This window comes from Cyphomyrmex costatus, unplaced genomic scaffold, assembly GCF_001594065.2.
Source record: "Cyphomyrmex costatus isolate MS0001 unplaced genomic scaffold, Ccosl1.0 scaffold415, whole genome shotgun sequence".
In the NCBI taxonomy this organism is placed as follows: Eukaryota; Metazoa; Arthropoda; class Insecta; order Hymenoptera; family Formicidae; genus Cyphomyrmex; species Cyphomyrmex costatus.
In genome coordinates this window covers 637944-698891 of record NW_017278373.1, presented here as the reverse complement: position 1 = coordinate 698891, position 60948 = coordinate 637944, and the positions used below count along the sequence as shown (strand labels likewise).

Below are 60948 nucleotides of genomic sequence, written 5' to 3'. Positions count from 1 at the left end.
GCTATACAAGACGTCAATAAACAATTTCTAATAATTGTAATTTCTTCTTTAATACTTTTAAAGAAAAATGATGAAAGTTCCGATGACAGTTCCGACTCGAGCGATAGTGAAAATAAAGTCGAAGGCATATCTCTAAGTGATACGCAGAAAATATTTTTTCTATTAATAGTAGATAAATCACGTGGAAAACAAATTGGAGTTGAAAAAATTATTGATTACGTCGATCGCGTAATTCCTAATTAATATAACGTCTAATCTATACATTAAATAAATCAAGGTAAAATAATATGCCATTAATTTTGATGAAAATATTCAACATAAATTAAAAGGGCGTAGTAAAAGTCAGAAGTAAATTACATTTAAAATAATTTAAAAATGTTAACATATTTACAATAGAAATATTACAAAAAATTGCTTAAAATTAAAAACATTATGCCAGTTACTTAAAATTAAAAACATGCTGCGCGTAACAATTGTTAAAATTAAAAACATGCTGCGCGTAACAATTGTTAAGCAATTTTTGTAATATTTCTATTGTAAATATGTTAACATTTTAATATTATTTTAAATGTAATTTACTTCTGACTCTTACTTCGCCCTTTTAATTTTTGTTGAATAATGCCATTAATTTTATCTTGGCTTATTTTCGCCATATCCTCTTCATTTAAAAATAAAATTAATACTTTATTTTTATTCTCTAATAAGACCGGGAAATCATGCAATTGCTGTAATCGCTGTTCCATCGCAAATCGCAAATATTCGTCCGTTCATTGTTGTATTGTCCGGTACTCGTTGCTCGTTCCGAATTACAAATCATGCGCATAGACCGCATGAACGCATCAGACGCATCAACTGCCTCAGGTCGAAAGAGAAGCAGTCAATGCGCTGAGTGGAGTGCTAAGAATTCAGTACGGTTGGTACAATCTGGGGAATTCAAGTACTCTCGAAGTGCTTTCGAAGCGCGCAATAGTTAATTCGGAACGACTTTCTATGCAGTCTACGCGCTTCATGCGTAACTCGGAACGCACCCTTAGACTCTAACGTGACGTAACTTTCCACAGACCGTGCGGGAAGTGACTACTTTCCGCACACAGTCTAGTTACTTCCCGCACGGTCTTCATTTTCCGCAAGGTTGTCAGAAAATGGCTACTTTTCGCACCGCAAAGAATGCAGGAAGGAGCCACTTTCGACGCACATGTAATGAAATAGTACATTGTGTAACGCGTGGGGGCTAGGGTTATGGCGCGAAGGGCGCGAAAGCACGAGCGAAGCGAGTGCGTATTCGCGCCCGTCCCGCTCTATAAACAATGTACCCTCACTAGTTACTCTTTACTCATAATATTTTTTGTCACGCGTTCGCGTAACAAAAAATATAATTTCAATTCGCAGCCCCTGAAGATTTCGCTTGCTCACAATTCTTGGCTCGGGTCAAGCTTTAACTATATACATATGGATTGTTAGTCCCTCATTTTTGCTATAGGAAATGCAATACTGTCGATGTCCTCGAACTGTAGTTGGCTGAAGATTGTTAGATTGTTAGACATGTTGACATGTTTTTGTCAGCAGACGTTGACAGCATGTCAGCAGATTGGAAGCAAAAACCGAACAGAGTCTGCTGACAATACAGACTCTGTCTACAATTTGTTGCCAATTTGCAATCGAACATTGTCAGCAGGTTCTGCTCCAAATCTGTTTCCGCAGGCTTTGCTATCAGGATATTTAATTATTATCGTACAAAACATCACAAGCCATCTCAACACACATATGCTCTCATGCACGCCACCTAATCTAAGGTATGGTATATAATACATGTATGATATTATGTACTATTCTACACCTTTTCTTGTTTAGAAACGTTAAACTTTCCACGCAAAGTAATTTTCACCCCTCCCCCTTGCACAGAGGCATAAACGACTTCTACGATTGTACTATTGCTGTGATTGTACTGTTGGAGCAAACCTCCACACACTGGGGGGGGGGGTACTTAATATCATACATGTATAATGGTACTGTTCGTTTTGTCTCTCGGGAGCTGCTCGGAGTTGCTCCGAACGAACCCAGTGTACTTGGATGTGATTAATTTAATGTTGTAAATATCTCGAAACATTCTTTGATTGATCAATACGTAAAATTCTTTCTTCTGATTGATCAACGAAGCATTTGCAGCATTAAATGAATTGTATCCAAGTACGCTGGGTTCGTTCGGAGCGACTCCGAGCAGCTCCCGAGAGACAAAACGAACAATACTCATGATATAAAGACAAGGGTATGATCGTCCGGTGGTAACCTGGTAACCCACTGCACATTTATCAAAAATAGAGGGGGTAAGCACGTGACTGTCACCAAGTTACGTCACATTCGATTTATTTCGGTTAATTACGGAGCGGTTCGAGTTCGGGTAATATGGCCGCAAAGTACGATCGCGAGCATAGTAAAGGTGCCTTTTCGCTAAATCGCTCGAATTTTAGCGACGAAACGCATCGATCGCTATTTTCTTTTTGGCGATCATGAAAATAGAATACGCGATGAAAAATAGCGATCAGTAGCGATTACGGACATTACGATTGATGTTATAATTCCTTTTGTTCCATATCAGAATGTTCTTTACTAGCCAAGTATAGCGAGTGGTATACATACAATCATACTATTCAATATATACAGGAATACCATGAGTGGCAAAGAAAAGGTTTCATAATAATGAAAAATCAAGAAGAGGTTAGGAAGAAACGATTGTTTAGCGCAGTATCTGGGCTTATGTCTGTAGATAGAAAAACATACAAAAAAAGAAGATTTTGGAGGACTCCTGTTTGTTCAAAACGGGAATTTTTACAAAATTTAAATTGTAGCGATCATCGCCTATTGTCGCTACAACATAAATAAATCGAACTACAGAAGCGACTGACAGCGATGACTTTCAAGCGACTGATGGAGTCACGTGACTCTCAGATCGCTACAAAAGTTGCGACTAATCGCCGCCATGAAAAGGTACCTTAATAGTGTATGTACGTAAGTAGCGTGTGTATTTATCATGAAATGATCGTGCGTGATAACAATGAATTGCACAGTAAAAGACTGTAAAAACTATTAATTTAATTATTATTTAATTTATAATATTTATTTTAATTAATGTAATTAATTTAACAAATAATAGAATCTTAATTTTTACGACCACATAATTGTTAAACAATAACAAGAAAGAAGGAAGCACAAAGCAAAGCCTATCACGGTCAAAGCTAGATCACGATGCTTATTATCATTATGCGTGAATTTTATATACCGCGTATATATATGTCTTTCAACATATTATTAAGATCTAATAAGATGCTATAAGCATCGAAATTTGTTAGATTGATTGTCAATTTAACTAAAGTGATATTACCGCGGTAGTTATTTAGAGTTGCGTTGTAAGTCTGAAAAAATTTTCGGCACGCGATTAGGGGAACTACATATACACGGTATATAAAATTTACACATAATGATAATAAGCATCGTGATCTAGCTTTGACCGTGATAGGCTCTGCTTTGTGCTTCCTTCTTTCTTGTTATTAATTAATTTAATTATTAAATTATTAAATAATTTAATATAATAATAAGATTAATTTTTGTTTATTTCATACAAGTTTATTTCATACTTATAATTAATAAAATATTACTTTTATACAATTTTTCCGTCCAAAATAAACTTTACATATACTTAAACATATACTTTGTATCTCACATCTCAGTAAAGTAATTCATATTAATGTATTACAAAAAATTCAATAAAAGATTATTTTTTATGCTGACACTTATAAATAGTAAAATAGTAATTTTTTATAATGCGCATTGCAAAGAAATTATAATAATTTCGAAATTACCGCGTAATGATGATGTAACTTGGTGACAATTCTGATTGGCCATTTGACAGTCACGTGATTTATCGATGCGCAAGAGCATACCCTTGTCTTTATATCATGACATGTATAGCATACGTTAATTTTGAATATATGATTGTTAATAATTTTTTAACGGAGGATGAGCAAAGGCTAAAACCTCCTGTTGAAGGTTACTCAGGGTCGTGACCTTGATAACATATGTCAAGGTCAAGGTCATCGGTGCTGCCTCCCCTATTTTAAATAATTACCCAAAATTTATATATATGTAAATTTATATATAAATTTTGCATTACTTTTTTGATACAATTTTAAATTCTAAATTTTTTACAGCTGACTCGAATTAATATTTTGTTGCTAACAAGAATGAATTGAATAAAGAAGAGGAAGCAGAAGTAGTAGTAATAATAGAAAAAGAAAAAGAAGAAAACATGTTATCTGATAACTTAAAATGCTTAGAAACAAAGAAACCGCCTCCTAATTGGTTCATTGCACAGGAAGTAATAAATCGACAAATAGGTAGTAATCCGTTATTCCAAAGAAGATTTTATAGTTCTTTACATGCAGTAAATCGACTGGAGTTTAAATACAAACTCTGTGATCTTGAGGTAAATTATTTATTTTGTTACATGTTGACTTATTATATACAATGTTTTATACATTACTTTTAGATCATTATTATAGATTTTTTAAATCATGTATAGCGATACGTATTAAAATTTGGTTATTATTTATAGGATACTGTGAGCGCCTTAAGTTTCAATCAAAAAGGAAATTTATTAGCAAGAGCCTCTGAAAAGACAGTTTCTATTTGGGATTGGGCTGCAAAGAAAAAGCGTTGTTGCTTTCCAAATGGCCATGACATCCTAATAGAGGTATGTATTGTATTATATAATAATAAAGTATTGCTATTTGAATGTTTTGTAATAGTTATTCTGATTTAATTGTATTTTTTTATTAATCTTTTTAATTTAATCGTATACGTGTTTAGGCCAAATGGCTGCCTTTAGATGTAGAAAACTTTATGGTCACTTCTGGTTACGATGGTTGTATACGTTTATTAGATCTTGAATATAATTCATCGAGACAGATGATAAACTATGATTTATTATTTCATCCGACCCATATAGATCGAAAGAATAACTGGGCATTGGCTGTGCATCCTGAAATACCCTATATCGTGTTTTCTGCTTATAACGATTCGATTTTGTCCATAGATATTCGGGAGAATACACCAAAGTAAGTCATTGTTATTAAAAAGTTCACACGTAATAATGTTTCTTATATATTCTTTGTTTATAGCATGCAGAATGTCTACATATAATATTAATTTCTTTTGTACCAAAAATCGTTGTATTGGCTGTGTTCAGCAGACTCAACAGTTTCGCAACCGTTTTATAATTCGTCTCGCTGATTGGATTATACTTTTAGATCTAAAGAAATAGTCCTATCTCAACGAAGAGTCATAAAATAGTTATAAAACTGTTGAGTCTGCTGAACGCGACCATTGTCTGGTGTTAAATGTAGCACGGGATCCTCCTGTATACTTATATGCGAATCAATCTTATTGTGATTGAAAGATGACTGGATCGTTATGACAGCTATAGCCCGGTTCAACCAAAGTAATATTGATTTATTCGTTGAATATTATTCAACTTACTGTTAATCTTTTCCTAATTCTTATAATTGTTTCTGTTTTTTTAATTCCAAAAATTAGAAAAACAGGAACAATAAGATAAACCGAAATTTACTTATATTGTTTGCACCGGAGCTAATGCCTATTTTTAAAATGTAAATTAATTTTAATCTTGGTTCAACTTATACTTTGGACAAGAAAAAGTGATAAGAATCTTATTGAACCGTACATTTGAAACTCAACAAACAGAAAATAGGATATGCTGGCATAAAAGATCCAGATTCAACAAAAAAAGTTAAAACAAAATAAAATTTAATCTACGTTAATTAGTAAAAATGAACATAAGTCGATTAAATTCTACATAGACACAATACGCAATACTAAATTTTGACAATATTCAATACTAAAGACAGTCAATATAAGAACATAACTAATACAAACACGAAGTCTACAACAATCTAGCTTGGATCTTTAATTGCTTACATATACCGCGGTACTATCACGAATTAAAACAAATGAATAATTAACTAATATACGTAGTCCTCCCAAACTGCGTGTCAAACAATCTTTGGTCTTGAAACGCAATTCTAATAATCTGGAAATACTAAATCTGGAAATAATTCTTATTGTGAAAAATATTACCTTGGCCGGGAGTCGAACTCGGATACCTTGCTTTACGCGCAAGTGTCTTAGTCAATTAGACTACCGAGGCCTTATAGTAATATTCCTCGCAATAATTTATTTTAATTGGTGATAATACCGCAGTAGTTTATATGTAAACAATTAAAGATCCAAGCTAGTCTGTTATAGGCTTCGTGTTTGTATTAGTTATACTAATAAATTTTTAGTTTACATGATAAAAGTGTTTATTTTTATTTTGTACACACATGTTATATATATCTACTATAATATATATATATTTTCATATCCATAGATTGCTTGATATAAAAAACCTTCGAAATAGTATACTAAGAAGTATACATTGTAATCCTTCTAATAGTAATGAATTTTGTGTCGGCGGTCATTTTCCCTGCATAAGGGTGTATGATCAGCGAAATATTTCGAACCCACTTTATCAATTGTGGACGACCAAGTATAACAGGGTATGTATTAGTTTGTTTCAACCCTATTACTGAAAAGCTTATCAATATTTAAAGAAATACTACAGTGTTTATGTTTTTTACATGAGTTTTAATTAAATATGTAATTTAAATGTATTATATATAGAAGAATCGTGACGCCTTTGCAACAATCACCATATATAATCACGATGGGACAGAGATTCTTACATTGTGTAATTTGTCCGAAATATTATTATTTGAGAAGTCAATGTGGTCATGTGAAGGAAATTCGAATCATACATTATATGAACGCTCTCAATTTAGTTCTGTACCTGGTGAGATGGACGAGAGACGTGTTAAATGTAATTACATTATTATTATATTCCCGGCATCTTACTTTTTTTTATCTTTAGAACTCTTTACTTTATGTATATTTCAAAAGAGAAGAAGCATACAGTAACATTATTCAATGGTTTATTTGTTAATTAATTTTTATTCTGAGATTGTTATGCTTATTGTTTAAAAATTTTTTTATGTACATTTTTTATATTTTTTTCGTCTATGTAATTGAAAAAGCGACGCTTTAAATAATTATAATATGATTTATTAATAGTAGATATTAAGTTAATTGTCTCAGTTAAGTGTTGTGATTGCAGTTGTAGGAGGAATCAATTTTTTCGGACCTAAAAGTGAATTTATTATATCTGGATCCTATTTTGGTGATATATTCATTTTTGACAAGAAAAAAAAAACTGCGCTACAGTGGTTGACAGAAGATTACAAATTCGTTAAGTGTTTTCGTTTTGTGCATTTAATAAACAAATTTTTCTTCTTCGTAGTATGTGTTGCACAAAATAACTTTTATTCATTTAATGTATAGGTGGGTTCTCAGTATTGCGTAGGTCATCCCCATATTCCTATCCTTGCAACGGCAAGTAAGTCCAATGTCCTGATATGGATGCCTTCGGGTAATGAAGATCCAACAGAATCAACATTTAAGACTGTATGTATAGACAAGAATTATCTGTGTGTTTTTTTTGCATTTTCTTTTTCTTGCTTAATCATATAATTTAATAAATAAATAACATAATTTTTAAAATAACGTCACTAAAATAAGCAATATAGTTGAATACAATAGATTAGTGGTACCAATAAACCATAAAATTATGATTTATGCATTTCCTGTTCTTCACAAGTATATCAAGTTCAGTAGAATAGAAGGCAAGCATATAACGATTTCTTTTTCCGATTACTTGCATTACAAAGATATATTTGTCATAGAGAGTTTGTGAAAGTAAGTTTGTTCGCCTTATTCACATTTTTTACACTAAGCATTTTGTCTTCTTTCTCTTCACTCACACACACCCACACGCACGCACTACGTCCAATATATATCAGGAAATGGAAAATTACTCTTTTTAAAATTATTAAGTTACAGTTACTCGTTATAGAGTTAAAAAAGTAACGAGTTACCGTTACTAATTATCGCTTTTTAAAGTAACTCATTACAGTTACCGTTACTCAAAAGGTAACTTTTCGTTACGTTTCCGTTACTTTTTAAAAATTAGTCTGAAAATGTACTTTTGCAGTATTTTTTGTTCAAACGTTAATAAAAGCAATATATACATATATAGCATGTATAACACTGACACTATGTATAGTTTTATTTTTTAGTTTTTTTTTAAACACAATTTTGTAATTGTAAAACCTGTAAAATATGCAGCAAAAACTGAAATATACATATGTTCGATGTATCACATAGAAGATAGAAGTGCAAAATAATTTCTGAAATAATGATACTGTATATATTTCTTGGCTATCAAAGATCACTTCAGGATCGCTACAGCAGTTGACAACTATGTTAAGATATTTCAGGAATTTTTTTATACTTTTTAGAAAACTAGAAGATTATATAGGATTGTATAGGACTATCTGAATTACAATATAAGTTAGAAATTAAAAGGAAAATTAAGAAGTACACATAATCTATATTACAGCTATATTTTTACTTAATTTATACTTTTAGCTGTAAATCAATTATTTTGATAGAAAGAAAATTATAACGCTATAATTAAAATATATAACAAAAGTTTTGTAAAAAGAGCTGTTTTGCAATTGCTCGACATAAATGTACACAGAAATGTACAGAGTAAAGTTACACAGCTCAATTAGAACAAATGTGTACGATGTTTAGATTAAGTTAAACTAAATGCTTGTACGCCTGTATTAAATAAAAACATTCAATGTACAACTACATTTATAGCTGTCATAATTAATAACATGTAATTGTTGTGGTATGACAAAATAACGTGTCCAATCGTATGCAAAGTAATGATAAAAGTAACTGTAAATTTCGTTACCGTTATCCAAAAAATGTAACTACGTTGCAGTTACCAAAAAAAAAGGAAGTGATGCAGGTACCAGTAATGTTACCAAAAAAATAACTTGTAACTAACTTCGTTATAAGTAACGAGTTACTTCCGTTCCTTGATATATATTTATCTCATTTTAAGTGTAAAAGTATAAGCAGTGTAAACAAGACAAACAAACTTATTATTGTGTCATAGATATGTCGATATTAAATTGACTATTTTGTGTCTTTTCTAGTATATTCGTCAACAATACCCTGGTATAGATAATTTTGTCGAAAGTGATTCTACCGACGATGACTACAATTATTCTACCGACGATGACTACAATTCTTCTACCGTCGATGTTGACGATTAGTATAATTTGTATAATGATAGTGATTATTCTGACGATTCTTACAGTCAGTCGGAAGACATCTTTGGATTAATACTCAATGAGTAATATGTATACAGGGTGTAGGAAGGAAATACATATATTACTTTAAATAAATATTGCGAAGAATATTACTACGTCGACCCGCCGTCAGAGGTCTATAGATATTCGCAAAAATTCTCGCAAGTGCTTTGATACGCGTATATCTGTATATATAGAATCTCGATTTAATAACTTAAACAGGCGTTTAAGGTAGGCTTCCACTACAATATCTTACTGATGAGTCCAGTAGTGGAAGTTGGGACGAAACGCCATAATTACGTGATATTCTTCGCAATATATTAGATTGATTTAAAGATTTTAACGAAAATTGGCTCATTGCCCTAGTATCTTTATATTAGTTGTTTAATACATATTGAGCCTTATTACAAACATTTACTCTTATTAAACTTTCTTGTAACGTCAACCAGTTGCGAGATATTTGCTTCGACACTTATGGACGGACGTCCGTCCATAAGTGTCGAAGCAAATATCTCGCAACTGGTTGACGTTACAAGAAAGTTTAATAAGAGTAAATGTTTGTAATAAGGCTCAATATGTATTAAACAACTAATATAAAGATACTAGGGCAATGAGCCAATTTTCGTTAAAATCTTTAAATCAATCTAATATATTGCGAAGAATATCACGTAATTATGGCGTTTCGTCCCAACTTCCACTACTGGACTCATCAGTAAGATATTGTAGTGGAAGCCTACCTTAAACGCCTGTTTAAGTTATTAAATCGAGATTCTATATATACAGATATACGCGTATCAAAGCACTTGCGAGAATTTTTGCGAATATCTATAGACCTCTGACGGCGGGTCGACGTAGTAATATTACCCCCCCCCCCCCAACTTGCGCGCCGAACATCTTCGGTCTTGAAACGCAACTCTATCTGAATATTCCCCCCAAATTGCGCGCCGAACTATCTTCGGTTTGAAACGCAACTCTAATAATCTGAAATAACGTCCCCTTAATTTACTTGTAATTTTAAACGCATTAATTTCGCCCGCGTAAATAAGAGTAATTTGTACGATTCCGAGTCACGAAGTATTGCGAACGGACCTTTATCGTAAGGAATACGTCAATTTCTATTTTTGTTACGATAGGCTTGTTCAACAATTTCAATGTCTCGATCCTATCCCGCTTTTTACGTCCCGCGCGGTGTTTATTGGGCCAAATCATCTATTTCCTAAATGAATTTATGAAACCTAGTTCCGAATTTGAGGAACCATGAATTATTTGAAGCGACTTAAGTAATTCGCATGTACAGTCTGTCTAATAAGAGCGTGGCAGGCCTATCTCAAACAAAAATGGCTTATTAGCCTTGAATTTATGTTCATTGTATTCAGTAGGATTATGGTCAAAATGTAATTATATTAATAAGGAGTCCAGCTGCGTCTATAATAGATTGGCACCTCCGAGTCATACTTTCCACTACAGTTTGTCTAGTAAGAGCGTAGCAAGGTTTACCCACTGTCGAGTAAAGATATACTTTGAATTTTTGTTTTTGCCGATAAGTGTCACCTTTGTGCTGCTTGCATTACAAGTAAAGTACCCGTTGTTGTTTGAATTGTGACAGAATAAACGATTTTCAAAATGAGTGCTGCCTACGAGTCTCGTTTCGAAGCAGGCTGTATCTCTTTTCTGACAACCTGACGAATGCTGAGAAAATGTTAAAAATATACCAAAAAGCTTAGATTCCATCTGCCCAACGCTGGATTATCAGTAAAAGTAAAGATTAGTTACTCCAGGATGATAATGATCTCAAACACCGAAGGTGGTTCTGCACGTCCTGGATAGTGGGAAATGACATCAAGACACTCCACTGGCCTTCACAATCACCCGATGCAAATCACCCATTGAAAATGTGTGGTCACTCGTCAATAGGAAGCTTCGTGGAAGACCGACTACATCAACTTCGAAGCGCTTAAAGGTATCTTAAAGACAATTAATCATATTGGTGATATTGGAAATAGCACTTACACACAGACGATTACGTCTCATTGACACATCACTACATCAATATCTTACTCACGCACGTCACATGTATACGTAGATTTTTGTATCGTAATTATGTTTTAATTAGACATCTAAATCTAATGTTAAGAACTCTACGCGCTGTTTCTTCATGCAAACTACATGCCTGTGGACTACTATTTCTTAAGTAGAGATTGCGCAGCTTTTATATAAAATAGCAAATGTTGTTACGACGTACAACGACGTGACAGCTCTAAAGCGCCATATTGGACTAAAAAATGGTAAAGAACTCAATTTTGAAATTTTTTATCGTTTTCAGTATAGATTCTACCTCACAGGCACGTATTAATGCGTATACTTTAATTCTGTAAAAGGATTTTCGAATCTGTGAATAACAAAAAAAATATTTACGATACAAAAATTATACGATTTAGTCGGTAAGGCTTTAGGATCCCCTCTTAAACAGTTATTTTTTTATTTTTTAAGAATATAACAACATTGAATAATAATATAACAATATCTTTTTGCATAGAGTTAGTACCCAATCGACACAAACTAAAAGTAACATATCGGCAATATTATAATACTCACAATGTAACTATTATGTAATACCGTATCTTATATTACATTCATATTGTTAAGTACAAAATTGATGTTATGTTACTTTTAGTTTGTATCGATTAGGTAGAGTTAATTATTATAAAGAATGTTGCAAAGCTTTTGGAGCCAACTCAACATAACTGGACGCATTTATACAAGGTGTATAATGAGAATTCGGATCAACATCGTTTGAAATAAGAAGACATTCGTTATCGAGTCCCATGAGATCTTGTCGAGGAGAATGTGCGGCAATTTCGTTGAGGAAATTATTCTGAGACATTACCCCACGAAATAGGTTAGTTCCGATGTAATTGAGACACAAAATAATAGCATGGAATAGTTTTACGCCGCCTTTCTTTGTATGATTCCTTTGCAGTAATGCTCAGTTATACCGACGACGTTTATTATGTCAAAATTAATCACATCATGCCCTTCATCCTTCATATCTTCCTTATTATTAAATTGAAAACTCTGATTTATAAAAACTGTTATATTATTTGATAGAAGATACTTTTTAGTTTGCGTTTCTATTAGCTTTCGTTTAAGAAATATAATTCAAAGGCAAAATGATATGATGATTTGTGTGTGTTGCTGAGTATCTATCAGCCGTAAACTTAAATTCTTAGGAAGCGAATCATGGCTCCCTTTCGTGCTTAAATCGAGACTTAACATTAAACCAATGTGAAGTGGATACGCGCTTCGCAGGTTACGCTCGGAGTAGCGTAACACGTAAGCGCATTTAGACGCGGATTACCATTAAGTAAACGCAATTTAACTTTCGGAATGTCACGTTTAATCGACTCGCGTTGATACTGTATGCTTGCCGTCGAGGCGTGATTCATTTCAAGATGCATCGTCAGCTAATTAGCATCTATATGTATATGCATATCCTTCATTTCTGATTTGTTTCATTTTCGCAGTATGGTAACTCGGTAATTACGAACGACTAGCTAAATGCTGTTATGCGGTCCTGACTGTGTAATTATGTCGGGCATTCTGCAGGCACACGTACTGAGTGTACTTCCGTATGGATTTAACGTTGATACGGAATTTCACTCGCATATTGCTAACCCCGCCGGTTTCTGGAGTTGGCCGTCGCGCTGTGGGAACCTTCCGCATACGATTTAAACTGCCCCAAATCCTGGATATAATCCATTTAGGGCCGCCTGCACCAACGTCGCTTAGAGCTAAGTTCAATTAAGTTAATTAAACTTTCCTCCTTCTATCTATACTATAGGAAATATTGTACTACAAATTAAAAAATGATAGTAAATCACTATTATAAGCTGAATCTACTCGATCCAAATTATTTCGCTGAGATTGGGATTACATTTTTACAAATCGACATCGAACTAATTAACAAATATGTTTGCACACAAAGTTTGATTCGCTATTCCATTATCGGAAATGTATATAATTAGAGATGTAAAAGAAATTTAGTTTATTTTATATGTTATTATTATAAAATTGTGGTTATATATAAATCCAGCTATTAACTAATGTCAGTAGTTTCGTGAGTATTATATAATTATCAGAAGAATCCTGTGAGAAAATTTTAAGAATATCTTTAACATATACGTTGAAATATGTATGGATTCGTAAATATTCGAACGTACTGATATTTGCTTCCAATACCGCTCTTTGAGTAATTCCATCGGCAATGGCTATCGAGGATTCCCGCGTTCCTTCCCCCCTCAAAATCCCCGACATCAGCTAAAGCATTTTCCTTATTCGAGTGGAACGACGACGCGCCATACAAATCCACGTAATTGAAATACGAGTGTGGTCGAGCGGGTAAGAGGCGTTTTACAGTTTTCGGTCGACGAAACGACTTCAGTTTGTCGTTCTCCCGAGAGTAATACTTATAAATAAATTCGACCCTTTCTTTTTTACTGTTTGTCCCCGGAATAGATATATATGCGGGAAAGAGACGCGCGTGCGAAGGTTAGCCGATAAAAACTGAAACAGAGAGTCGACGAGAGTCGTAAAGTCCGCAAGGGAGAGAGATGAGAACATCCGCCGATAAAAGGGACTCGTTTTGCTTTAACTCATGTTAAATTTGGGATAAATCTTGACTTCCTACATATTCTGATTCTTTTCTTCTCCTTTCTTCGCACGCAATTTTTTTTTTAAAGGACTAAACGATTACGACTGCATACAACTTCTTTTTTTATCGACACTTTTGATAAGAATTGCGTTCAAAAATGGTCCCCTCGCTTCTCGACTGCTTATACGAAAACTTTAACGATTGCGAATGATATATTAGATTAAGTCTATATTTTTTTTATTGGAGAAATAATAGTTATTAGTATCAAAAAATGGAAAGTTTTTAAAAGTAACTTAATTACCGTTACGGTTACTTAAAAAGTAATAATTCATTAATTTTCCGTTGCTTTTTTAATGCCAAAGTAAAATCTAAACATTTTGTAATATTTTTACTAATAAATAATAGTAATATTAGATTGATATATGAAAACAATTAAAAAATAAAATAATTATTTTGTTCAAGTTAAAGCTTTACATACATACTAATAAAATGTATATAATAATATTTTAGAGTAAATTTATAATATATATGTATACCATACATACTTATAGTTCTACAAACCACGTGCGGATTAAATTTTTGGTCTTAAAATACAATTTTATTAACAAATTTTTTTATCATTAATAATTACGTTATAAACGCAGTTATAATTAATAACTGTTTTATGTTATGTATATTCTTAATATGTGTTACATTTTATCATATTTTATTTTATCCTATTCTAATTTTTATATAAATTTTAATATTTGCACAAAAATTAAAATGTTTATAAGTTAAAATTATTATAAACAATTAAATATAGATAATTATACATTTCTATTTAATAATATTTCCTTTTTTATCTTTGATTCTTCAATATTAAACACGTAAATTCTGAGCACTCAGAATTATATTGTATTATATATTTTAGATACAATTACGTACATAATAAAAAGTTTTTGTAACGTTTGCTTTTCGACTATTTTTCTACACGCTATAAATCCAATGCGCTTGCCGGCTCATGCAAATAAATTTTTTTATCTATATATGTATACATTTGTAAATCACAATATTTCAAATTTTACGATTGGAATTGCAACTAGTTCACTATTGTGTATTTAACATGGACATCAGTTACCGCGCGAAAGTAGTTGATATAACGTTACTTTTTTTTAAATCCCGTTCGGTGTATATGTGCAGTATATTATCGATATGATCACATTGGGGCTTATAAATTGTATTTTAAATCAAGATTTGTTCACATATCGATGGCATTTCGTCAATATCGTAATTTTATCGTAATGTTGTTTCACGAACCCGATACACTAATCATGTTTCGCCCGCGTTTTGATATTTTACCAGAGTAAAGTAAAAATGTAAACGTTCGTGCAAATTCGCGGACACTCGATGCCTATGCGGTAATTTCGGAATTTAACATGTAAAACATATAACGTGGTCGGTCGCGCATTAATTTTGTGTTAGTGCTCCCTTCCCTGCATACGTGGTACCCCGACAGTTTTCAGATAATTTCATTACAATAGTTATCGGAAGTTCGTATTCCATTAGGTAAACTCTGTGTATTTTGTGTTCGCCTCATCCCTGCGTCTCTCCTACGTTTCTACGTCCTACCTCCCGGGTATGCTCTTTTCCCATATCATGCTCATGCCTGCCACCATTTCGTGTCGTGGAGTGCGAAACTTTTGCGAGTCATTGACACGAAAATCGAAATTGGACGCGATGAACAGAAAGAAATAAATGCTTTCAAGTGCTGAGTTTGACTGATGGCGTTAGTACAAATAAATTCGTTGGCTTTCGAGCCAAGTTGAAATCGTATTGATAAAGTTAACATATGTAATTTTTTAATGGGATAAGTAATATATGATTAATACGTCTTTTTTTTTTGCAAAAACGATATATATTTTATGATAATTTATCTCTTCATTTTTTATATTTGTAATATTGTATTTCAAGACTACTTTGTATCACAACTCAAAATATTAATAAAAATATAAAAATTTTATCGATTATTCTATTATTATGTACGAATATCTGCGTAAAATTTAAACGTAGTTCTCTTATTGGTTTAAAAGTTATTTACTTTGTTTGCTTGTCTTAATTCTTATGTAAAATCGCATAACTTTACTTATTTGCAAATTTGAGAAAGTGCAATTTATTTGGATTTATTTGTTTACTAAAAGTTATTGTATCTAAAACTGCAGTAAATATAGTAATTACGCTGTATAAGCCATTAAAAACCAATTACTAATTTGCTTTTTTTTTTTGTAGTTGGTTTCAGTGTGTACTTACAATAAAAATTTTTGACTAATATTAACTGATATTTGCATGTTTGGCAGATATTTGTAGCTGATCAAAATATGCAGTCAAAATATTCTTAAGTTTCATTAGCATTGTAACATAACAATTATGTAAAAGTACGTGGATGCTGGAAAATATCTTTTCAAATTCGCCCGATAATTTGCGTGGGAGATATTTTAACGATCTTGCGGCGAGTTTGCCTTCACAAAGATGATGAGAAATGGTGAAGAATATATGAAGGGGAAAGAAGCTATGAGAGATACGGAGAGAGGCGATAGCGAGCTAGATGGAGAGAAAGTAGGACCGTTTATTAAGCACTCCGTCGGCTTTCGTCACAAATTCCTCGCGGCCGTCGAAATAGAACGCGAAAGTAACCGTGGAAAATTGGAAACTTTCCGCGCGATAAAATCGGACTTAATTTTCAATAAATTCACCTTCCACGGAGCGCGAAGCGCGCTCGCTCTCGTACGTGGTTTGACGCTAACTGGAGGGCGAGGAGCTGGAGGAAAGGTAATTTACTTGGTAATTATAAAGTTACTGGCTCTCTCCTTGCCCTCCCCCTCTTCGGCGACGCGCGCATAGTTGTGAATATTCAAATGCGATTACATCTATGATCGCATAAATTATACGGCCACTCGGCCCTGTCGCCTTCTGCGTGGCGCATTTCAGTGCTTTCGGTTTAAGGCTCGTGAAGACTTTACGGTTATACGGACTTTCGCACCTTTAAACAATAGAACTCTATGAAATGTCACTGGAATGAAGGTGTGTTTCTTTCTGGCACGTTGGAAACTGCGTCGCGCGATGAAACTTGTCATTTTGCAACTCAGTTGTCGAGCGGATCGAACATACAACCGCTTGTCGTGGAGAAAAAAAGACGTTGGAGAGAGATGAGTACGACGAGAACGGTAAAAACGATATCGTGTCAGTTACTTTCATGTATACCACGTTTTTATTGTACGCCTGCAAGCATGAAGTAAACTGTTGCGAGATTGGTAGGCCGATCGTTTAAAAGAAAATTTTGGTCTCGCAGAGAGATGCGAGAGTGCAATTTTTTCTTGTACGATAAACTGTCGCGTTCTCGAAACATTCGACAGAACTTTCATAGATCTGTATGAATAAAATTCTTCAATGTAACAAAACTAGACTTGAAACGTTTCGCAATAATTGAAAAGTGTGATAAGATTAGTTTCTGGAAGTATTTGTTCATTGAAATATTGTTATATATATATATTTAAAAAGGAATTTTGTATACAATTTTATAAATTTCCGTTTTATAGGATGATAAAATTGGAAAAGATATGTTAGTGAGGTATCATTTCCATAATCAGGAAGATCTTATCCGGAGCGAAGAATACCCATTATTTTGTCCCATCGAGATAAGAATACGCAGAAAACAAGGATGCAGTTACTTGCGTTATCTCAATCGAATAATTAAGAATTGTTTAATTGCTCGCATTTAATGCTCGCATTAATTGTTTAATTGCTCGGAAGTCCTTATCGCATAATCGAAAGAATTCAAGCCATAAATCTATGGACTTGTTTGGCTTTCAAATAAATCCGTACAGAGTCACGGATTTAGCCTGTGTATTTAATGTCTGAAGTTTTAATCTGTAATCGGTCTGAGAAACAATAATGATATCCAAATGTTTGCCGAACTTGCAGGAAATGTACCTCACTTTACTTCTTTTGTACTCATAGCCAAACGAAATTAATGGTTAATATTAACTTAATGCAGTGGACGACTATATTTCACTAAGTATTCAAGAATTTTTGTTTATTGCTATAGATTTCGTGGAAACTATTTTAGCGGTGACAGTCAATTTTCCATATAATTAACGATTAATTATAAATATTAATCGTGATTAGGCGTTAGTATAAAATAAATATTAACGATTATATTTATATTGAAATAAACAGTAAGAATAAAAAGCTTATTAAATTCCAAAAAAATAAATAAAAATATATTTCTTTTCGCGCGCGCACCACACTACATAATTCTTTCTAAAATATAATCATTTCACGATCGTATTAATTTATGGTGTACGTTTAATGAATAAGGTGTGACGTCAATGGCAACGACAGCGTCCCTGCTTTCCTCGATCCTTCATAAACCGAATTCTTCTTATACTATCGGATCAAGCGCCCATAAAGCACACGCGGTCAACTTCATTGCTTAGTCTAACCCCGATGGCGCATATTTATGAGATATTCATATAAATATATTAAATACGGTATGTAGGATTTACATCTTTATATAAGTTTTATATAAAAGTATAAAAATAATACTTCAGCTTTCCCCCCGAGTTCTTATAATTATATGTATAAGTCTTAAAATTTTATATATTATTTTTAGTACGTTAAAAGTTTTATCGAAATTTATACTCAAACATTGTATAATTATTGTAATTGCGTTATTTTACATTAAAAGAAATGCTATAAATGATCATTTATTTGAATAGTTCTAAGTAAATATTTATTTACTGCAAGTAAATGTTAATTTACTTAAAATTGTACTATTCAAAGAAATATGCATTAATTTAATAAATTTTTTTTAGTTTAATTCTTAGATACAGATACACACATATATAAATATTAAATATTAATTATTGTTTTTATAAAGAAAAGGTATCATTTGTAAAAATTAATTATATTCTCTCTCTCTTTCTCTCTTTCTCTCTCTCTATCGCATATTTGATAGGAAATGATTTACATGAGATTATTTGTATAAAAAGTATAGGATGTCGATCGCGAGAAGCACGTAAACGTCGCGGTGATTGATTTCGGAACAAAAACAAGAAGGTCAACTCGAGGGTAAGGTCGGTGAGTGCTCGCGATACCCCATAAAATGCACCCCTTGCCCGCATTCATGACAGCGGAGGTGGCAGTGGTTTGGTTTCTCTGTGGGCTATTTAGCGCATCTGCCTCCGCTTTCGTGCGAAGCAAAGGAGTTGTAGGTGAGAGAGAAAGAGAGAACTAGACTAGAGAACGTATCGTGGAGATGACTCGAAAGCGAGAATTTCTGATACGTAAACAACAAATGTAGAGTTACACTATCACAGGATGGTTTAGTTTTCGAAGTTTTAATTGGTGTTTGCTGTATTATTAAACAATTTTGCTATATAAAAACTATTATTGTAAAGTATATAATAATATATTTTTTTAAGAATTTATATGTATAGATACACATTATTCGAATTTTTATAATACTGTAATGTAATGAATTATTTGAGTTATATATAAATAATAATAAGATTATTTAGTTATATAATAAATATGATTAGATAAAGAATTAATAATATACATTCCAGTTTGTGCTGTTTTTTTTTAGTATTATACAATATTGATTTTAGTACAATATTTAACATTTTAATACAATATTTAGTGTCATTCAACATATTGATTTAAAATTTTATTTGTTCAAACGAAATAAATAAGGTATTTAATATAAATGAAAATGTTCAAACAAGCAGTATATAACTAAATATTAAAATATGTTACAAAAAATTAAATTTTTTATTTGTTGAACACAATCTCAAAATACGTTGCTACATCTCTTCTAATAATATTCTTAATAATGTTAACATGTTACAAGAGTTTTTATTAAGATATTTCCTTTCTGTAATCAACGATTTTTCAGTTATATCGATTTAATTATATTAATCGAACGTGATCGGGGATAGGTACATACATGCGAGTAACTATACAAATGCGAATGCAAAATTAATGCTGCGCGGTCATGAAACGATATATACATATATATGAGTACACGTAGTTTACATTCATGTATGTACATATACAACTCAAAAATATATATATCTACAAAGTTGAACAAGCTATCAAGAAGCTTCGGATGACTGTACATTTTTTTTTATATTGAAGCACTGCATATCCGCACTAACTTTATATGCGTGCGCGAAAGCGTTTTATCTCACCAGATCACGATACGAGAAACATCATTTGTAACTACTCCGTCTCGCGTATGCACGAGCGCACGCCTATGTCTGGATTTTCCATTCCATGTCCATCAAATGGACATTAAGAGCGGTTCCGGGAATGCGGTAGAACAGGAAATGGGAAAGGAGAGTTGGCCCTTTTAGTACAAATACATCGTTGCCGCAGGCGTCGCTGGCAATTGCTCGATATACATTCGCATTCTAGGCTTTTAATAAAGTTACTAATTTATTGGAAACGGGCCGTTATTGTTCCATCGACGTAACGTTATTGTTAATGCGAACGTTTCCATGAGTGGAGCGCCGTAAGCTCGGATTATCCGGTAATTCACGATCGATGCGCCAAACGAGTGCCGATTCTAAACGCGCATATATGCGTAAACGAGCAATTTGCATTTGTAATGTTTCTGTTGTTTTTGTGTATTAAGCAGATGTCCGGGATTTATTTTCGATATAGCGCAGTTTTAATGATATCTAAATTAGCAAAAAATATAATATTTTTCATTGAGAAATTTCTTTTTGTAAAATTCTGTTCTTTTGCTATTAATTTGCATTACGTCGTAAGCACGCGATAAATCGCGATTAATAGAGAACGATAAATGTTTTTATTTAAATAAATTATTATAAATCACAGTAGTTTATTTCAGAGAATACGTTTGACATTTTTACACAAAAGTATCTTTTATGATAACTGAAATTAAATATAACAAATTTGAAGAATATGAGCATATATGCGAATAATAATTTACGACAGCAAAAATAAATTTGAATCTCTCACTTTAAAAACAAATTAGGTGTGAATAATGTAAGATTTGTAAAGAATAAATTTATTACACAATAGTGATTTAAAAAAGTAATCAATAAAAGAATATAAAAAAATCAGTAAAGAAAACGGGAGAAGCTGTTTTTAATATAATGCAATATTAAAAACTTTTTTTAAAACATTTTTAATGATCTTTTTATTATTGTTCTAGAGAATTTGGAAATTTTACTATTTATTAATTCACATAATTGATTAATTATTAGCATCTTTTGAATAACGACGACTATCCTAAAGAAAAAATATATTTGACATACTTTTCATACTCTTCTGATATATTTTTTAAGGATCTCTTATTACTCCCAATAATGATTAATCACATTTATATTTAATTGTTCAATTTATTATTCCATTACACAACTATATGGTTTACATCTATATATGTAGTTTTATACATAGGTATATAATGGTAAATGCTATGATAAAGCATATATATTCATTATAATCATCAATGGAACACGAAACGCAGAATATTTGCTTTCGTCGCACATCACATACGTCAATTTTTTGCAGAGTTGTAGCATTTCGAAAATCTAGTGCGTGGACATCATTCATGAAGGGATACCGTGTATACGCGGGTGCCAATATGTGACAGGTGTGCTGTTACTAACAAAAGTGTGAAAACACGTGTAATACAAGTGCTTTGAAACATGATACGTCACAGCAAAACACACGAGCGCACTAACCGACTCGGCTTTAAATCCAAATCATGGATAGATGTAATATTCTTATACCAATATCTTTTTACTATTCCCCAAAAAAAAACACACACACCCAGCTACATAAATAATTTTTATTTTATTTGAAAATTAAAACACACGCACTAGCGCTTTTAGTAAGCAAAATATCATACCTATTTTGAATGACTGATGTACGAGATGTTGTTAAAAAATCAATCACAATAGAAAGAATCCTATTTTTTCGATCGAAGTGGATTTATGATACTTAATATGAAGGTAATTTAAATATGGACGAGACTTTTTTAATATAAATTTAAAGACTATAGGAAAAATTATTTGGCTAAAAATCTCTTTTTGTTTAATGTATTTCACATCTCATAATGAACATGATATAAATTATAAATTTGGTCCATTTCTGTTCTGAGTTGCTTATATTATTCACCATTATTGCACAATATAACATCTGACTATTTCCATTATAATTACGCGGACATAATATTATACGACGATAAACATTTGATATAGTGAATATAATCTCATCGTTAAAAGCTCGTGTTTAATAATAAATATTAATAAAAATTCTGGTTATTACATTAAACGCGATGGATTTTGATGTACCAAAATCTCCGAATTCTTTTCGAGATTTTTACGGAGAATTGGATAGACAAAGTGACGATATAAAGTATTAGCGAAACACTGATTTTATACGTGTTATATTTCAAAGCGTTAGAACGGTACTTTAGGTTTGGCAAGAGACTATTTGCGAAAGTCCGACTGTTTGAACCAACTGTAAAGGGATGGTGGACTTTTAAGGGTGAAACGACAGAATGGTGAACACGATTGGTAAGCGAAGGTGCGTAACTAAGCGGCAAGAGAACAGGACACAAAAGATCAAGGATGGAGACGAACAATCGCGGGAAGTATTTACTTTCGAACGAGTCTTTTCGAGGATGTTCAAGGTGTCTGTCGCGGAAATGGAAGCAGATTGCTCGACCCCGAAAATCTCCTCATAGACGCGTATCCTCGTGATGAGAATCCGGATTATCAGGTCGCCGCTTATGTAAAATCTATTCAAATTTAAAATTACACAGTTTTCATATTCGTAGAGCCAAGTCATAGAAGACAAAGTTTCTCTTATAAATGTTACATTAATTAAATAATTAATTATTCATATGTACTTAATATTATAAAGAAAAGAAATATTTCATTTTAATATTTTTTTATAAAAAACTTCTTGTTTTAAGAATTTATATTGTGTCTTTAATATATGATACTTCGAAGTAAAAAAAATGTTTTCTGATTGTAAAATATTACTTATTATTTCCGATTAAATGTTTTATATTATTCTTTGATTTCGTTTTAACAATAATTATAAGAATAATTGTAGAATTTCTCTTTCAGATATTTCTGTCAGTCAGAATCGATAATGGAATTTACGTCATTCTCTCTGTAATGTTCACGATAATCGCATCGTTAAACAAACCAAATAGCGCGTTGAGCGCGGTCTTAACAATTAATTACTTTGATATGTAACGTATATTATGTCGCTAAATATTCATTCAACGTCGATCATTATCCAGTTACAACGTACGTGTAAAATTATAACTCGATAAGCTGACAGATCAGATGTAATAGATAATGCGTTGGTGCATTATTAGTATTAAATTAGCCTCATATACACAAGCTAGTTGCATTTAAAGCGGAAACAATAATACAGTAAAATCAACCACTTTTGGCTCAAACAATGTGCTAGCGTAAAAAAAAGTATATAATATAACGTATAATAACGATATTATGAGTAATTCAAGAGAATAATGTCTATCTTTTATTTTTACAATATTTTAATGAATAAACGTGATTACTTCAACCCCTTTTTAACTCCTTCTTTACGTTGCATTGCTTTTAAGTGTCCTCTGGTGAATTGAATTCACACTCATGCGGATGCTGGAATGGCTAACGTAGATTTCTATCTGATCATGCGACAATAATTGAAAAAGTAATAGTAAATTGCGTATAGAGAAATTTTTAATTCTTTAAAAAAATTAAAATAAAATTTACGAAAAGGAAAGTGTAGTACAAAAAGTTAAATTAAAACAAGAAATAATACAAAATTTATTGAAGTAAACTTTAAGAATATAATGAAGACATTACGTGATACCTTTTTTTCTTTAAATAGAAAGCCTTTTTTGATATGAAAAGTAAAATTTCTTTTCTGAAGATGTAATATTTTTGTTTATGGTAGCCATGTGTCAATTTTCCGCCAATGCTATTAAACGCTTAACAATTGTCGCAAAACGTCGAGTAGAAATTAAGTTATTATTCGTTTCGGGATAAAGTAAGATTGAAGAGCAAGAAAGAATCTCGCTGTTCGACAACAAAATATATTCCGCTTTTTTCCCGCAATTGCGAGAATGAAAGCAGTCGCTTGCAGCGTATAATGTAGAGTGAAAAGTATCATTCCGTACCATCTGCGCAGCAGAAAATCGTGAATTCTATGCTGCAGGGATCTTTATATCTCCTTCAGACGTCGTCTGCAATGCCTCGGCGAGCTCCACTTCGGAAAACAAACGGTATACCCGTCTAAGGTCTAATCCTATATAAATAGTGGAGTGTTATTTTTTTTAATTTGTTTCATCGCGAGGTTAACATTGTCCCGGGTCACTGAATGATTTGCGTTTCATCGAGATTATTAATATTTCACGAATCGCGCGGTGGACGGAAGGAGTAAGAATTCTACAGTGCCGTTTCTTTGAATTAATTGGATTCTGGTATTACATTAACTTTATGAATAATTTTAACGAAGATCTGTGGTAAGCAGCTCGCTCTCTTAGAACGAACCGTCTAAAGTCGCGGCAAATTCTACGACCGACACTTCCACTTTTCAACACGTACCTTCAAGTACGTGTTTTGCATACCGATCGCTTGAATTTATATTTATAGCTCCGTGAAATGATACTTTCATGATTCTCTATAAAATTACGTGCTCGTCTTTGATGAAACGTATAATAACGAATAAGAACAGACAACATAAAAATGTTTATATTTCGATACAGAAAGAACGGTTTTATTGTGAAATATCTAAAAATTTAACTACATACAAATTTAAAAATAATTTTATAGGATTACCAAAATAATTATGTAGGACGTTCAAGGTACGTGGCTGCTAGGATAAAATTTTTTGCAGCATTGCTCATCATGGTTGAGTTTTCTATATAATTATTTTGATGGTCTAATATAATTATTTTCAAATTTGTATCTAGATAAATTTTTAAGTACTTCATTAAAGTAATTCTTTTCTTGTGTAAATAGTAATGGAATGTTTCTTCTTTGTGCATTTTTTCTGAAAAATGTAACTACAATTCGTATCGATAACTTAATTTTTAATTCTAGTTCATAGATTCTGATAAAATAAAATAATTCACGCCTCATTTCTTAAGTTTAATTCAAGAAACTCTCTTTTATAAATTTCAATTTTGAATAAAGATATTTATTCAATTACAATAATAAACATTGGAACTTGCGTTCAACTGCGTATTATGACAAGATCTGAATTTTAATGACAAAATGGAACAAATAAATGCTGCGGATCTCTTTCATCTATCGCTGCCTAATTTAAATTTCTAATAAACAATTTTAACGTTGTGGTAACAACCCTCTATCTCTTACACTGTTCCATTGATGTAATTATCAGTGCTTTATTATCCAGCCAAATGAATGTACGCCATTCCCTGGCCTCTTCTCGTCTCCTTAAACGTCCCGACATACACCGTGAATTTACATTAACCCGGCCGGCGTTACACGCAGCCTTATTTACGTGAATATTCATCAAGGGAGTTGAAACACGCGCGTTGTACTCGCGCTAAGAGTAGAGGATTATCGGAGCTGGCTTCTCAGCTAAAGGTTACGCGTTCTCAGACGTGCGTTCCCTCTTAGCTCGTGTTCTCGGGAAGACGAACGAACCCGATGAGACAAGCAGGCTGGTCGGGGAAGAAAAACCGCACAAACAAGACCGCACGAATGGTCGCGAATTCAAAAATGGAACAACACGCGCATTCGTCGGCCATTATTTTCCGCGGTGGGGTGAGTGCGGAATGGTCGCGCGGACCGTTGTAAAATTCTGCCGACAGTCTGTCTCTTTCTATCTTTTTCCCCTTTTCCCGCGCGTGTAACGTTTTCTCCGTATTCCCGTCTCTTTTACTCTGTCTCCACTCTCGATTCCTCTCTCGCTCCAATTCGCTCTGTATTTTAAGCTGCCTTCCATTTTCCATTCTACAACCCTCATTTCCATTTTGTTGCCGGGCACAATTTAAATCTCCGCCGGACCGATGACACTCGGCGAGCGGGTTCTGCTCGGCACGAGCGCGAGCAGTTCGGAGCAAGCGAATAATGTTTGCCCGTCCCGAGGAATAATTTAATCAACTTGAGCATATATGTATAATATATCCCTGATGAGAGAAACGTCGATAATGGCAGGATATTTGTATCAAAGTTGTCAGCATAATCTGCAGGCGTGGTTAGAGCTTCGCGGCATTTGGTCATTAAGCTAATTATGTTCAGCGGTTAAATATTATTTTCAGAAAACTTGTTTCGAGAATTGGCTCTCAACGAGAAAATCAATTCGTGGTTATTACCTTTGTAAATCGATCCATTGCTTATGAGATACAATTTATGATGAAGCTGCGTTCGATGATCTGTTGTCACAGTCAGCTACAAACAATCTCTTAGTATGTTATTCATTGATTATAACTGATGTAATATTGTACATAATTCAAATTACAAGGCAGATAATAACCGAGGTAATTTAATCATGTTCATAAAAGTTATGGCAACTCCACATTTTCTCAGGATTTTTAACTTTAATCGATCTCTAAATCCCGTTAATTGTATTATAAGATAATTGTGAGAGAGGAGGATAATGGAAACCAGAGTCCCTATAGTAATTAAGAGTTTGTTCAATGTTGCTAGTTTGACAAACCATGGCGTGTGTAGTGTACTATATGTGATGCATGTATGTCCAGATTTCAGACACCTTATTATTGATCCAGATTTCGTCGACACTAATTGGATAGAGGATGACACCGTTGAACAAATTCTTACTATAGAGATTCTAGGCCACGGACAATTTTTAAAGTAAGTTCTCAATATAAAAAATTTCTTAGAGAAATATAAAAATCTCATCCATGAAAGGCGACTCGAAAAATTTTAATAAAAATGAAAATAATTTTGTAGTTTCAAAATTAGATCAAATATAAGTAAAATGTCTGTATGAATTATGTAAATAATATGTTTATAAGATGCAGATAAGACACATAATTTGCAAATAGTAACTAGAATTAGAATACTCAACAAAGTTAATTGCATTTTTTAAAATATCGGTCATTGTAATCGATAAAGTGTTAAAATTTTAAAACAAAACAGTCAATATCAATGCAAATACGTTAGGAGAAGTAAGATCATGATTTTGACTACGCTTGCATTTATTTGAAAATTGATTGCCTGTACCGCAAACATTATCTTCAGGTGTTTGCTACTCCCATAGTTTACTATTGTCTTATCAAATGATATCATCTTATACGTGTTACGGGTTGATTTGAACTCAGATCTTAGGTCAGACAGACAAACGGAGAGCAGCAGCGCAACTCTCTATGTTACATCGAAAAATTTTATTCAAAGCTGTTTAAAAGTTATTAATTATTGGAATTTTGACCTGAAACTTTATATAATAACATATTTTGTCTAAAATTAATCGGAACACTTAACAAATGTCGCAATATTCAATGGCTTCTAATACTTTAGAGGAAGATGTGCCATGCTGGAACGCGAAGTTAGCACGGCATTTCTTTATCTTCGATTTTTTGGTACTAAAAGTGCGGAACATGTTTTGATATTTACAAGAACAGTAGAACAATGAAAAGTGCTACTGGAACAACCGTTGTTTTTTGGAAATTAATAAAACGTCGTGCTAACTTCACAGACAACATAATTTTGGTATATCTTTTGAACTAAAGGTGAGTAAATTAATGCGTAAAGAAAAAAATCGATTTTTTAATTCGATTCCAAAACTTAATTTTCTTGTATCTTTTGAACTAAGGGCGAGCAAACGAAAATACCAACTGAGCATTCGTGAGCAAACGATGAGCAAACGAATGCCAGAAGAAAAAAAATCGATTTTTCAACATTGGGGGGCCAGCTTCACACGGGTTTTTTCTTTCGCTATAATCGATGAGAAAATAATAATTTTTTTGTGTTTGCAATAATTCCAATTTAATCGAGAACAATCGAACTTGGATAACTGCGTAAAAAAAATGTGTTATATTATTCTCAGCGGCGCGAACGTTTCATCAAATTAGCAGTATACTCGGCAGATCGAGCTATCTCCTAAGTATCATGTAGTTAATGAGATTTATTGGTAGCTTTAGTAAGAAGCAAGAGGGAAAAGAATGGTCCTTATCGTTTCGCCATGGGTGAAATACTTATTCTATGGTACCACCTTATCTCGAAGGTTATCATGACCGACCCTGTAAGACTTAAACAAAGTTGGCAAAGTATGAGGCAGCGAGGGGTTCATAGGGATTGTAATAACTGAACGTGATACTCTTTTATTGAATCATGGATCTAACGATGAGACCAGACATTAAATCCCATGACTGATCTCTGGTTACTCGTTAGTTGAGTTATTCTGCTAAGATTTATGCGATTACCTGAATTTTTTGAGAAAAATCCAGAATTGACGATGCTAATGAAAAAGTCTGCAACAATAAGTTCGTACTTCATATTGATCGTGCAAAGTGATATGAAGATTAGTTCTCATAATAAATTTACTATAAGTTCGATTTATTTTTAAAATAAAAAAATTTTAATTTATGTTTTAAAATATAATTAAGACACAATTACATTAATATTTAAATTCAACTTTAGTCTTAATAAATACTTATTTAATAATAATATTAATAAAAATTTATCATTGAATTGATATTAAAATCTAATAGCATTAACTTGTATGATTAATTTTTTTGCACAAAAGTTATCTTTTACGAAGTTGAATGTTCAAAGAGGGAATTTGTTTAGTGAGATCACAACTGTATCTACTTTATTTTTTTTTAATTTTTTCAAGAATGTTTTCTAATATTTCAAGTGACAATTGAATAACAACGGCATAATCTACGAGTAGACGGAATTGGAAGAATTTAAAAAAAGCGCCCAAGAGCTTTCAAAAATACATTTCTTATTATTCATCAAAGGATATGTGTTTTGTGATTACGATTTAGATTGAAAAACCGGAAGATTTTTAATATATTTAATGAAAAGATAGGTATAAATGAAATCATTTCATGTGTGCGTTTGCAGTAAAATTTTGCTGTAGAATTTGAGTTTTATACGCGATGTAATCAAGATTTCCAACTGACTTGTGGAGTGAGCGGAATAATATTTTTTCGGAACGGAAAATTATGCGCTTGATAGAAGTGTGGAGTGCAATTTTAAAATTTTATGTTCGCTTTCCCTTCATCCGTTTGCGTATTCTTTTTTACTATTTGTCTACCTGTTTGTAAAGAGGAATGTCAAATAATCAAATAATATTTGGATAAATTTTGTAACATTTATCAAAGATCTTTTTTATCCAAATCTAAATATTATACTTTAATGCTACGATGTATCCAGAGCTCATGAAAATCGGAGAGGAAACATTTTCTTGTTAGTCTATCAAGCTCTGATATGAATTTATAATAGGTATACATAATCTGAAAAAAATTATAATGTTTCTGTAATTTGAAAGTAAATTATAAAATTTTTAATTTTATGAAATAGACTTGTAAATAATTATGAACAAAACTGAGAAGAGCAGAGTTGGCGAAACATTGCATTTGCATTTATATTGAATATCGGAGATAGTAATTCCAAATCTCCATACATTAAGAACTGTGAAATTCCGAGCATCGTATTAATACGTCGTTAAAAGTTTCGGGGAAGAATTCAGGGAAAGGTTGAGCCATTTGTAAACGGACGAAGAAAGAAAACTAATAAGTTATAAAGTTTCCACGTTAAAGTATTGCGAGTTTCTATTTTATCTATCCGTTTCTCACAGAAATAATAGAATACTGCGTTGCACTTTCTGATGCCTGTTGTCCTAAATGTAAAAATAGTATTTCTAAAAAATAGCATAATCTTAGCAGTTAAAATAAAAACAATATTTTCTAGCATTGTGTGTGTTACGGCAAATCTCCACGCCATTGTCAACGTCACACAAAGAGAACGGGGATAAGGGGATCGACAGGGGGTGGGATTGTATTTCCGACACGTGTGTGTGCGTGTTTTGATTGACATTCACTCACTCCGACTGATATGTTAATTTCGACCGCGTGCGGTGTTTGGAAAAGTATTGAATGGAATTCAAGTAATGTACGCGGGTACCTCCTGGACAGCTGGCAATGCCGACAGCGTTTTATACCCTCCACAATAAATATACTCCCCGAGGCTAAGCGGCGAGATTAAAAACTACTCACACCGTCGGTTCCACTTTAAAGGTGATTCGGGAAATCACCTTTAAGCGGAGGAAATGAAAAACGTAACGTCTTTCCCTCCATTCACGGGGTAGCATCCCTAGACTTTTCTCCATCGGCGAGTTAACCTTCCTCTGTCTCCTTTTCTCTTTCTTTCTCTTTCTCTTTCTCTCTCTCTCTCTCTCTCTCTCCCTCCCTCGGCACCTCTTCACAATCAGGTAGCATGGTAGACGCTCCGAAATGAGGACAATAAAGTCATTCTCATTTACTTCCCGCCACGGTGCGCTCCTCAGCATCCCCCGTTAGCTCCGTCGTTCGACCAATTCCGTCGCGGAAAAACGATACGGCGGGGGCGAGCGGCGAATGATGCAAAAAGCGAGAAAAGTGGCGGTGAAGATGGTAGGTAGGTGGGGATGGGGCAAGTGTTCGCACTTGGCTTCTTACAGAGTGAAACATAAAGGCGGCGGTGTATGGGTGCGCTCGTGAAGAAGGATGGTGGCTCATAAAAATGTAATTAACTTCATATAAGATGAAAGAAGAGCGCGGGAACGCGGAGGTTTTGGTCGGGAAGTTTGTGCGGCCCTGCAACCGGCGCGGCGGAACAAAGATGGTGGAAGGAATTAAGACGGTTGTGCTCTCTGACGTTACTTACTGTCCCTCAGGTTCCGCGGACTGCCCTGCCGTTTCCACGGGAATTATTATTTCCGCTGGAAAATTCTCCGAGTGATGAACGAAGTTCTCCATACCGCCATCGCCGTCGTATCGCAATCAAACTTTTCGCGACGGAAGAAGCTGCTTGATCTTCCGCCTTCTTATTTTTTTTCACTCTGTGCTTTTAACATCGCGTGGAAGTTTGGAAATTATTTCGTTCGAGCAGCTTGCTCTCTGCAATAAAAAGATACGGATTATTCGTGTCTGATTAGATTTCTTCTTCCAAATTTTATCGTCATTTTCCACAGGGATATTAATTTTATTATTATACTTTAATAGGAATGCGTGACATTATTTAAAATTACATATTTGTCTAAATCAATAAGTAAAGCAAAATTTTTATATTTATTTCTTTTATGTTCTAATTTGAGCTTTATGTCGTTTAGTTAAATAATTAATTTATTAAACTAATATAATTACATTTCCTATATTTTTTTCTAAATAAAACATTTAATTAAAAAACAAAAATGTCATTAAGACGCTTCAGTTAATGATTTAGAAACATATTACTAACAATACTTACAGCTTTCATGGATCTAATTACTATAGGTAGTTAGTAGATATTTGTGATTTGTCGAATTCTGTGAATTTCCAATGAACACTTCGTGCTGTAATATAACGTATATATGTAGGTACATATTGATAATTTCGATCGTTTCCCAACGCTCGAACGTCAACGCCTGGAAGTCCCTTCAGGGGTGGCAAGTCGATCAAACAGCGCCCCAGGGCAATGTTCTCCTGGCGGCACGATCGCCATCCACCACCGCACCGTGACGAGATTCGATCTTCGTCACGTATAGTCGAACCGGGCAATGCGATAACGTCGTGACGGATGAACTCCGTCGTTTCTAACAGCGGCTTCTCGAGGATGTATCGGCCGACCAACCGTAAGTCACTTGACCTACCCCGCAAAGTTATCTTTGAATCCCTCATTCCGTTAGGGTATGCAAATTTCCTCTCGCATTTATTTACCGATTGTACTGACAATTCTTATTGCACTTTCCGTTCTGTACGTTCAGAAATGTGATTTGAGCAAAAATATAAATCAACTATCTCTGTTTTTTATTTTCCTTTATACGACACAAGAGAGAGAGAGAGAGAGATTTAAAAAATCGCCTGTTTTATAAAGAAATTTTATTAACGCTGTGACACAAATGTATTTTTCTATTTCCTAATAATATAATAATAATAATAGTTTCTTTTTTATAAGTATAATACAATATAAAGTATGAGTTTCTATCAGAGTTCGTTAATTTTAATTATTAGCCTTGATTTTTTTTTTCAGTTATCTCTCAGAAAACTGTGCATTGTGTGTGAATAGTGTAAAATAATTAATTTAGCATGTAACTAACCGTATGCACTTCCGTACCGTACGAAGCAGCGTATAACGAAGCGGAATCTTGCCGGGTGCTGAATTTACTGAGTGTAGAGACACACAGCGGGCGAGACAATTCAGTAACCTCCGAGCAAAAAAAACTTCTGATTAAGTCACACATGAGGACAAGAGGGCGTAAAGGAGAACGGGCGGTGGTGCAAAGAAAAGCGAAGGGTAGAACTGGTGCGATCGTGGAGCTTTACTGAAGAGAGAGAGAGAGAGAGAGAGAGAGTGAGTGGAGTGGGGGGGGGGGGGGCGGGGGTTGCGGGGAAGGGAAAACGAGGACGATGGGAGTTTCTCGTTTGTTTCGCGCCGGAACAAAGGAATCTCGGATGACAAATGCCAAGCGTGCACGCGGTCAACCGGATCCGCGAGCAAAGAGTCGTGGCGTGGGGATAAAAGAGGATGTTGGAGGGCTGGGAGTCCACCATCTCTCGTACAAAGAACTACTCGTGAAAAATAATACTACACTCTACACCCTACGGCCGCGACCGCGCTGACCGCCCCGATTCCGCGAATTACAGCTTTTTGCGCGGTCGCTGCGCGAAGCGGAGCGGCTGCGAGCCTTCGTATAGCGGCACGTATCTAACGGTTAATGAAGTTGGCCCCAGCACGCCCCGCATTCAGCTGCCCGCCGTTCTCAACTGCCGCTGATAAGTCTCGGTTAAAGTTGATTGCTTTTAGCGGTGGGTCACACAGCGGGCAGATTTTAGAATGTCTGTGCCATACTCTGTAATCTGCGTCTGACGGCTCGTGCAAGAAATGATGGCTCGAACTGCGAGAAGATAGACGAGCTTTTGCTGGGTGAGTGAACGATCAGTTTACCATGATTCCTTCTTGTGTTTCGGAGAAATCAGTTAAATCCTAGATTTTAATGGTATAACATAAAAGTATCTGAAATACAATGTTTAAAATAACATTGACGTGTGATGATGTATCGATTATGATATTATGAGAAAAAAAGAAAAAAAAGTTCAATATATATATATGCAATAAGAATTAATTTTTATTTAATAATACGCAAAGCGAGGACTTCTATAAAATTTGTACAATTTATCATTCTCTTGGAGAAAGAGAAGGAGAGAGATAAGGTCACTCAAGAAGTTCCGCTGATGAAACGTGTATGCCATTCTTAAACGCCAATGCATAGAAACAGTACGGTGAAGCGTTGAATAGCGCTGACTTGAGTTACAGTCTGGCATTCGCCATTGACCAGTTAGAACATCCGGGTGGATATGTCTCCGTCGGGGTTGATTACTTTCGGTATAGGGTCACGCCATACTACGAACTGATTCCGAAAGAGCACCGTCCGTTCCTCGGCGATGCGACAAAGGAAGAGCGAAGCTGACAAGATTTGAGTGCGGCGAGAGATTCAACTTGGCAAACGATTTAATCGGATTGATGTATCTTCGTGGAATTGGAAAACCAGGTCGTAATTCAAAAAGAAACTCCCTATATCCTTGCATAGCAGTTATCCACTTTTATGCATCTTCTACGCGTAATAACCGTCAAAGCGGGATTGGAAATCCAATTGCAAAGTGATGAACGCGCACATAGATCATTATACATTTATCGGCGGGCATAAGCGAGCTTTACATTTTCAAATAGAAAAGCTTAAGTAAAGGATGTAATGTCTTATTTAATCTTTCTATTTGGTTCTTATGAAAGTTACATGCTATATTCCGATAGTTCAATTAAAATCAATACGTCCACCGTAGAATGTGGTAATAAATTTAAATTATAGACGACATTTATACGATTGCGTTCACGTAGCATCCTCTTAACTTCTTGAAACTGGAAGACTTGCATCGATTGCATGCGGTATTTACATTCCCTCTCGCAGTATTGCTCCCGATACTTATATCACCTTGAAATTGCGGTCTGGTGCCGGGCTCTGTTTCAAGAATGCATGCACGGAACTACCGCGATTTGGAACACGCGGCAACGGACGGTAACGACAATATTTTGGTACGATCCAATTTTCCCGAGCACGCTGCAGCGATCAGGTGGATGGAAAATATCATGGTTGTACAGAACGAGACGGTCTACTTCCGCTTTGGCTCCGTTGTACGTGTCTCGCGTCGGACGGAATGGCAGATCTAGGAGAAAAAGACAAAGGGAGAGCAGTAGAAAGAGAAAAATTATATCATTGAGGGAAGTGTACAGAGTAGAAAACGTACAGACACAAACGTTACGTGATTGTGCTTGATTTACGTATGTATTATAAATAAATTTGAAAAAATGCTTTATACTAATACTATTAATATATTTAGTATACATTTAATTTTTATTGTATGTAAAACAAGTTAAACATTGACAACGACAATTTTTAACACGTTATGAGACATAGTTATTAATCCGTTAAATTTTGAGAAGACGTTCTATATTTGTCGCAATATATGATTTCCTAACTTTTTATTTTACAGTAATTATTAAATTAATCAGTTTGATATGTAATCTCTGTTCTTCTATAAAAATAATAAATTAAAAATTATATATATTTACCTTGCTTATTATATGATTAAACAAAGCTTATAAGAGAGAGTATATAAAAATTAATTTAATTATTTGGCCAATCTATTACCTTTTTTTAAATTTAATCTTATAGTCTTTAATTTTAACATTAACAAATTTTTTGTAATTATGTTATTATTATAGTGTATGCACTATTGTAAAGGCATTAAGTACAAACATTTAGAAGGAAAATGTCAAATCAGGTAATAAAAGAGGAAAGACGAAAAAAGAGGACGTGGGGTGTCCAATTCAAGTACTAACATCTGGTGCAACGGTGGTTTCCCGTTTTACGGTGATTTTAGCCACTTCTGTGTTCGAAAGTTCAGGTTCGCAGTTGGCACTTGCCCGGTAAATTCCCTGGAAAGAGTTTGGGGAAAATACGATTCCGTTCACGTTTTACTCACCCTACGGGTGTCATGAAATCCCCTCTCTCTCATCCGGTGCCGTACGTTTCATCGATACTTCATTATGATCGTCGCCGCGACATAATATCCGAAACGTGTTGCGCAGTACGAAGGATGCTTTTCTTTCCGAACTTTCTCTTCTTGCCATAACTGCGTCGCCAAGGGCGTCGAAAAGTCAATAGTTTATCACCCGTACAACTGTGATGAGAAATAAAAAAAATGTTTGAGACTTTCAATTTCCCATTTCGAAGAAATTGCTATCACAGTGACACATGTACGAAGCTTTCGATTCAGCTTCCGATTAAAGTTTTAATGATAGTTTTTCCAAAGATATCAGAATTTTAAACAAAAATGTGCATAACTAACATTTTTATTTAAATTTTATTATTTCCTTGTTTAAAAAGTTTTTTTTTTTAGAAAAAATTACTCGTTTCTTATTAATATTGTTAAATATATATCTATTAATTTTTTACATCCCAGAATCATTTGAAAAAAAATCTTCTAACTAAAGAGAAAGAATTGGAGTTTTTAAAAGATTGATTTTGTGTAAACTTTTGGAAAATATATTTATGTAAAATTATATTTTGACATTATAATAATAATAATAAATTTATAATAAATTTAAATTAATAAAAATGTTAAGGTTTAATCTTAGTTACTTCACCGAATAAGAGTAAATGAGTGCTTCTGTAGGGGGTGGTTACTTTTTCATTATAGATCGAAAGCACCCGACTGCCACTTTCAATCCAATATCCTATTGGATATTAAAGAATAACATTTGGAGCCACTACTTCGATTTGCATCGACATCGACCGTTTTCGGTCGATCCGGAATGGATTGCGGAAGAAAGACGTTTGGATTTCTTAATTGTTCTCTTTAAGCAGGTTTCAACAATTATTATGTATTTAAAGAAACGTAACCATTTCTTATAGATAGTTATTATTTAACATTACGAAATATCTAATATTGTATTCAGTTAACAGCCATCGAATTGTTAATTGCTATCCCAATTCATGATATTACCACAGTAGTTCAGTGGAGTTTGCCTTTCAAGACTGAAAAATCATTTCGGCGCGTAGTTTAAACAACTACATACATAGTATACGAATTCACACAGAATTATACAAGAACTTAAGATCCAGCTAAACCGTTAAATTGATCTATTATTAATTGTGTTCTCGTATGTACGATCCCACGAGACTCTTAGTTTCGAGGGGGTAACCACTATCTGAAATATTGTCCCACAGATTACATGATTTCATTTAATTTTATATAATTTTATTTAATGACAAATAATTTTTCTTCACTATATATGCGGTCAGTTCGTAAAATAAACGATTTTATCTAATATTACACAATTATTTCTTGTAATTGTCGGATTATATATCGAAATTTTATATAAATTTTATAATGATTTCAGGGACTCCGTCCCACGATTACATTAAGTGATTACCCCCTCGCTTAGTTTATTAGTCAACTTACATTTATCTGAAAAATAAAAGTACTCGGTATAATGTGGTGTAATAAAAATGGACATAACAATTAACAAGTAAAAAGCAGATAGTGTAATGTGTGAATTAACCATCCCTAAACAGAACAAAGTTTTAATCCAGCATGTCCCAAGTTGCACGAAATTGCATAACGTAGCCGTTCGCAGAAAGTTACATAGTCATACATGAAACTGCATTGTGTTACGTGTTTTATGTTGATAGTTACACACCGCACGTTGCATACGTAGCAAGTGTTGGATTATGTATAAATTGAGACATAAGTATACCATGTTGTATTTCACAAAATAAAAACAATATTTAAACATATTAAAGATGTCATTAAGATATCTTATATGTCTCGATTTCCAACATTCGTGCTGTCTCTAATTTCTTTTTAAAGTACGAATTCTTAATTTAACATAAACTTTTATTAAATTGCCAAGAATCGCAAATCTGATTTACTTTTCCGTAATCTGTCTACAGTAATCTGATATTATATTATTGCAATACAATTACTATTATTAAATTTTATTAATGTTTACTAAATCATTATTTTGATAGTCACAGTTGTTTGAAAATGAGACATATTACATTATTAAGTATATTACTTGTTTTTTATTTGTGAAATTTGTAATAAATTTGAAATGTATGAATTTATTTGTCTTTTTGAAAAATCTCACAAAATGTTCTCTTTTTACAATATATCTAATATATTGTAAAAGAATATATATATAAAATAGTCAACGTATAAACAGGGTTGATAGCGATATATATATATATATATATATATATACATTGATATTAATGGGAAAAGGTTCTAGTTTCCTGTATTGCATTACTTTCTAGCTTTTTGCTCTTTGCGAGCTGTATAAAAAATTCATAGCGATTTATTGAGAGTCATGAACGTTGCGACAATCAGGACTTCCGATTACGGTGTGGTAATTATTCAGAGTTGACCAATATTTCCAGGCGTATCGTGTCGCGTTGTTTGCGCGAACGGCATGTCGTAACGGCCCGACGGCTAGTCTGATAAATTGCTGAAAACGATTTGATTAACTTCGCGCTCATACGTCACGCGTGTCGATCGATGCCTCGCGGTTACGCGGTCTACACGTGTCCTTACTTACGCACACGCGTGCAAGCTCATGAATATGATCGGGTGATTTATTGCTCGCATCCGCACGAGCATAATCAGACCTCTGTTTGGGAATCCAAGCTTTTATATTTTATTTTCTTCAAAAGCAATTTTACTTTCATTCTTATACGGGGTCTACAACAGAAGTCGTAGCGATTGTAGGGTTTAAAATCATAGTTTTCTATCTTTTTCTATCATTCTTCTTCTGTTCATTCGATTGTGATTGGTTAAATTTTCTACGACTTAAGACTCTACAACTGCTATGACTTCTATTGTAGATCCCGCATTAGACTACAGAATAAACAATTTGACAACCGCATCTCAACTTTCAAAACAGTAATATATACATTTATAAACACGCTGTTATATATTACGCTGGGAATATATTTGACGTGAACGGTAAGAACTCTTTAAATATACAACGAGTAAGACTAATTGCGAAATGTCTGATTTGGAATTAATCGACCACTCGTCTTTCGTACATTAAAGTTTGATTATTATTTGCAGCATTTGAATTTTCTGATGTCTGGCTGTTTAATATCAAATAAAAATGTTTTTAGTCGCAAGCTGCATAATGTCGTCGCGAGCGAAAAGCTATGTGCATTAAACACGAGAGCGAAAGCAAAGGCTTCGTTATGACAAAGTTTAATCGTATGACTCCAATATTATGTGTACTAAAGTACCGCAAAATGTAAAAAAATATCTGGCTTCTGTTCCGTGATATGTCTCGTGCATAGCTGAGCGCGAGATCCGCTTTTGCACGCTTTGCGCGCGAATGCATATGTAGTTAGAGAATCATTAATGTACACTTCGTGTACACGACGAAAAGCAAAGAGCGTCCATATATACTCATTACATACACGAGATCGTATAGTATATACACGAGAAGATACATACATACTGTATGATGTATGTATAAAAATATGATTTATCTATCTTTTCTCAAAATTTCAATGTATTCTAATTAATATATATATATTTTCTACTCTCATTAATTTTTAGCAGTATTACTGTGCTTCCATCATTTTTGTAATTGCAGGTTTCAGAGAGTTTGCGTTTATTATATATAATAAGTACAAATATACATATATATATTCTACCTATAATTCGACTGACCGCATGACACAAACATAATATTTTCATTTAATACACGAGAACAAATCTGCATTAAAGGTGCCGCGAAATATCGGTCCGCGATAATACTTCGATATCAAAACTACAAAAGCGAGCGAATAATTTACTATGGCTCGGTTCAGCTTCGCACAACTCTGCGTGCATGAAACACGTTACTGACTGTATATTCCAAATGCGTTCCATTTATGAATACGTAACGAAGTCTCGAGGAAAACTGAGTTGGACGTGGGGGATGGTCTTCCGTTCACGCAGAAAGGGAAGTTTCACTCGTGTGGAGGTGCACGATATTACTAGCTGCCTGTCAACTGTCCCACGCCATTCTTCTTCGCGTCCTTGACGCGCACGTCGTAGCTTTGTCATTAGTGCAATTACGTCATCCTGGCAAATATTGCGGAAGCTCGGTGAACCCGCGAGAGCGTTTCAGTTCAACCGCATTCCTTCGTGAAAAAGCGGTATATACATGGTGACGATTTTTATAAAGTTTATATATAATTCGCGTGGTTCTAATATAAAAATATAAAATTACGGACTACTTGTGACGGCTCGAATTAATAAAGAAATTGTTAATTTCTTTGCATTGAGAATAGAGGGGAGAGTTGCGTACTACTTAAATTATTTTTTATTATATTTCATTTATCAGGACTGATTTATAGAAAATAAACATTGAAAACTGAAACTTGATATTTTAGATATCTATTATAACAAGTTGTTTAATATATAATATTACGTATAATTAATACTGTAGACTAAATAAATAAAATAAACCTGTTATTAAACTTGATCTTAATTGTTTATTAAGATATGTCACTTTTGCGTTAATTATACATTATGATCTATATTTCTACTTTCGAAAGAATACAAATATACTATATCTGATACATATTTCAATTATATGTAATTATGTATACATATAATAATGATATTATCAGTATTTGAGTGTTGTATTGCTAGTTGATTTTTAAAAAGTCCCCAATATTTGTTTAAAAAATGTTTCATAAATGTTTCTTTGAAATATTTTATAACCGGCTCTTGAAAAACCTTAGTAGGTTCCATATTCGAAACAAAATATGATAAAACAAGATTGATATTGTTACGTACTGCTATATATTTTGATATTTTGCTATCACGCATCACTATTGAGTGAATAACGTCACAGTTTCGTTAAAGATGTACTATTTGAACCAATATCAGCTTGGTGTTAATTGAAATTCTTCGACAAAATTGTTGAAAGCTATGACCACATCAGAAAGAGAGAGAGAGAGAGATGCAATTTTACTATGTTCCCAGTTAAAAGGAATTCTACATAGAGATATTGCCTTGTCGTTGATTGTCATATTGTTTATTAACAAAATAATAAAGAATTACTTAAACGAAAAAGTTATTTAAATTTAGATATTGTATAATTCTCACGCGTAACTTTATTCAATTTTTACTTTTCCTTGACTTTATTATTGTATAAATTTTCTGCCACAGTACTGTGAACGATTTGAGTTGGATTTTGTTTTTGTATCTTGTGAGAATTGGAACATCTCATCAAGCAATGTGATGTGACATACCTGACAAGGATTAACTATTATTGAATTGATGATTTAATTAATAATTGTGTTAGCTGAGGATGGTTCAAAATGAACCGAAACGTTCGAAATTTTGAATAAATTGATTTTGAGGAAATCGATCAATTTTTATTGGATTTGCGTAATAACAACTACGCCGTACTCTCATTTGCCCTTTGACAACTGAATTTTTGTATAAATTATTATATAAATAATTTTATTTGTATTTTATTTTATATTGTATATGTATACATAACACTTTTTTATTATTCTTTTATTATATTAATATTAGACTTCTGAAATGTATATAATTTATCATGTTCTGAATTATTTAATATAATACTTTGCAAAAAACGTATGTATAAAATCTGTTTCTCCTGCACTTTCGGAACTGATACACACGGTGCAATAAGTGAAATAAATATATGTTTGTTTCATTTCAACTTATTGCACTGTGTATGTACACTGGTTCAGAGTACAAGAATAAAACAAACAAACCTAGTTTCTAGTTTTTATGTTAATTGCACTTTCTATCGATTTAAATAATTATTGTGAATGATACGTAATTTATTTGTTATTTCCACATTAATCGCTGTTTTCTCTAATTTATGAGTTTGACTTTCCGTATTCAAGCAATCTCCGATATAATCCAGCAAGCATAATTACCAGCATTCTTCACGTCGAATATTACAGTGCATTCCACACTAGGTAACTTTAATCACATATATTTTTATAAATTTTGCTTTGACGTTCTGCGAGAGTGGAGTGTGGTTTTTTCACGTCACGCTAGACGACCAGAGAAGCGGGGTGGCGAAAGGGTTACCAGCGGAGATCGTCGCGAGGGGAGAACACGCGCGCGGAGATGGGAAAAAGCAGGGGGAAAAGGGGAAAAAAAGCGTTTGAATACCAGCAGAAAGTGATATAAAATATATCCGTATTTTTTCAAGGGATTCGGTCGCGCCGCTACGGTCGGTCCGAATCCTGGATTTCGTTTTGATGAGTTTTCCCGTTCCGCCTACTTCTCCACCATTTTAACCCTCCCCGAAAACCCACAGTTCAATCGCAGCCATTGAATGCCAATGTAAACGGTCTTGGTTGCCTTGCGGATTTTTTTTTACTCTTACATTTTGCTCTCCTCGCGACGACCACCGTCCTGTCCTCCCGGGACACATTTTCACGGACGCTTTCGAAGCTGTTCTTGAGAATGAGACGAAGAATGAGAGTGTGGTGTGGCTTTTTCGAGGGTGCTTCGATCGTAGGAAGAATTGAGATATTTGTCTCGTACGCTTTCTGTCCCATGGTGACTCTCTTGAGCGGCGCATAAATAAGTGGAAGCTGGCTTTAAAGAGAAGAATTTTTGCTCATATGCCAGTTGCACGTAACACCTTCTCCTCTTAGACTATATATATATAATTTTCTAAATGTAATAAACTTAAAAATTGGAGAGAGAAAAATAGAAGAAAAATGAATTTTTGATTTATATGTCTGTTTTATGGTAGAAGAGTTTATGAGCTTAAATAGTTATTAATAAGTAATCAACCCAGTAATACAAATCAGTAATAAGCTGCTATATAAACGTTGACGGAAAAATTTTAGAAATTAGGTATTCAGATGATGCTGTTATAGCAAAATAATAATTGCAATATCTCCGACACAGTTCAAGATTGACGTATTTGTCTACTTTTTGTATGTAAATAACAAAAATATAGTAGTGCGTTTGTATTTTAGCGAACGTATCTGCAGTACATAAAGGACCGCTAAAGAATAAAGCTTGTAGTCTCTGCGCGCGTGCAGTTGAATGCAGGTGGATTTTGCAGTAGACTTTATCGCGGCTTGAATTGCAAGTTCTGTTGCGCGCGTAGAACGAGGCAAAATTTCTTCCATTTGCCGCGTAAAGGGGCGACCGGCTGATTTAATTACCAGTAGGAACGTAACGAGCGCTACAAGCGAAGCCGGCTCAAGGCTACTTGGATCACAATGTTAGCGGTTGCATCTGGTTTGAGAGGATTTTATATCGTTCCTCGCAAGCGAGGAGGCACGCCGCGTAACGTCACAGGAACGATGCGTTTCTACGAAAGAATTGCTGTGAAAGGGGGAAGGGGGCAACATTAATATGTAGTAGTAGGAAGCGCGGGAGAAGAGAGAGAGAGAGAGTGTGACGACTTTTAATGAAAACGCGAGGGACACGCGCGCTGCAGTAACGGATGCGTCTGAGAAATAAAAAGACAAAGCCGAAAGGGGAATATCCACAAACGTGTAACATTAACCCCAAACATTAATTCTGCAATTGCGTATACATGGTTGTTACAATAATTGAATAATAAAATTACTGAATATTAGGAGAATATTCGACTGTGATTGATCAATTCTTTACCACTTAACTACTTACAATTTTACTCAATTATGCAGCTACATAAAATGATATAAAGCTGCTTCCATTCGGAACTTTCTTTGTCATTCATCTGAGAAGTTACACATATCATTATTTTGCCAATATTTCATTTTTCATTAAAAAAAATTTTTCCTATAATAACAGCACTGTTTTACCTTTGCTCATTTTCTATTTTTCTATCTTTATATACAGTTTTAGTTTTTATTTACACTACGAAACTGTTTTGTCCAATTACAGTCATTACTTTACGTTAAAAGCGCAGTTTTAGCTACACCGAGTCGGCTACTGTTAACCAGCAGATGATGAGAAAACTTTTGATATCTCTCCTAGAAAGAAAAATAATAAATATCCAACTAGCGACTCGGTATATAGGATATAAAGTATGATATGAATATATTTCACGAGATGCAAAATGCGGTCGCGCTTCAAAAACCTAACAGAGAGAACCGCGATCCCTTCTCAAAATAAACGGATGCAAATAATCGAACCATACGGTTGTCGCGCGTAACGTATTCCATTGTTACGCTCGACAAAATAAACATATAGCAGGGCTAGTCACATTTAAGCTCGATATCATTCCCGCCGTCAGGCAGTCGATGTTGCGCTGCAGTTTCTGAGGAAAATATGGGAGCGAGCGTTTGCGGATGGAGTGTCCCATGGATCGCACAGAAGGAAAGTTAAATAACATTCGGGACGATGTAGATAGTTCGCCAGCACCATCGTTTGGCGAAGAGACGTCTGTAGATGAACACAGGATACGTGACTTCTACCTTCTAGAAGCGTACCTGACGGAGATGTAAGAGAGATAAGCGAGTCGCAAGAGAGATGACAGGCGGAGATTTTGGTCGCATTGCCAAAAATCAAGAACGAGAAATGCGCGAAAGGATGAGACTTTCACGTCCAGATAGAATGTAGACGCGATGTGTGGCTGACCGATTGATCGATCACGGTTCTCCTCATCGATCGATCAACGTGTGCATATCAGCTGGTCGACCGATAAGCGACCACGTGCTCTTATGGAAACTTGTCAGGATTATAGACCTCCGACGTCAGTGACCTATATAGATGGAGAATTATGTTGCTCGGATGAGAGAGAGAGAGAGAGAGAGAGAGAGAGAGAGAGAGAGCTCAGCAATTTGAAATCAAATATATAGGAACGCATTTCCGAGCGATCATCTTGCTGTCTTCTACTGTCGCGCGATTCTATAATATAAGATATAAGTGATATATAATATTGTGGTACGTTAACGTAATGTAATCAGGGGAATGAATTACGCACGAATGAATTACGGAGTATAATGTTCCGTAAGATGAAATATCCAAAAATATGAATGATGCATAATGTTTACGAAATTGTACAGCCATATATTACGAGGTATTAAAACCGGTCTATGGGAGTAGAGAGAACTTTGGAAGATTAATTAGTATTTAATCCGTACAAGAGAAATTAATTTACCTCAAAATTGATTATATTGAAAGTAATTAGAAAGGGATTTCTTAACTGTTACAAGAAATAGATTTTTATTGGTATTTAATACAACTTAAATTCTAATCACAAGAAAATTGATAGGTGTTAAGAGCTATGGTATACTTTTACGGTGAAATTCTGAGTTTCTGCGAAAGAAAGGCGGTTCAAAGAGAACCATCTACGCACAGATGTAGATAGAAAGACCGACGATGTCTTTAGAGAAATATGTGACCTATATATCGCCCTCGTATACGTATCCCATCGCTCGTAGGTATCAAGCGACATTTGAATAACATCGTAACGTACCGAGTAGAGCGGCGAGCCTCCAGTTTCTATCGTCGGTTTCCTTACTCTGCCTCCCCGTGGTCGTCTTTTTTCTTTTAACCGCTACGACCCCGTCCCGAAGCCGCGCGGCCGATGATGTCGATTTAAAATTCTAATGCCACGGCGTGCAACTTTGTTCCTAGGACGGTCATAGACGCGACGGTATTCGAAAATGGGTTATCTCGCATCATGTTCCTGGCGCGCATCCTCCTTCTTGCTCGCAGTGAGAACCGTTGAAACCGGAAGCCGCTGACTGGCGCGGAATCAGACTCGCCGGCGGAGTCAAAGGGTTATGAAACACAGCGGCCTGGGCTTCTTAAATGTCATGCAAACTCGATTCTACCCCTCTGCCGTTTCTGGTTTCCGTCGTCGCTTGGCGGCCACCGAACTTCGTGAACGGTGAAAGGAAAATTTTACTCGGGGTTTTCGCCTTTTTATTGCCCGATACCACGCCTTGCTCGAGGGGCGGCGTCCCCGAGCTGAGAGGTGGAGGAAATTCTCGGTAGAGCGGAATAAATATGTATGCTAAGCCGAATAGGGAGGGTTTCAACCGCAGTCGTCTCATGGGTGCGCGTTGGGTCGTCTCCGTGGTTCTATGGCTTGGGATGGTCATCGATCGACGATTGCGTAGATTTTACGGCAATTCGAGGATGATACATCACTTGTATTTCGCGGAGGGAAGCGTACGACGAAAAAGCCATTATTACATTTATTTGTCCGAATTCAAAACTTTTACAGTGAAGTGCGAAAAATATAAGAACCTTAAAAAAAAATGAGCAGGTTTGAATTTCTATACACGTATCTTAAACGACCTTTCTATCTTTCCAGCTATTGCTCTGTGCCTGAGAAAATCAAGTTCCTACTTGGAACGACCATAAACTCAATCCCTTTTGCCACTATCTAGCATGATGTTGGCTCGACCCTGTAACGCTGACAACAGTCTTGTAACCGACCTCCGTTAAAGGTGCACATGCACGTGCAAGCGGTTGCAACTGCATACAGATTCGGTTTCTTTGATCTGGGAAAATATAGTGACACTATAGAGCGGATAATCCTGATTTCATATTCCTTTTGGTTAAAGCATGAAAGCTGCACGTCTACCGCGTGCGCGGTGAGTCTTTACCTAAGACACAAGATTTTCTGTGTCGCTCCACGTGCCAGCTTTGATATCCCGCAGACAGCATTATGTATAAAATCGAGACATAAGATGTCTTAAAGATTATCAAGACATATTTTAGACGTTATAAGGCATCTTAGAGACATCTTATAAATCAAAGACATCTTATGTACCGATTCTGGACATATGAGTTGTCTAGGATTTTACAAGTTAATTAAAAATTTATATATAATTATTGATAAGAGAGAGAACTAAAGAGGAAATACTGTTAATTAATCATTTTTATTTTTATATAATCATGAAATTTTGAGATAATATTGTTGTAGCCCGCGAGTGCTACCACAATTAAGTCTCGCATTTCAGCCTAGCAACGAGCTGGCGGAAATGCAAGATTATTACCGCGAAGCAACCTTTGCATTTCGGCATAGCAACGACTTGCGGAAATGTAGGGCTGCAAATTCCATAGCGCGTGCGGACAGCGATCACTGATCGAACGCAAGCAATGACCGCACGCACATCGAACAATTATTAATAAAAAGCAAATCTTGCATTTCGACAGGACAACGAACTGCCGAAATGCAAGAGGACGAAGTCCGCATTGCACACGGCACGAATGCCGCTAGTTCGATGACACCGCGACGCCTATATATTCGGCGGTCTAAGGACCGGCGAGAGAGTCTTGTCATACATCTAAACGTAACGATACGTTACGCGCGTCGCGAGAACCGAGTCATATTACATCCGCGATAACGAGTGTCGCCGACCGGTCTAAGTCACGAGCGAGGACTTTAACCCGAGTATTATTCTTTTAATTAAATTCTCAACTATTGTAATCAACTACTCGAATTGTAACAATCAAAGTGTAATCTTTTAATCGGGTAATTATATCAATTAAATAAGGGGTTAAATGTAACTAGTGGTAATAACCACTCGAAATTGTAATCGTTATAATAAATAAAAAGGGGTTATTTTAATAAAAGTGTGGTGCAGTTTGTGTTTGTTCTACGACCTTGACCACTTTCCTCGTTTTCCTCGTGGGTTTCAACCCTTTGAGCGGATCGAATCCCAAAATAATATCTTGTTGCACCGAGAGGTACAACAATATATGAAATACAATACAACACATGCTTTGATATCTCTGCAAAAGGCACCTTGTCTACAATCGAGAGATCTAATATGTCTTTTAAATATATATCATTTCAAAAACATTTTATCAATTAAAGATATCTTATATTACTAATTTTAGACATATGTGTTGTCTGAAATTTTACACAAAAGTCAATTAAAAATTTATATACAATTAATAAATTGTTTGTAATAAAGGCTCAATAAGTTTTTAAAAACTAATATAAAGAGACAAGGGCAATATAAGCCAATAAATTCGTTAAAAATCTTTTAAATTAATCTAATATAACACAATTAATAAACTTATTAATTAAAAGAACTACAGAGAGACGTTAATTATATAAGAGAGTTTTCATTTTTATATAATCGTAAAATTGAAATATAATTAACACTCATAAGTTGACATATTATTGAAATTTAATGAGCACTTGGTGGATACTTCGATGGAATATACAGTTATGACTAGCCAATTATCGTAATAATAACGGAAGCTATCGCGAACGAGCAGCGGAGAGAATCAAGGCAGCCAAAAAGTTAATGGAACAAAAGAAACTCTCAGAGAAACTCCTCCACCCTTTATCGCGTTATAGACGTTCCTTTACTTCCGCACAGTGAACTACACGAGTATGCCCGAATAATTTGATGATTTAGATGGAAAGATAGTGAAGAAGTCAAGTTTCTCTTCTTACTCCGCATGAGGAACTCGAAGCGACATATCACTCGAGCTGTTTACCCGATCATACCACATGTCGGCTCGTTCCTGAGAGAACGCTTAACTAATCTCGCCTGCATTTATATCCCTCGTGTGTGTTCCATTCATCCTAATTTGTTCCGTCTTTCGGACTGTAACAGTTGAGTGCTGTAACAAGCTCGCTGATGCGAGTTCGCAAGTGCGGAATCACCGTGATTTCGGCCGTGCTATAGTAGACCGAAAAGAGCGGCGATTCCGACGGTAAACGCGCAAACGTGCCGGCGAACAGATTATTCGGTAATCCGCGGCCAAACGGCGAGCAGTTAAGCTCGCACCCTCGTCATTAACCGTGACGATGGATTCGAACTTCGAAGGATCGCGATGGGAAAAGCCCGAAGTATCTCTTGGAGATCGCGATTGTGAGGGATGTGTCCAACTAATTACCTGAACCCTCGACGTCTGCCGTAACTGATGAAATTGCGATAATTAATCATTTACTTCAAGAAGCTGACGCCGTCACTTTGCCGACGTATAAATTCAGTTTGATAACCACAACGTTTGGAGGATCCGAAGCAGAAGATCAAATAGATAATAATCTGTTGAAAATGCAAATTTTCTGGAGAATGGATAGAATAATCGCAAGAGTAAGATTCGAAATTTTATCTGTTACAGCTCGATATACGTATCGTTCGCTTACGTTCATTCTGAATAAGAAATCCGCTGCTTTGAGCAATAATAGAAAACTTCTGATAAATACGATTTATTTCAAAGTGTTTACCGCGGTGAGATTGAAACGCTTCGCCATTGAGCGTATTTACTCTCGGGTGATTTTCCCGGATATTTCATATTAAATTCTTCTCTTGAAACAACACTATTTCCTATTATTTACAAAGAACAAATAATTCATGTTCTTATTTGATTTTGTGACTAAGGCATTGGCTTTTATGGTTCCTCCTTTAATTACTTTTATGATTTCTTATATTTCTTATCGCTTTTATAACGGCAGTTATCAATTATTATACTATACTTTAGTTTTGTTTACATACGCAAGTGCACTGTTAACTCTATAGTGTCAAATTTAACCTGATTTAAATTGTCACTGCTCCTACTCTATATTGTTATTTTATATTAAAACAATGGAGTTGAACAGTTTAAAACAGCTCAAATTGGGTTAAATTTGGCACTGTAGATTTAACAGTGTATTTATAGCGTTTACAAATTAACTATAATTTTAAGTCCATTCTACAATTACACGTAAGCGTAGTTGTAAGTAGTGGTTGTAGTTGTAGGAATATGAGAAGAATGTTGATCAATTCTTACAACTGTAATTACAAGTTATAGAATGAGCTTTAGATTGAAAAATCTCATTGTGGTACAATCTTGAGAGAACTTTTCAATAAATTTCATCTACACGTAGGTAAGATTTTTGATTCTAAAACTTGACTCGTTTTTAAAGGCTGTATATCTTCATGGTTTTTGAAGTACGTTCTATTTTTCTGTCCTACATATTATGCTAAAACTACGAGCGAAAGAACCATAGGCTGCTTTAGACGCACGTTGGGAATGCGAAGCGAGGACAGCAGCGCGATAAATTTGTTTTCGAGTAGGGTCGATCGACCGGGAAACGGAGCTGCCATAAAAATAAAACACCGGAAACAAGGAATCATCTTGCGAGATGAAGCTCATATTTTCCTGGTGGCGCACTGGGCTCGATTGTCGCGGGCGTTTCGCCGTGGATACGTAATGCACTCCGTGAGCTCGAGATGCACGAACTGCGAAGATGCAGCTGTCGATAGCGACGTTGAATTCCGAATTCCTGACACATACGTGCGCGCGCGCAGAAAGAACGCCTTGACAAACGTAAGAGACGCGAACCTCAATAAAATGTAAGGTCTGCAAGTTATCAGCGACATAATCGCGACTGCTTACAATTTGTATTTAAGTTAAATATTTAAAATGTATCGTTATATGTATTCGAAAGAAATTGCATTTTATACAAGCATCGAATGTAATGTAATGTATATTAATTAGTTGGCTATTATCTAAAAGATATTTTAGTCTGATAATGTCTCTTCTATTTTCATTTATGTACTAAAAATAATACAGTTACATATATATGAAACGTAATGCTTACTTTTTAAAATGTTTATTATTAAAAATTATTCTATACAAAGTTTTACTAAATTCTATTAAATAATCTGCATTAAAAAATATATCTTGTATTTCTAATTTTGTCCTCAAAAGCCATAAAAAATTTTTTTAATATATGTAAGGTATATTCACATCAATTCTATTTCTGTATATCAGTATCATGCAAATGTACAACGCAGCGGTATATTCAATCTTGAGTAGTAAGAACTTAAAATAACACCGACACGAGATAGCACACCTCGGAAACGCGAAGAGACAGAACGACATGTCCTTGACAGGTGACGAGCAAACAAAAGACAAAGCTGGCGAAGGTTGACGGGTGAAGATGTGAAGAGAAAGATCGGAAGACAAGATCGGCTTAGGCAAAAAGGACAGCCCCGATTAAAGGAGAACGAGAGCAAGTGAATGTAATTGGCTTGAGCTGGCGCTATCTTGCTAGTCAAGCAGTTCCCCCCCCCCCCCTCTTCCCCTCCCCGTCCGCCGCATCCATTCCGCTTCGCTGCACCAACGGACCCGGAATTAACGGCGTTAATTTGTTTTAAGTACGCCCGAGGAAAGTTTCGGAAGAGGTCTGAGTATCGATGGTGCTCGTTGACCATTGATATTCTCGAAGGGCCGAACACTCATCGAAGTCCGGTACTACTCCGTGTGATCTCGCTAAAAAGCGAATAAAACTCAAATTGTATTATTCAATACAAATTCTATGATATTTCAGAATATATAACAATTATAATATACTATATTATACGTATAATGTAATAATTATATATATATATATATATATATATAATTTCGGAAGTACAGAAATTATAAAAGTTATAAAATTTCGAAAGAAAGGTAACAGTGGAGTAATGGGAGTTAAGTACGGTAATCAATGCGCAAATCTTTAAATTATAAAACTTTTAATATAAAATTGATAACATTCATCACAAAATGTAATGCTACAAATTCGAAATATAATGATCAAACAGAGTTATGTAAATAAGTAGTTATTGAAGGTTTCATAATTTAAAAAATAGCGCACTGATTACCATTGCCTTCCATTATCTTGTTCTTTACTTTTTTTTTTAATACTGGAAGTCCTTTCTTGTTTTATTTATTATCATAAAATGATAAAATAAAACAATATCAAGATAGAAAGTCAAGTTTTAATTCAAACGTTTGTCAATAATTTTGACAAATATATTAAATATTAAACTTTATGATATCTCGATTTGTTTTTTATACTGATATTAGTTCTAATAATACATTCTAATAATACATGTATGTGTATTAAACGGAATAAAAATATCTTAAATTTTCATCACAAAAAGGACTTTTACAAACATTTAAATATTTTTTCAGTAGTATATATTTTGCAAATCTTTTCTCTTGGATTCAACTGTTATTTTCGCAGAGCCTTCGATATCTCGAATTATACTACGTGTCGGTTTACATTAATCCGCTCCAACAACAATATCACGTTGACGGAATTTTGCATACGATAACGAAGTTCGTTGTCCGCATTTGCCTTCGCATAACATGTAAATACGGAACTCGTTCTACGACTCGTTCGTTTTATCACGATCTTGCCGCTATTGCGATAGGAGCCGATAGGCGATCGAAACACGAGCGATTCTCGCTCGTATTCATCCAGTTTGGCGTATGCTTCTGTGCATTAGCGGCATTATCGAAAGCGAGGAAGTTTGCTCTTTATTACTCTCAAACGTGAATTACTCATCCAGCATTTCAACTGCAGCCAATTACGTGGATTGAGTGACGCAGAGTGTGCTTACGGGAGCTAAGAAAGTCGTAATCGTTCGCGTCGATATCGCGGGCGGAACAAAGTTTCTCGCGTCGCGCTAAGTCACTCGAAGTCTTTCGCGATAGGAGTCTCCTATTAAGAACACGTGAGATTAATTGTTCACCATTCGATTGCGTCGACTGATATTCCAACGCGCGAGTCAAATTCAGTTGGCAATTACAGGAAATAGATATATCGAATTGTATCGAATTTGTTAAGAAAATTTAATATACAAAAGCTATTTCTTATATAAAAAAAAAAGATTTATATCCATAATAAAAATTTTTGTAAGGACTCTCTACAAAGAGATTTAGTAAAACATGGAAAAATATAACACGATGTAATCTCTGCTAGAGGAATGTTTGCCGGCTGAAAATATTACAGAAACTTTTCTAAATAAAATTTAAGCGAAAAATGTAATAATAATATTACTAATAAAAAATGTTTTATTAAAAATGTCATTTTATTATGGAACATATTTGAGCTGATTTATAAGCTTGTTACTTTATGTGCTTAATTTGTTAGCCAACAAAATAAATATTTCTTTGTATTTATCCTTTTTATCATAAAGAAATCTGTGTGTTAAATTTGAATAAAATCGAAGCACGCGTGGATATTTTGAGACACAGTCTGCTTCTGTTATATCATGCACGCGTTTTGCATTTCCAATTTAAATGCCTGCGACTTTTTCATGGAAAATTTTAATCTGTTTCTCGGGATGTGCATGTAATTACGTAAACCGTACATTCACGATGTTAGCGCCCGCGCGGACTTTTGCACGTTCTATCACGGCGCAGTCTCGCAAAGGCCAACGCGGCAGCAATAATAGTGTCTGGTAATTGCTGCGGGTTCCCGGATTTCACAAAGGTGAACTGGATTTCTGTTTCACTGAAGCGTACCCCCCAACGTCCCGTTGCGCAGCTCCAACGGGGAAAAATAATATTGTCACGTTCGATGTAACAATGTTGTATAGAAAAGCATGACGTATATTTCAACTCGGCCTGCGATTTTTATCACCCGTATATCTGGAAGAACTCGCGAGTTAGCAGTATCCGGGACAAGGCAGCGGTAAAGCTAGTCGGCGCGATAAAAACGGACGCATTTTTGGGTTAAACGTTTCCTCAGAAACGAATTAGGACGAAGTAGGGTAATCTACCTAGCGTTGAATATCGAGATTCCTAGAATGGCGTAACCATTTGAAGTAAGCTCGCGCGTTACGATACGCTTTGCTTCATCGATCGCGATTTGATCGTATCGTGAGAAGAGAATAGCACTTATCGGAAGAATAAAGAGGTTTCTTACCTTTTTTACTTATTTTTCTAAACGAGGATGTAATATAGGAATGATTGTATTTTAATTTCTCGGAGCGCAATTCTGTCGAATTCAGAATAAAATTCTGAGAATTTATAATACAGGTTTTATCTCCTACAAGAGTACGCAATTAGAGGTTCATTTATATTTAAAAGATCGAATATGTTTCAGCTTTACTTTGAAGTTAAAATTTGCGTCATTAATATTCTTGTAATCAGTTCGAGATGAATGGTGTCCAGACTTTCATCGTTTCCGTAAAATAGAACATCAGGCAGAATATATCACATTCAATGTACAATCGTATGAAGCAAATATTCAGTCTTTTTTTTTATCATAAAATTAATTAAAAATCAAATTGTTAAGCAGTGTAATTTTAAGCAGGAATCAATTTATTACTAGAATAGAAATTTATAAAAGAGGGAATGAGATAAAATTTTCTTTACTAAAATGTGACTAGCAATATCGAGCTATTTAGGTATCCGGATAGTATTCAGAGCATTACATGAGTAAATCAAATCCGGATGTCCGTCTAATATTCATGTGATTGCCAAATGGACTGAATTGCGGCGGCAGATGTAAATCATACGTAGGCAATCGAGAAACATGGTTAATGGTTTCAAAGCTAAAATTTCCTGTATTAATATATATATAATTTTACATAACATTTATTAAATAAGTTATATAATACTTATTTGTTAAGGTTCTTTAGTCCTCTTTGTATACATTTTGATTTTTGATCTTTTGAGAGCCCATAAGATTTAGCATTAAATAAATATTAATACATATATTATATCCAAATTATTTCCTGAAAACAAAATATCGAAAAACAGTGTTTACGAGATTATTTAAATTGGGTATTTTTTCTTTTATCTCAATAGAAGATTGTATTGTCGCGTAGAAAATTATACTAACTAAAATTATACTAAAAAAAGAAAATTATTCTTTTGTGACCCTTTAGTATGTCATTATTACTGCCGGGTATTGTATGAAGTGCAATTTTATTAACGTTGAAAATATGTATTGCTTGTATAAATGTTATCGTTGACTCTCTAATTTAATTTAGTAATTAGTAACGTTCCTTGTAATTGCGACAAAGTTACATATTAGTGCGCCGAATGTTTACCAACCGCACAGTGACATCACATCGGAAAATTTAACGAACGTATCATGGAAGGGTTGAACGCTTCCTGAGCGATTTGCCTCGAAATTCCACTTGGCGTTCCTTCGTAACAACGTGCGAGCATAATACATGAGACGCCGATATGATACCATGCTGCCCGCGACACATAAAGCACGCCTGGCTTTTCCGCATTTACAGTCGATCAATCGCGCACATAAAAGTTCACCGTACACGGGAATGGGTCTGAGAGAGAGATCGGGGGCGATGAAATCGCTCGTTAGCTCACGAGGAAAGTAGTAGTTTCGACGATATCGACGGCAATGCTCCGCAGTAGGAACTAGCTCCCGAAGTTTTATTCGCGTGGCCACCGCGACAATTTAGCGTCAATAAATTTGCCTCACTCTTTTCCCTTTCTCAACCTGCATGGGATGTTAGAAGATGGTGATGGTCGATGGCGGAAGAAAAAAATAAGGATGATGGAAGATCGAGAGAAAGTATTATCGCGTAAAAACGTTCGATATTCCGCAAACGTATTCTCGCATGCGGGGCGACACGTGGGAGGAACGCCATCGGGATGCAGCGGAATTCCGGAAGCGTTACACCGAGGTAAATTTTACTCCAAGATTCCATCGGCTTGAAGGGGCTTAACGATCTTGCGGAGATCATATTTTGAATAACGTGGTATCCCGATGAACTGTGAATAGAGGAAATCTTAACTGTTTCGTTAGAGATTTTGAATCTGGCGTTATCTGTTTAATCTATGTGATTTATTTTATTAATGCAATCTCATTGATGTCAAGCATACGCTCTAAAGAATATGGGATTTAACGTCATGATGTGGATTTTACACCCTCATCCGTCTCGCCGCCTCTGCCTATTTCCGAGCAGCATCTTTGTACGTGCACTCTCAGGGCCGTTGATACTGCATATAACTTACGTATGTACTTAAAAAGATACTCTTAAAGTAAAGTTAAAAACTTCTAAGTGTATATTGCGACACCCATTTAACAATTTCAGATTTAGTAATGTAATGTCAATTAATAAGTATTACGGTTATAAAAATGTCATGTGAAATTTAATGTACTTTTAAGTGTCACACACAAGTTATAAACTTAATTTAATGACATTAGATTAAATTTAATGTACCTGTAACTGAAAAGTATTTGTGTACATGAAATTTAGTGTATTTTTCATAAAATTCTATAAAATATATTTTGTGTATTTGCTATAAAATTTTATGTACGGATTTGCGTGAAATTTAATGCATGTGAACATTAAATTTAAGTTACATGTAACTTCATTTTTATTGTCAACATTAAATGTATTTGCATAAAATTTGTTTCTTTTTTTAACAGTGTATTATACATACATTCCAAAAGATACGGTGTTTGTATTAATGCCAACAATGGTGAGAATTAAACTTAATCATGTGTCGACAATTGAGATCTTTGCGAAGGTACGTTATTTTAATTGTGAAAAAATAATTGAAATGTAATCCGATTTCTATGTAAAAACTTGTTAAAGCTTTGATAAGTATATCAGAATTTTTTTTTCAGATTTTTGTGTAATCTGAAACAGTAAAAAATTTACTCTGTTTCTCGAAAACCCTTATTGCTAATGGAAGTGTTAAAATTAAAGTTGCCAGTGGAGACCTAACATCCGTACTTTTAGAGTCTATGTATAATAATATTTTTATTAGTTATACTCGATAGTGTATGACTAAACATTGTGTTATTGGATATTGCACTGCCCAATCAAAATTTATTTGCAACGCATACATCTTTGAATGAATATATTGTATTTATAAAAATATCTTTTTAGAAATGTCAAAATGAGACTTCTACATTAATTTTTATTTTTATATTTGCTCTATACTGAAAAAAGAGTTTGGTCTATATCAACTATTCATAGTAAAATAATGCCAATCACATTTAGTTAATATAACTAAAAAAATTTTACTTTTCTAAATATTTAACAAGAATTACTAAACCTAATATTCGTTAAATATTTAAGAAATTAAAATTATTATCGTTTACATTAATCAAACATTTAATTAGAATTATTTCACTAAACATTTGGTAGCTACTATCAAAATCTCAGTACATGTCACATCGTTTGTCATTTTAATACTTTGGTATTTACTAATAAGACAAGTTGTGTGTATAAAGTAGATAGGCACAGATTATGAACAAATCGGATGATAGAAGCGATTCAGGCGTTGTTGGCGTCCGGATTTCGTAACTATCAAGTTTATATCGCTGCTATATTTCGCGAAACGCTTAACTGTGTCGCGAAACAAGATTTACAAGGAAACTGCAGTGCTTTTAATAACGTAACGAATATGAAGTGTGAGTTTCTCCGATACATAAAATAGACTTGTCCCGGAACATTGGATATATGGCACGGCTACAATCGAGTGTAGTGCAAGTTCATAACGTACGAGTCGCCATTTCTTGTCGAGCAATCAATTTAAATACCATAAGCTCCATATTGGAATATAACGCAAAAACTACGAGCATCCGATGCGCATTGCTCAACACGGAGGATGTTTATGTCGAGCGTGCGACGCTCGCTTCTCGTCATGCCCTTATTTTCCGAAGGCGCATCGCGTATAACGCAGGATATTGCTGTTCTTTATATTTTCAAAGGATGCTGCGCATCGGGCGCCGGGAGCTATTGCGAGCTAAAAGAGGGAAAACGGCGAACTCCGTGCATACGTATGTTATATTATATGCAGCATCCGCGACACTGTGCGTGCACGTGCGTATAAGATGCTGTTCGTTCAACGTTGGAAGTGGATAGCGAGGCGGATGAGGGTTCGGATGAGGAAAAATTTATTGCCCGCCATGCGGTTCGTCACGTTCATAACCCTCATAATGCACTCTTGATGGCTCGTACCATGTGCTGCGAACGAAAGCGCGGAAATTGTTTACATACACACCCTTTACGTCAGCGCAGTAAAAAGGCTTTGCACAGCCTGTTTTCAATCCGTTTATTCGTGTTGCTTTAATATACTGTTTCACGAACGCTTGAGAGATCGTAATGGAGAAGTAGTATTATAAAACGGATATATAATGCGCTCAAATAGAAACATTTTAAGTACTTTATTCTAATGCGTGTCATCAACGAATTAATTGGATTTAAATAGCAAGGTTAATTACTAACTGTTTTTATGTAATTTAAAAGCAACTATTAAATAACATGTTAATGCTAAATTCTTTAAGATATCAATGTAAAAATTCAATTTAAAATAAATTATGATTTATAATTGTTATAATTTGTTCGTAAGTTTTGTTATATAAAAAACATTTACAATATATTTACTTAAAATTATTGTATTTAAAAAATATTTATATTTTACACACATAAAATAATAAAATGTACAATTTATTTATCGAAAGAATGTCCTGGCGACAGTAATATCTATTTGTTAACAAATATCCATTAAACGATACATTTTGCATTGTGTGACGTTTTATACATCCTTTTGAAAGATAAATTGCACATTTTATTATTTTATGTGTGTAAAATATAAATATTATACAATATTTTTACGTAAATATATTGTAAAATATTTTTTGTATAACAAAACTTACAAACAAATTATAACAATTATTTAATTTTGCAACGTATGTACAAAATTTATTATTCAATATGATCAAATGTTGTTGTAATTAGGATAAAATTTTCTATAAGATGAATATTTAAAACAAACATGCAAACGTTTAGAATAGTTCTTTTTGAAAAAATCATTAATTTTATTATATTTTCTGGCCATATAGTTTGAAATAAGTATGACAAAAAAAGCAGCAAAATGCAATATATAATCAAATCATCTGTATTACATGTATATATAACAAGAGATTGTCCGCATTTTTAAGTAATTAAAAAACAGAGGCAAGCAATAAAATATTTTAATATTTAATTTTAAATACCTTCTATGAGTGTATGAAATAAGAAGAATATAGCGCGTCTTTTTTAAGTGCATTCTTTTTAAAATATTTTAGATGATTAGTATTTATGTATAAGACTTATAGTTAAAACTCTTAACACGAATTTAGTTTAACAAATGTTAAGCTACAATTATATATAATATTAAGTTGTAATTAAGTAAGATTTAAATTAATATAGAGAATATATTTCCAGCATTTCGTAATTTTCTACGTTCGTGTACTGCAATTAGAGGAAAGATGTCAAGTGGATACATACCAGTAGTTTAAATTGTATCTCTCATTAATATTTTATATTTCTACTTATATATATAATATTATCAATATTTCGCCAGGTTCAACTCCCGGTCGAGATAATACAATATTTTTCGCAATTTTATTTACAGATTTTCAACATTGAAATTTTTCTAATAAGGTGATGATAGAGTATAAAATTATTAAATTACTTGTCAGTATTTAATTTGTGATATTACTACAATAGTTCAATCGACTTGTGTTTCAAAACTGAAAATAATTTCGACGCGCAGTTTTAAAAGGAATACATAGATACGTATGATATAAAAATTCACACACAGAATTACTTCAGCACTAAAGATTTGCTTGATCCTTTAAGGTCCTTGATTCTTATTTTTTAATTTTTATACACATATTATATATCAATATACATCGATAAGATTTTCATTTATAGAAGGCAAGAATTTGTGTAGCCAAAGACTTTTGTGAGATTGCTAATAATAGGAATCGACATTATGACAAGTTTCGAATTGGATGAACGCCAGCATCGGCATTAATTCTTGGCTCTTTACTTTGAACTGTCATGAACTCGTATCATGATATTTGAAATGTTGAAACTTGGCTTTTTATCAAACAGATAATGCTTTTAATCCTTTACTTTTAAGAACTTCACATATGAATCAAAAGCACATTGTAGAGAATTATACAGACAATTACAATTATTTTCAAATTCTGTATCTTTTGCAGTTAAAATATGTACAAAATATCAAAAGCCCTTTAATTATCTTTTAGTATATATTTAAATACTTTTTATATATTTTTCTGTTAACTTATACTCGAGCTTTTTGATAAAAATCTTTTAAAATAATATGCATTGAATTACATACAGATTTATTATCTAATAATTTATAATTTCACAAATTGTAAAAAAATGCAAGCTCGATCTTACGTCTATGATAAATAAGAAAGAATAAAAAACTAAAATAAACGAGTAAAGTTAAAAATTAATTAAGACGGTATATTTATAGATTAATATAGATAATTTAATTAAATAGGTATTTAAAGCTTTGTATTTAAAAGATCGCAAGATCGTTTTGTAATAATAAAGTTTCAGTTGTAATATAAAAGATCTATTAAAACAATATAACAGAATATAAATTAGTTTGCATAGTTCGATAGAATCGGTAGATAGTTTAAAACATTTACATAGTTAGATACGACGAAATGAAAAGTCTTCAAGAAGCCATAATTGAAACAGTGAATCTTGCATTTCCTCTCGCAATTACAAATAAACTAATAAAACATACGTATCTCTGTGTGTTATGGTATGTTGTAAATTTTTAGTTTCTTTGTAAAAAAAATCAATTGTTTGTTCTCAAGCAAGAATTTGCTTTGTCAATGAAAGGTATATATGAAAATATGATATCAGTATTGTTTGTTGGAAAATAATATTATTGATATCAATCCCACATTGATTAAAATGCAATAATACTTGCAATTAGTTCTTTTTCTATTTTTTTCTTTTAATGGAAAGAAGCAAAAATGGAAACGTAGTTTCAACTAAATGAATTACAATGTCAAATTTAAACTTTATAATTTTATATATTTAAAAAAATATTTAGAATAATTTGACAAATTAAATATATATTTATCACAATTAAATTTATATGTACTAAATTTTAATTAAATTGTATCATTTTTATGAATAATTTTACAATTAAATCAAATCGTGATTTAAAGATAAATATTCTAAATACTCGCTTGTTTTACGATTGTGCGTTGCAGTAATTTATTGCACAAAATGTCAAAGGAAGAAAAAGTGTTACAGTATGGAGTGTGATTGCGGCACGTTACATTAGGTCGTATTATACTACGTAGCGCGAGACACGATTCGTACTCACAAATGGTTTTAATGGCTTACTGTTTGTCTCGTGTGTGACCACAGTTTGTTTGCAACAGAACAATCTGGAAACAATTTGCGGGTCGCATATGTACTTTCCGGAAAACTGTCTGCCATGTAGAGATGCAGCAACGAGCGAATCTCTACCTCCTCCGACTAACCAATATTTTGTCCAAGCTATCCGTAAAGTCGATATTAATTATTTCGACGGGAACAATTTATGCCAGTTATTGTTTAGTTTAGAAAAAAATACAAGTTTCTAGAGAAAAAAGAAAATCCGAATAAGATACAAAATTGTTGCTCTACGTCGGACTGATGGTTTTAGTATTCCCAATGTGTCGTGTTGTGTAACCAAATAAGTATATTTCTGTTTATATAATATTTTATTAATACGATTTTCTATAATATTTTATTAAAATATTTTTATTTTTATATTTTACTACATTTTTTCTATACATAATGCTTCGGATTTAGCACTTCAATTATTTATTTAAAACTACTTTGTATTATTTTTAGATTTATTGTTTATTTAATTATAATTTAAAAGTTATTTGTATAAAAATTAATTTTTTAATGTGTGTGAAATATTGGAATTAAGCAATGTGAAAAGGTAGACATTAATTATTATTTTATTATATAATTAAACAATTTATATATACAGATAATTAATTAATTATCAGTTTATGTAAATTGTTTAGCTGTATATCTTACTTGTCGAAATTAATTTAAAAAGGAACATAATATTTTCAACAATTGTATATTATAAAACGTAAACTATTTAACATTTTAAAGTAATGTTTTAAGATAACAATATTAACAGTATATTTTAGAATAGTTTAT

At 33.8% G+C, this 60948-nt stretch overlaps 1 protein-coding gene across 1 annotated transcript; it reads left to right on the top strand.

The window, feature by feature from the left end:
* Nucleotides 1-4303: 4303 nt before the first annotated feature.
* LOC108777209 (DDB1- and CUL4-associated factor 8-like protein 1) lies at nt 4304-9296 on the top strand. Its single transcript, XM_018544035.1, has 6 exons — nt 4304-4480; nt 4610-4756; nt 4864-5111; nt 6509-6611; nt 7450-7572; nt 9177-9296. Exons 1-6 carry the CDS (start codon nt 4304-4306, stop codon nt 9294-9296), a joined length of 918 nt encoding a protein of 305 aa, XP_018399537.1.
* The last annotated feature ends 51652 nt before the right edge of the window (nt 9297-60948 follow it).

Excerpts from the sequence above, each read along its gene's own strand:
- LOC108777209 (XM_018544035.1), top strand. The coding sequence starts at position 4,304 with ATGTTATCTGATAACTTAAAATGCTTAGAAACAAAGAAACCGCCTCCT. Across the intron at positions 4,481-4,609 it reads ACAAACTCTGTGATCTTGAG|GATACTGTGAGCGCCTTAAG; the intron begins GTAAATTATTTA and ends TATTATTTATAG. Across the intron at positions 6,612-7,449 it reads GGACGACCAAGTATAACAGG|GTGGGTTCTCAGTATTGCGT; the intron begins GTATGTATTAGT and ends TTTAATGTATAG.